This window comes from Triticum aestivum, chromosome 2A, assembly GCF_018294505.1.
Source record: "Triticum aestivum cultivar Chinese Spring chromosome 2A, IWGSC CS RefSeq v2.1, whole genome shotgun sequence".
NCBI classification, from domain to species: domain Eukaryota; kingdom Viridiplantae; phylum Streptophyta; class Magnoliopsida; order Poales; family Poaceae; genus Triticum; species Triticum aestivum.
Window position 1 is genome coordinate 267214608 of NC_057797.1, and position 72089 is coordinate 267286696.

Sequence of the window (72089 nt, forward strand, 5' to 3'; positions counted from 1 at the left end):
TCACGAGTAGTAAGATTCTATTTACAGTTTAACCCAAGATGCACATCACGTGGCTTCAACTACCACTCCATTTTCTTGCATGACACGACCTGGATGCTGGATGTCCCACGTGTCGGCAAAAGGAGGAAGAACTCGACCAAATCTTGTCCACATTTAGACCGGAGGAGTAGGAAACACGACAAGCCCTATGCCGACATCATACTACAACGTATAAGCCCACCTCACACAATCACGCTATCACCGTATTTCTTGGCCTCCGTGAGGGAGTCCTGGATTAGGGGGTCTCCGGACAGCCGGACTATATCCTTTGGCCAGACTGTTGGACTATGAAGATACAAGATTGAAGACTTCGTCCCGTGTCCGGATGGGACTCTACTTGGCGTGGAAGGCAAGCTAGGCAATACGGATATGTATATCTCCTCCTTTGTAACCGACCTTGTGTAACCCTATCCCCCTCCGGTGTCTATATAAACCGGAGGGTTTTAGTCTGTAGGACAACATACAATCATACCATAGGCTAGCTTCTACGGTTTAGCCTCTCTGATCTCGTGGTAGATCAATCTTGTAACACTCATATCATCAAGAACAATCAAGCATGACATAGGGTTTTACCTCCATCAGGAGGGCCCGAACCTGGGTAAACATCGTGTCCCCTGCCTGCTGTTACCATCCGCCTTAGACGCACAGTTCGGGACCCCCTACCCGAGATCCGCCGGTTTTGACACCGACATCGGTGCTTTCATTGAGAGTTCCACTGTGTCGTCCCCATAAGGCTTGATGGCTCCTTCGATCATCACTAGCAATGCGGTCTAGGGTGAGGCTTTCCTCCCTGGACAGATCTTAATATTCGGCGGCTTTGCACTGCGGGCCAATTCGCTTGGCCATCTGGAGCAGATTGAGAGCTACGCCCCTGGCCATCAGGTCAGATTTGGAAACTTGAACTACATGGCCGATATCCGCGGAGACTTGATCTTCGACGGATTCGAGCCCATGCGGAATGCGCCGCGCAGCCGCGACGAGTTAGATGTAACTCTGTCGTCGGACAGTGTTCGAGATATTGCATCCGCAGCTACTCTGGCCTTTAATCTGGAGCAAGTCGCGCCATCCGAGAGCGGAGGGATGGACCCCGCCATGGAGGCCACACTCTCAGTGGCGATAGAGCCGGATGCTGACTTCAACCCGTACGAGAGCCGTGTCACCGAACCACTGGATTTATCCCCGGCCACGGACTCCGAGCCGCCTACATCTGTGCCTGGCAAAACCGACGGGGCACCGATCATGGAGTTCACCTCCGCGGATATCTTTCAGCACTCACCTTTCGGAGATGTGCTAAATTCATTAAGGTCTCTCTCCCTGTCAGGAGAACCCTGGCCGAACTATGTCCGGCTAGAATGGGATGTGGACGACGAAGAAATTCGCTGCTCACCCACCACCCACTTAGTAGCCACTGTCGACGACTTAACCGACATGCTCGACTTTGACTCCGAAGACATCAACGGTATGGACGATGATGCAGGAGACGAGCCGAAACCACCGCCCATAGGGCGCTGGACCGATACTTCATCACATGACGTATACATGGTGGACACCCCCAAAGAAGCCAATGGCGATGAGAAAGCGGTGGATGACCCCTCCAAGAGGCAACCCAAGTGCCGATGTCAGCGGCGCCGCTCTAAGTCCCGCCACAGCAAAAAACAGCGATAATAATAGTCCACGTGACTCGGGAAGAAACAACAACTGCACCACCCCGGTGGAAGAATGCGATCAAGATGCAAACTGCACACATAATACAGATCCGACGTCCGAACACGATGACGCCAAAGATACGCCTCATCGATCCCCGTCTAGGGAAGAAAACAGTCCAGACGAAGATGCACCCATCATCCCGGAAACACACTTGGAGCAAGAGAACCTCCACAATAGGCTTATTGCCATAGCGAGAAGCCTGAAGAAACATAAGCAAAGGCTCAAGGTCGCACAAAATACGCTCAACAGCAAGTGGAACAAAGTAACAAAGTATGGTGGAAGTTACCATCCAAATAGCTATCCAAAGCGCAAGCTATTACCGGAATTCGACGATGAGGCCTTAGAGCCCATATAGCCAAAAAGTGATATAGCCAACCAGCCGGATTAACCACCATGTGAACACGATAGAGCGGCTAACAACGTCACGCATAAGTGAACACACGATCTACGTGAGAACTTGCGTCAGAAATCCGGCGCGACCAGATCTATCTATGGATCTAGGAAGCGTGTTACGATACACAGCCAACACCGAATACTACAACTGTCCGAATACCATGGCGCATCCCAATACAGGGTGCTGCACACCCTTATGTTTCACTGATGAGGTGTTGGATCACGAATTCCCAGAGGGATTCAAACCGGTGAACATAGAAGCGTATGACGGAACCACAGACCCTGGAGTCTGGATAGAGGACTTCATCCTCCACATCCATATGGCTCATGGAGATGATCTCCATGCCATTAAATATTTGCCCCTCAAGCTTGAAGGGCCAGCTAGGCACTGGCTGAAAAGCCTCCCTGAAAACTCAATTGGAAGTTGGGAGGAGCTCGAGGACGCTTTCTGGGCCAATTTTCAAGGGACTTATGTCCGGCCTCCGGATGCAAACGATTTAAGTCATATAATCCAACAGTCTGGAGAGTCCGCCCGAAAGCTTTGGAACAGGTTCCTCACTAAGTAGAACCAAATTGACGACTGTCCGGACGCCGAAGCCTTAGCAGCTTTCAAACACAGCGTCCGAGACGAATGGTCGCCAGACACCTCGGTCAAGAAAAACCGAGAACAATGGCATCCCTAACAAGCCTCATGACCCGCTTTTGTGCGGAAGAGGACAACTGGTTGGCCCGGAGCAGCACCAGTGCACCAAGCACATCCAAAGTCAGGGATGGCAATGGTAAACCACGACGCACCAAAAACAAGCGTCGAAATAAAGAAGGTAGCCCAGATAACATGGCGGTAAATGCCGGATTCAGGGGCTCTCGACCAGGTCAGCGGAAAAAGACTTTCAAAGGTAGCAGAGAAGGAGAATCTGGCCTAAACAAAATTCTTGACAAACTCTGTCAGATTCACGGCACCCCACACAAACCTGCAAATCATACCCATAGAGAATGTTGGGTCTTCAAGCAGGCCGGTAAGCTAAACGCCGAACACAAAGGGGAAGAGACACCAAGGGAAGACGAGGATGAGCATCGCCAGCAAAGTGCCGGAGGACAGAAAAAATTCCCACGAGAGGTTAAAACAGTAGACGTGATCCATGTGACAAAGGGGGGAAGCAATCACGCACCCCGATGCACACGCGCTATAAATCTCGTCATCCCTAGGCTCAACCCCTGGTTGGCCTGCACGATCACTTTTGATCGTAGGGATCACAATACAAATATCCGACACGAAGTACTGACGGCCTTGGTGTTAAACCCAATAATAAACAGGTACCATTTCACAAGGGTCCTAATGGACGGCGGCAGTGATCTAAATCTGATATATCAGGACACAGTCCGCAAAATGCGGATAGACCCGACACAAATAAGCCACAGTAGTACTACCTTCAAGGGAGTAATACCAGGCCAAGAGGCCCGCTGTGCGGGCTCTCTACCACTAGAGGTGGTATTCGGTTCTCCCGATAAATTCCGAAGCGAAACATTAGATTTTCACATCGCTCCATTCCGAAGTGATTATCAAGCACTACTCGGAAGAGCGGCTTTCGCTCGTTTTAATGCAATACCGCATTATGCTTTTCTCAAGCTCAAGATGCCCGCTCCACGAGGCATCATTACAGTTAGCGGAAATGCCAACTGTTCTTTACGTACGGAAGAGGACGCGGCGGCTCTAACAGCCGCACACTAGACGACCTCACCAACCAGAAAAAATGGTAGGTCGTCAAGACCACGGACATGGTTAGACGAGTCCGGCGTTCCATCATACATGCATGAGATTGGTTTTTGAACCATCATAAAATGATACCAGGGGCTTCCCGCGTGCAATTAGGGCCAGCCCGGAATTTTGATAATTCATTCTTAGTTTTGGCACGACAACTTTCACCTAAGTTCTTTCCTTTTGCAGGTGGCAATCGTGCTACACCCGTCCAGGAAACGGCACAACAAAGACACAGGCGCAGACGTGCAGCAGGGACCTGCCCAAAGGTTTCTTTTTAGATTAAGGCCCTACGTAAACCTTTTTTACTGTCTCTTGTTGCTGACATCCTCCGGATACTCCACACAACCGAGAAGGATGCCGGCGTTATTGGCATGTGGCCACGCCAGGATTTTGCACGTACCTGGACACATGGGGTTACTTATAAAGGGCATTGTTTAGCCCGGTATATGTTATAAAGACCAAACACCTTAGGGAGTGTTCGGCGTTGCGAGTTTGGCCCTATATGCATCAGCTCCGAATCATGTCTTTGGTCAAATGCTGGGTTTTCCCGGCTCCCACATTTTGGTACCTTACATTCCGTTATGTCGGCTAAGGTAGCACTGGGAGAACTATTGTGATTGTGCCCTGGTTCATCCGGATGAGCACCTCAGTAGAGAAAGCTAAAAACTAACTGTCATGATATAGCGAGAGACTGGTCAACCACTCGATGACTAATCGAAATCTTCGGGATTCCTCCGCATTAATGAAGGCCCTGTCGGGTGATAGGTGCGACATATGCCAACGGGTGGCTTATCATTGTGGGAGCCAGTAAGACGTCGCCGGTGCCTGGAAACGGGATGAGGCGAAGACATGCACGCCGGCGAATCTTACCCAGCTTCGGGGCTCTCCATGGAGATAACACACCTACTGCTGCTCTGCGGGGTCTCCGCATGGTCACTAGATGAACAAGTAGCTACACGGTGCTCCTTGAGCTGTTTGGCGAGAGGAGGAAGAAGGGCACGACTTGCTCTCTTCTCCTCCCTATGTGGTGTCTGAGACTAGCAGGGATTGATCTCCCTTCGCATGGATGCCCCGGGGGGTTTATATAGGCCTACCCCCCGGGGGTACAATGGTAATCCGGCTGGGCGCGAGGCCCAGCCATCTGTGTCTACGCTCTCCGACTTCTGCGCTGGCTACTGGGGCCTGCCGGCTAGTGGGTCCCGCCGGCTGCCGGCTCCTTGGTCGACAGGCAGGCCCCACTGTCAGGGCCTTGTCGGCGGCTGGTTACTGTTGCTCAATCTTGGTGGCAAGGGCTTTGCCGAAGTGGGCGTGGCTATAGTGCCGCCGCCCGGTGGGCGATCACTGTAGCCCCACCGCATCTTGTCTCCTTAATGGGGCATCTTCTTCGAGGGAGGTGGCAAGCCGGCTATGGGGAGCCGACTCTATCTTGGGCTGACTAGGGGAGGTCTGCCCGCCTTCGGGTGTCTCTCTGCCCGAAGGGGCCCACCGCCCGTGGGCCGTACTGGTAGCCTGTCATGGATGACATCAGGGTCAACGTGGCAACACTGCTGCGCCGGACGGGTCATGGCCACCCGTACGGTGCACTGTGCTAGGCGTGCTCCGGAATTCGGGGGTGGCAGGCTTCACTGTAGCCACGCCCCATCACATTGTTGTTATGTGGATGCAGACTTCGAGGGTACGATCTTGACCGCTTTATGGGAGCTGGCTTCTTGGAGTCGGCCTTCTCGCGGCCGGCTTCTTGGAGCCGGCCCTCCCGTGGCTTTTCTTCATGAGGGCTGAAGTCGGGCCGCCTTCCGATAGCCGGCCTGGAGACAGCCGGCAAGGGGAAGGCGGCCCTGTGTCTTGGATTCTTGAGGGCCGAATCGGCTCGTAATTTTTTCAGAAGGGCCAGGGGGAGCCGGCTAGGCTACCCATGGTTATTTACTCCGACAGTAGTCGCCGAAGCTGATCGAGCTTCGAGGCTGACAAAGGGACGAGAAGCTAGGTCTGCTTCCTATACCGAGGGGCCGGCTTTGCTCGTGCGCGCCGTCTTCGGAAAAGCTCCGTTTCTCGTAGGCGGGAACGTGGGCCACGTGGCGAGGAAATCCTGCCAACGCACGCGCGCGACGGGACACCGCCGCAGGCCCGGGCCCACCACTCGCAGGCCTTGGTCCGAGCGCGGATCTTCTGCGGCCCACATGGACCGCTCGCCTTCCCGCGGCGGTTTTATTCTGCCATCAAGGCACAATAATCGCGGGACGTGGGGGAGTGGGCGCAGTTGATCCCCACGTTCCCCCACGCCGCGCCTCCTCGGCTCCGCCGCACGGTCTATAAGTAGTAGGAGGAGGGGGAGCGGCAGAGGCTCGCGCGCTCTCCCTCACTCCGCCCCTTCTCGCCCTCCTTCTTCTTCTCTTCGCCGCAGCAACTCTTTGCCGCGCCATTCCGCTGTCGCTTCGTCTTCCTCCCCGCCGCAGCAATCCTTTGCCGCGCCGTTTCGCCGTTGCTTCGTCTTGCTCCCCGTTGCATTGCTCCCATGGCGTTGTTGAGCTCGTGGGATGGCTCCAACGTCCACGAGGACCACGTCGAGTTCCTCCGCCGGACGCGGCGTCTGCCCGGCGAGAACCTTGTGCGGGTTCGTCAAGCACCGGCGAGGGAGATTTCGCCGGCACCGGAGGAGGGTGAGCGGGTGATGTTTCGCTCGCACTGCCTGCGCGGTTTCGGCCTCCCGGCGAGCGGATTCCTTCGAGCCTTCCTCGAGTTCTACCACCTCCAGCCGCATCACCTCACGCCCAACGCGGTGATGCTGCTGTCGGCCTTCGTCACCCTGTGCGAGGGTTTTCTTGAAGTTCTCCCCAAGCTCGAGCTCTGGGGGGAGTTCTTCCAAAGCAAGCTCGGCACCGTCGTCGCGGGCGTGCCCGCCCCCTGCGGAGCCTGCATTTCCATGAGGCGGGTGAGCGAGAACAATCCGTTCCCGTCCATTCCGCTGATCCAGTCGGTGAAGCTTTGGCAGAAGTCTTATTTCTACGTGAAGAACGTCACTCAGCAAGGCGACTACGTCAACCTGCCGGCTTACGTAGCCGGCCCGCCGGCTGGGAGGCAGCCTTCGTGGAGCTACCGGGCCAGGTCGCTATCTCAGGCCGGGAACGCAGCCGTCTCCCGGCTTCGGGTGATGATCCAGTCGGAGGGCCTGACCGGAGCCGACTTGGTGGCCGCCTTCATGGAGCGCGGGTTCTTCCGCTCCAAGGCCGGCCTCACATGATCTGCCAAATGAGAGGCCGCTTCGACCCGTGCCGGCTGAGCACCAGGGAGATTCCTCATGCAGAGGTGTCTTACATGGTGAATTATATCTCCAACTACAAGCTCGCCGAGGATTGGCGATACGCCAAGGAGCCGTATTCTCGCGCCAACCCTCTGCCTGCCATAAGTTCTTTCTTATTTTCTTCCTTTTTTGTAGCCGGCCTCATGATAGCCGACTCTTGATCAATTGGTCTGCCTTTTGCAGAACCCTCTTCTCCCGCCGACAGCCGGGGCCGCGGGGGTAGAGCGCCAGCTCCTCCCCAACCGCACGGTGGACGACGCCGGGGATCCGGACCTGGGAGCGGCTGCCATGGAAGACGCCATCGTGGGGGAAGGCGACGAGGCCGGAGGCGCGGGACTCGGGGCCAGCTTCGAGGACTGGCCGGATGACGACGAGGTCGAAGTCGCCCCGCACCGCCAGCCGGCGCCCGATCATCAAGGCACGGGCTCGTCTGCCGTGCCGCCTACCCGCGGCGGTGCGCAGAAGCGCCGGGCCACATCGACCTTCTTCGGCAGCCGGCCGAAAAAATCGACGGCCTCCACGGCGGCGACCAAGCGGGATGAGGCGGCCGCGAGGCGGCCCGCTTCCGCCAGGCGGTGAAGCAGCCGCAGGCGATCTCTGCGTAAGTCGTCGAATGTCTTGCGTATATATTTTTTGTCTTCTTCGTCCGAAACTCTTCTAAACCTTTCTTTTCTTGCCGGACAGGGCGCCACTTTCTCTCGAGCGAGGTCCTGGCGGCTCCGTAGTCGGGCCGACTGGAGGGTCCTCAAGCTCCCGCCGCGTGGATCCCCGCGCCGACCTTAAGGAGGCCACGGAGCGGAACGCGCGGGAGGTGCGGGAGGAGCGGGAGGTGGCGGAGCAAAGGACCGCCCAGGGGACGAAGGAGCAGGCCGACGCGGCGGCCAAGGCCCGGGCGAAGGCGGCAGCCGTGGAGACGGAGGCGGAGGCCTCGCACAACCGGCCTCCGTTGCTCGTTGTTCCCCTCCGCGCCGTGGCCCCCGACGTTCCCGTGCCCCTGTCGGAGGAGGTCGACCAAGGCCCGCCGGTGATGGAGAGGCGGGAGGACCCCGTGATCTTCGTGGAGGGGGCGTCGCAGACGGCGCCGACTGGAGCGGGCCAAAGCGGCCAATCAGCTGCGGCGCCAGAGCAGCAATCCAGGGGTGAGCCGGCGGCAGGGGCAGACCTCGAGGTGCAGCCGGCATTGCGCCGGCGCGCAGGGGGTGGCGCCTCCGCGCCGGAACCGCACCGAGCAGCGGGCGCCAGCCAGACGGCGGAGGCCCTGGAGGCGGCCAGCGTCAGCACATCCGAGTGGACTCCCAGCGGGGGACGGGCGAGCTGAACGCGGCGGCCCAGGAGGTCCGGAACCGGCTTCAAGCTCAGGCTACCTCGCTGCAGCGATACACTCAAGAGTTTCTCTCGACGCGGGCCGTCATCCGGGTGAGTCTTCTGTCCTTGGTTATTTTGCTCTTTCGATTTCTTCCGTGGGGGCGCGTCATTGCACCCACTGGGTGTAGTCCCCGAGTTCCAAGCCGGCTGCTGCGCAGGTGGCTTGGAACTTACTAGGTTCTGACAACTTAACTTAACCTTGCCTCCTGTATAATCTTCTAGGAGTATCATAACCTTCGCGCAACCGCCTTCAACTCCCAGGCTCAGGAGCTGGGCCAGAGAACTGAGGACCTGACCAGCAGCCAGAGTGCGTGTTTGTCTCATTCATCTCCTGTGGGGGCGCGTCAGCGCACCCACTGGGTGTAGTCCCCGAGATTCGGGCCGACTACTGAGCAGCCGGGTCTGATCTTCCTTGACGACTTCCCCTTATTAATTTTCCTTTGTCTTCATGCTTGCAGGAGCCAATGCCGACTTGAGGGAGCAACTCAGCGGGGCCCAGGCCGCCCTTCGCGCCAAGGAAGCCGAGTACAGCGCCTTGGTCCTGGAGCGTGACCTCCTGGTCAAGAAGTTGGCCGACCAGGAGGAGACCCACAAGGCGGCCCTGAAGAAGGTGCAGGACAACAAGGACGCTCTGAAGGCCGAGTTCGAGACCGAAGCAGCGGGCTGGGCTGAAGCGAAGCAGGCGCTGAGCGAAGGCTTCAGCCGTATCGAGGATCTGATCGACGGTAAGCCGCCTTCTTCACTCCCTGCTTGCCCTTTGATCCCTGATTTGTGTTCTGACTTGTGCTGCTTTTTGTTCTCTGTGCAGACTACTTTCCCGGCTACTCCGTCTTCGCCACCCAATCCATTGAGGCCCATCGCAAGGTACGCTGGCAGGCAGGGGCTGAAATCGCACCGGACGCGAGCCGGACGCTTGAGGAGCAGCTCTTGGCGGTCCAAGCCCGGCTGCAGCCGGCTCACCGTATGCTCCGCAGCCTCCAGCGTGCCGGGGCGCAGGTGTTGGCCGCCCTCTGGCCAAGCGAGACGATTCCCCGCACCCCGAGTCAGACTACCGACTGGCTGGAGGTGGCGGTTGGCCGCTTTGAGGCCTAGAAGGCGTCGGCAGCCCGTCTTGGAGCTGGGTGGGCGCTGGAGTTCGTCCGAGCCTGGTATCCGGGGCTGAACCTGGACCAGCTGCGCACCTGGCGGCTGGTGGCCGACGAAGAATTGGAGGAGGTGTGGCCGGCTATTGCTCAGCGCGCTTCGATGATCGCCGAGTGTACTGACATCAGCGTCTTCGCTCCTGAGATCAATGACAACGGCGTTGCCCAGCCGGAGGAGTGGTTCGGGCTGGACCCAGCAGCGGGTGAAGACTCGGCAGAGGAGATCGCGTGTAGTGACGAAGGCGAAGACAACGAAGGAGAGGACGACGAAGACGTTGAGCCAACTAGTGAAGCAGGCAGCCAACCTCAGCCTGATCGTGCCTCCGGCAACAAGGCGCGTGCTAGCGCACCTTCTGCGGGAGGCGGTGATCATGCCGAGGTTCGCCAGCCGGCCACTCCTCCAGCCGGCACTGCCGTCTCCACCGACCTGCCCGACTCGCCAGTCGCTCCCTTGGCTTAGTCTGCCATCCTTGTTTTTTCCTGCTTGTTGCCTTTTGAACAACTTTATTAAACTTGCGCAGTTCCACCCGCTGGGGGTGTATTCAAACTATGTTGAAAGCTGGCCTTTTGAAGGTCTTTTATGTAAATATTATTGCGTGTTTGGTTTCCATTCATGTATGCTTTTTATCCTTAGGCTGTTTCCTTTGCCGCCTTCCCCTTCTGGGAAGGCAAGTACTCGAGCTTTCTTAGATTGGAGCGAGGTGAATGGAAGCCGGCCGGCCGGCTACTCTGGTAGCCGGTCGGCGGTGGGAGAAAAACCGGCTTTTGTTATATTAGTCCGTTAGTCCCTAGCCGTTTTTCGTGTGGGCACCCGTTCCTGCCCTTAACTCTTGCCAGCCGGACAGCCGGTTCTTCGAACTGCGACTTTTGGCAAGAGAAGGCTTGGGAGCCGGCACACTACTTGTCTGACTGCGGGTAGGACTTCTAATATAACTCCAGGCGGCCAGTCCCCGGGCCGACTAGTCGAACCCGGTGCCGGACGGAAAAAAGTGAATGCAATGACAAGGCCATAAGCATGATACTTTTCATTCATAGACAAAAGATGGCAGTCCCCGAGCTCTCCTCGGGGGGCCTATTGTCTCGTACTTAGTACAAAAGTTAGCGTGATACATACTGCATTTCAACTGTAAAACCTTCGGAGGAGGTTGGCGTTCCATGGTCGTTCCGACTCCTTGCCGGAGTCGTCTCTCTTTCGTGCCTTCGGCTTCTGCGCGTCGATCAGGTAGTAGGAGTCGTTGCCTAAGGCTCTGCTGATGACGAAGGGGCCCTCCCAAGGGGCCGAGAGCTTGTGCTGGCCGGCTGTTCGCTGGATCAGCCGGAGCACAAGATCGCCCTCTTGGAAGGATCTTGGCTTGACCTTCCGGCTGTGGTAGCGGCGCAGGCCCTGCTGATAGATGGCGGACCGGCTGAGGGCTAACAGCCGGCCTTCTTCCAGCAGGTCGACGCCGTCTTCTCGTGCTTCCTTGGCCTCGGCTTCCGTGTACATGGTTACCCGAGGCGAGTCGAACTCGGTGTCAGTTGGGATGACCGCCTCGGCACCATATACGAGGAAGAAAGGAGTGAAGCCGGTTGACTTGTTTGGTGTAGTGCGCAGACTCCAGAGGACACCCGGCACCTCATCGAGCCAATAGCCGGCTGAACGCTCCAGTGGTACGATCAGTCGGGGCTTGATGCCGGAAAGGATGAGGCCGTTGGCTCGCTCGACCTGGCCGTTTGACTGCGGGTGGGCGACGGATGCTAGGTCCAACCGGATGCCTTGCGTCACGCAGAAACGTGCCAAGGCTCCCTTGGCGAAATTCGTGCCATTGTCGGTGATGATGCTGTGTGGCACGCCATACCGAGTTGTTATATCTGCGATAAATGTCACAGCAGTCGGCCCATTCAGCTTCTTGATCGGCTTTGCCTCAATCCATTTGGTGAATTTGTCCACGGCGACAAGCAGATGTGTCATGCCGCCGCACGCCAGCTTGAATGGGCCCACCATGTCTAGTCCCCAAACGGTGAAGGGCCAAGTGAGGGGAATGGTCTTGAGTGCTGAAGCCGGCATGTGTTGCTTGGAGCTGAAGAGTTGGCACCCTTTGCAATGTTTAACTAACTCCTTGGCGTCATCCAAAGCAGTCGGCCAAAAGAAACCATGGCGGAAGGCTTTGGCGACGAGTGATCTTGAGGCCGCATGGTGGCCGCATTCTCCTTGGTGGATGTCTCTGAGGATTGCAATGCCCTTATCTTGCTCGACGCATCGCTGGAGGACTCCAGTGACACTGCGCTTGACGAGTTCTCTGTTGATGATTGTGTATGCTCCGGCTCGGCGTTGGACTTGTCTTGCCTCTACTTCGTCAGCCGGCAGATCTTGGTTTATTAGGAAGTTGAGGATGGATTGAGCCCATGACGGAGCTGCGACTTCTTCTATTGCCAAAACGGCTACTGCGACCAGGGCGGGCGGGCTGGGCGGTGAAATGCTGGAGTCGGCCGCCGCCTGTTGTGTTGGTGTAGTCTCCGGGCCGACTACCGCAGTCCCCGAGCCGGGTGAGGCAGTCCCCGGGTCGGGCGTAACTACGGAAGTCCCCGAGCCGCCTGCTGATACCCCCTGGCCGACTATCGAAGTCCCCAGGTCACCTGCTTGGTTCTTCGAGCCGGCTGCGTCGGGGTCAGGCGGCACGAAGATGGAATCGGACTCTGGAGACGGCTTGATAGACGGCTTGAGGAGGCGTTGTAGAGAGACACCGGTTGGTATTGCTTGCCGAGTGGAGCCTATTCGAGCCAGGGCATCAGCTGGCTCGTTGTCGGCTCGTGGTACGTGGAGGAACTCGCATCCTTCAAAATACCCACTGATCTGCCGAACGAGCAAGCGGTAGCTTGCCATATTTGCGTCCTTGGCATCCCAGTTGCCGGATGATTGCCGGACCACCAAGTCCGAGTCGCCATAACATAGGATCCGGCGAATGCCGAGTTCTTTGGCAAGCCGGAGCCCGTGTATGAGCGCCTCGTACTCGGCCACGTTGTTGGAGGCGGCAAAGTGAATTTGCAGCGTGTATCTGAGCTTGTCGCCTTTGGGAGAGGTGAGGATGACGCCGGCTCCCAAGCCGGTGCGCATCTTGGACCCATCTAAGTGCATGCGCCAATGAGTGGAGTCGGGAGCCGGCGGTAGGTACTTGGTCTTGGCCCAGTCGACGAGGCAGTCGGCCAATGCTTGGGACTTGATGGCGGTGCGAGGCTGGTAGAAGATCGTATAGGGGGCAAGCTCGATGGCCCATTTCGCCACCCGGCCGGATGCATCCCGGCTGCCTATGATCTCGGCCAGCGGGGCGGTGCATACAACCGTGATGGGATGCTCTTGGAAGTAGGGCTTCAGCTTCTTGGCGGCGAAGTACACGCCGTAGCACATCTTCTGGTAGTGCGGGTAGTTCTGCTTCTAGGTAGACAACACCTCGCTCAAATAGTACACCGGCCTCTGGACCGGCTGGGCTCAACCTTCTTTTGGGCGTTGGACTACGATGACGGTGCTGACCACCCGGCTGGTTGCGGCAATGTAGAGGAGCATGGGCTCTTTCTCAGTCGGCGCCGCCAGGACAGGCGGCGTGGCCAGCATCTTCTTCAGCTCGTGAAAAGCTTGATCGGCTTGGTCATTCCACTCGAAGTGGTTGGTCTTCTTCATGAGGCGGTAGAGGGGAAGAGCTTTCTCTCCGAGCCGGCTGATGAAGCGGTTCAGGGAGGCCAAGCATCCGGTAAACTTCTGGACGTCTCGAAGTTTGGTGGGAATCGCCATTCTCTCAATGGCCTTGATCTTTACTGGGTTGCATTCGATGCCGCGTTCGGAGACCAGGAAGCCTAGGAGCTGGCCGGCTGGCACTCCGAACACGCATTTCTCGGGGTTAAGCTTGATTTGGAACCGGCGTAGGTTCTCAAATGTTTCCTTGAGGTCTTCCAGCAAGGTGCCGCGCTTCTCCGTCTTCACCACAATGTCGTCTACGTAGACGTGGGCATTTCTGCCGAGTTGCTTGAGGAGGCACTTCTGCATGCAACGCTGAAAAGTGGCACCGGCATTTCTCAAGCCGAATGTCATAGTCAGGTAGCAGAAGGCTCCGAATGGCGTGATGAAGGCGGTCTTCAGGCGGTCTGCCGGATCTAACTTTATCTGGTGATACCCTGAGTAAGCATCCAAGAAACTCAACAGCTCGCATCCGGCCGTGGAGTCTATCACTTGGTCAATCCTTGGCAGGGCAAAGGGATCTTTGGGGCAGGCCTTGTTGAGGCTCGTGTAGTCTATACACATGCGCCACTTGTTGTTCTTCTTTAGCACGAGGACCGGGTTGGCGAGCCACTCTGGAAAGAAAACTTCCATAATGAAGCCGGCTGCCAGAAGCCGGGCTATCTCCTCTCCCACAATCCTGCGTTTCTCCTCCGACAGTCGGCGGAGGGGTTGTTTGACTGGCTTTGCGTCTTCTCGGACGTGTAGTTTGTGCTCGGCGAATTCCTTCGGAACGCCCGGCATGTCCTTGGGGGACCATGCAAAGATGTCCCGATTCTCACGGAGGAAATCGGCGAGCTCGCCTTCCTATTTGCTGTTTAGGTTTGCCCCGATGACGGCAAACCTCTCTGGGTGCTCGGGGTCAAGAGGTATCTTCTTCGTCTCCTTGGCCGGCTGGAAAGATCCTTGAGCATCATGCTCCTTGGGATCGGGGGACAAGGCCGACTGCTCGCCGGCCATGGCCACGACTCGGTCCAACATCTTCTTTTCTTCGGCAATCACAAGGGACTCGGCCAGCCGGCTGCTGGCTGCTGCGCACTCAGAGGACTTCTTGTAATCGCCGGCTACGGTGATGACGCCTTTGGTGCTCGGTATCTTCATCTTGAGGTATGCATAGTGGGGAACTGCCATGAACTTGGCCAAGGCAGGTCGGCCAAGCAATGCATGGTAAGGGCTCTCCAGGTCCACCACTTCAAACCAGATCGCTTCCCGGCGGAAATGCTCCTTGTCCCCAAAAAGTACATCAATCTTGATCTTGCCAATGGGGGCGCAGGACAGGCCGGGTACGATGCCATGGAACACAGTCCGAGTAGGCATGAGTTGCTTCATCTTGACATTCAGCTTCTCCATGGTGTCACGGTACAGGATGTTGATGCTGCTCCCGCCGTCTATCAGCACGCGGGAGAATCGGGTAGCGCGTCTATCCGTTGCAAGGGTGGCATCCAAAACCAACGCATAAGATCCGGGAGACGGCATCACCTCTGGGTGGTCGGTCTGGCTCCAGCTGATAGGTTTTTCTGACCAATGCATGTGCTCGGTGGGGTTGGCAGCAACCATGCTGACTTCTTGGTGCTCTCGGCGTTTGCTGCGCCGGTCTTCGGGCTGACTTGTAAAGATGATATAGGCGGCATGCTCCTCGGGGAACTCATCGTGCACGGCTCCGACTGCGGGCTGAGCGGCCGACAGCTGCGGAGCCAGAGGCGGCGGACCAGCAGGCGGAGGCGGTGCGAGCCCTTCGCCTTTAGAGATTCAGGTGAGCTAGTGGCACTTCCGGGTCGTGTGGTTGGACGGCTTCGCGCCGCTGTGGAACTTGCACGGGGCATTGAGAGTCTGCTGATAGGAGAAGGCCGGCTGCCAAGCCGGCTTGCCGCCCCTCTGCTTCTTGGGTGCGGGCCGCGCTTCAGGCTGCTCGTCTTCGACTGTGGCCACCTGCCGACTGGTGGAGGGCGGCACCGGGCCCTTGCGCTTGTGGTCGTTGTGGTGGGGGCATCGGCCGGAGTCCCTAGCCGGCGTCTTGGGCGCCAGGTTGAGTACCTTTCCGGACGCGTCTACCCGGAGTTTGGTCTTCATCGAGGAGTCGGCGGTGGCGTACTTGTCCGCTATGATCAGAAGCTCGTCGAGGGTAGTCGGCTCATCGCAGAGGAGCTTGTGCTTGAGGAGGGTGCCTTCTCGGCAACCGGCTGTGAAGTATTCTATGGTTTGCACCTCGTGCACCCCTTCGCAAGAGTTGCGGAGCTCGGCCCAATGCGTGAGGTAGTCGCGAGTGGACTCGGCGGGGCCTTGTACGCACAAGGAGAGCTGTCTGGGCTTGGGAGCCCGCTTGTAGGTGCTGGTGAAGTTGCAGACGAAGGCTTCTGTGAAGTCTAGCCAGCTGTTGATGTTGTATGGCTTGAGGCTGTTGAGCCAGGTCCGCGCCGTGCCCTGCAGCATGAGGGGCACGTACTTCACGGCAACGCGCCGTTGGCTATGCTAACCACCGTGGAGTAGTCGATCAACCAATCTTCCGGCTTCACAGAGCCATTGTACTTGGGCGTGTCTCTTGGGAGCGAGAATCCTTTGGGGAAATGCTCGTCGCGGATGCGGGGGCCGAAGCAAGGCGGGCCGACATCCTCTTCTTCTTCTAGCTCCAGGGATCGCGCTAGGCGGTCGATCCGATGGTGGGCGTCGTTCTCGCCGACTCCTTCGCGGCGACCTAGCCGGCCGCTGAGAGTCGGATGCGCAACAGGCGGCGGGGTGGGATATCTCTCTCCACAGGGCCGGGGCGGAGGCGGGTTTCCCCGCCACTCCACGGCCCGGGGGTGGCCTTCTGCGTCTCGCTCGATGGAGATTCGGGTTCGGCTTCGGCTGGCAGCCGGTTCTTTCTCGCGCCGCGCGTGGGCGTCGGCTTCGTGCCGCTGTGCGGCTGCATCGATCAGCTGCTGGATACGTCGGGTCATGTGGGGGAGTTCTTCGGTCCCTAGTCCATCTAGCTCGTCTACGGCCACCTGGGCGGCGCGCAGGTTCTCGAGTGGAGTAGCGTAGACAGGGCGGTCGACTCCTAGCGTATCGGCGACGACATCGCGGTGCTGTCTGACAACGCTGGCCCGGCTAGGCCCGCCTGGGGGTGGTGTGCCAAAGGCGGCGCGGTCGGCCTCGCATCGGTGGGCCTCAGCGAGGCATCTCATGGAAACCAACTTCCGGCCCTCTGCGAGGAGGGCAAGGCGGCGAGCTTCCAGTTCTTCAGCGTCGGCATCGGCCGGGAGGGGGATGGACAAGTCGTGGACCGCCGCATGTGGGGCGTCGTGGGCGCTCTCGTCAGAAGCGCCGCCGTGGCCGATGACCATCACCTCGGTGGTGATAGCGTCGCAGCCATCAGCCCGGGGAAGCGGGTCGTTGTAGATCGCGACGTTGGTGGGGAACGTGTCGAGTGAGGCCGTGTCGGAGTCGACAGGCATCGGATCGGTGGAGCCAACCGACTCCAAGTCCACGACAGGCTCGCCGGAGACGTGGAGCTGGCCGAGGAGGTTGACAAGGTGGTCGTTGCCCGCGTCGGAGGCGAGCTCGTCAGATATGAGAGTCTTGTCAAGGAGATCGGCGAGGCTGCTCGCCGCACAGATGTTGGTGACGCCTTGTAGCGCGTCGTGGCAAGCGCCATCGGGCGTGCCGGGCTGGCTACGCTCGCGGGGGAGGAAGAGGGTTCCTGTCCAGAACAGTTCTCCGGACGGCAGTGCACCTCGCCCCACGGTGGGCGCCAAATGTCGGGTGGTAGGTGCGACATATGCCAACGGGTGGCTTATCATTGTGGGAGCCAGTAAGACGTCGCCGGTGCCTGGAAACGGGATGAGGCGAAGAGATGCACGCCGGCGAATCTTACCCAGCTTCGGGGCTCTCCGTGGAGATAACACCCCTACTGCTGCTCTGTGGGGTCTCCGCATGGTCACTAGATGAACAAGTACCTACACGGTGCTCCTTGAGCTGTTTGGCGAGAGGAGGAAGAAGGGCACGGCTTGCTCTCTTCTCCTCCCTATGTGGTGTCTGAGACTAGCAGGGATTGATCTCCCTTTGCATGGATGCCCCGGGGGGTTTATATAGGCCTACCCCCCGGGGGTACAATGGTAATCCGGCTGGGCGCGGGGCCCAGCCGTCTGTGTCTATGCTCTCCGGCTTCTGTGCCGGCTGCTGGGGCCCGCCGGCTAGTGGGTCCCGCCGGCTGCCAGCTCCTTGGTCGACAGGCAGGCCCCGCTGTCAGGGCCTTGTCGGCGGCTGGTTACTGTTGCTCAATCTTGGTGGCGAGGGCTTCGCCGAAGTCGGCGTGGCTACAGTGCCGCCGCCCGGTGGGCGATCACTGTAGCCCCACCGCGTCTTGTCTCCTTAATGGGGCGTCTTCTTCGAGGGAGGTGGCAAGCCGGCTGTGGGGAGCCGGCTCTATCTTGGGCTGACTGGGGGAGGTCTGGCCGCCTTCGGGTGTCTCTCTGCCCGAAGGGGCCCACCGCCCGTGGGCCGTACTGGTAGCCCGTCGTGGATGACATCAGGGTCAACGTGGCAACAGTGCTGCGCCGGACGGGTCATGGCCACCCGTACGGCACACTGTGCCAGGCGTGCTCCGGGATTCGGGGGTGGCAGGCTTCACTGTAGCCACGCCCCGTCACATCGCCGTTATGTGGATGCAGACTTCGAGGGTACGATCTTGACCGCTTTATGGGAGCCGGCTTCTTGGAGTCGGCCTTCTCGCGGCCGGCTTCTCGGAGCCGGCCCTCCCGCGGCTTTTCTTCATGAGGGCTGAAGTCGGGCCGCCTTCCGATAGCCGGCCTGGAGACAGCCGGCAAGGGGAAGGCGGCCCTGTGTCTTGGATTCTTGAGGGCCGAATCGGCTCGTAATTTTTTCAGAAGGGCCAGGGGGAGCCGGCTAGGCTACCCATGGTTATTTACTCCGACAGGGCCGATTCCTGGTCATGTACGTACACGCCCCGTATTCGGATGAGCGCAGAAGTACCAGGAGCTATATAGTAGCCCCACTCTCAAACTCCTATGGCTAAGTGAAAGTGTTAAAGCAATATAGTCCGATTGCCTCGTTCGCTACGCTATCACCTCCTTAATGGACCAAGACGTTGGATCAAGTGTGGATATGCATCTTTTGCGAACACCCCCGCATTATATGCATGGGGGCGGAAGCCGATGACTGCAAACTTTCAGGTTATATACATATATACATAAACGGCCGCACAGGAGGCGTCATAGTACTTTCGGGCAAAAGTATAAATACAACCTTGATTAATTCAGAAAAACATTGTTTGTACAATGGGACTACATGTCACTGGAAAATAATATTCTTCGAGCACTGAGCCTCTATCGAACGAGTGCCTTCAAGGACTTCTTCAAAGTAGTGCTCGGCAGCCGCTCGGCATATGGCCGAACCCTATGCCGCAACAGTGGTGGCCTCCATCTCCGCCTAGTATGTTTTGACACGGGCAAGGGCCATCCGCGCACCTTCTATGCACGCCAATCTCTTTACAGCATCGATGTGTGGCACAGCATCAAGGAATTGTTGAACTAAGCTAATGTAGCTATTCGGCCTTGGCCCTCCCGGCCACAGATGATCCACAATGGACCTCATGGCAAGTCCAGACAACCTATGGAGCTTGGCCCAACCAGTCAATCGCTCATTCAGCAGCAGCGGACGGACTGGAACGTGAAACTGTTACCAGAACAGCTTTTCCACTTCGGGACCTTTCTGATCCTTGAAGTACTCAGCTGCATCAGCAGCACTTGCAGCCAAATTCATGTACGCAACAAGAAGGGCTTCCTAGACACGATATCTGCATCTTGATTCAGCTCCTCCTTCATCGCTCTAATTTTGGAGCGGGCTTCCTTGGCAGCCACCTGGGCCTTCTCCAGATCCGTCGCCTTCGCCCTGTTTTCTTCTTCAAGAAGCTGGTAACGGTCAGCAGCATCTTTTAACTCTACAGCCATCTTGGCTATTTTTTCCTTGCTCTCGCAATGCACGGCCTGTTCGGCCCTTAACTCTTCGGCCGCCTTTAAAGCGGCCGCATTGCTACTCCTTGCTTGCTCCTTGGCTCGGGCAAGCTCCGCCCGAAGGGTCTCCACGATGGCAGCTCCATCTACAGTCACAACATATTAAAGATACTGGCATCATGCTGCCCTTATTATGTGACGATCACCAGAAAAATCACTCACCCTGTGCCTCGTCAGGCCGCTTGTTGACAAGCACGATGTCGGCATCTGCCGCATCCAGTTGTCGCCTTAGTTCGACAAACCCATCAGTCTGGCTAGCCACCGGAGCTTCAACCACCTGCACATAAAAGTAGTCTGGTTATTACCTGGGACTATGATCCTCTCTTTGCCGCCGTTCTCAACGACAACCAGAGTCTCAGGGGCTACTATCTGCATGGGCATACCTAACGTATGCGGTACTGTTAAAAGCATACATTATTTCACGTACCTCGAAGCCTTTCAGCAGACTCATAAAAGCTTCATGCAACTCGCTTTCAGCGGATGAAATCGTTTCAATTACCATACCCATTAGCGTACGATGCGCTTCCGAGATGGCAGCTTGCCTCAGAAGATCCTTCAGCGCTTCCGACCACACACTATACGGACCCTTGCTGTCGCTCTCCTTAGGAGCTGAATACTGGGGATTCCGGGCAGCCAAAGGGTTATCCTCTGGCCCTAGTACCCTTCGCGACGACACTTCAAGGTCGCCCGCTTCTTGAGCTGGGGAGTCCGAGGGAGGCGTTTCGCTCTCCATCATCTCCGAAAGAAGATCCCCCGAAGATGAACTCTGTAGAGAAGGGCTGCAATCCGGACTACAATTTATAAGCATCGGTTATTGTCTTCGGAAGAAAGGTAGGATATCTTCACTATTAAGTACTTTTTGATTACTTACAGCTCGGTAGAGGGCTGATCCCCGCGCGGACATTGTGCGGCAAGAATACCCTCCGAGGCAGGACCCTCTGGCTGAGATTTCTTCTCCCGTTTGGAAACCTTAGTTTCTGGATCTTCAGAGGTAGTCCTCTTCCTTCCTCGGGGAGAGAGAATGTGAGATTCTTCCCCTGTGTTATCCTCCCTCGCGGAGGCACTCATTCCCTCGGTTGGAATAGGTAGCGAAGGAGGCCCGCTTTCGCCCTCTTTATTCCCCCCTTCATCTTCCTTTGAGGGCACTAGACAAGGTGTTGGCTGGAGCATCTTTTCCAGCACCGGATTGTCCAAGCCCTCAAGAAGGGGGGACGAACACCGGATCATCTTCGCCTTTGTTATCCAGTCCTGGTCAAAGAGCGATTCTTCATAATGATGTCATGATAAATAAAAGGACAATGTGTTCAGCCATGGGATTACTTACTTGGGCAGCGGGGCGGTTGCAGCTTAGGCCCACGTCCTCGATGGTGTCCGGACACTCTATTTGGGGTCCGAAGAACGATTTATATCTCCTCGTGCATCATGCCAAGGAAATGCTGAATAGTGCGCGGTCCTTCCGGGTTGAATTCCCACATGCGGAGGGGTCGGCGTTTGCAAGGCTGGACTCAACGAACCAGCATAACTTGCATTACCATAACCAGACTAAAGTGTCCCTCAAAGAGATCTCAGATACGGCTCTGCAGTACTGGCACGTCCTTGGCTGGACCCCAGCTCAGACCTCTGCTGATCCATGCCATCAGTTGTGGTGGGGGGGCCCGAGCGAAAGGTGGGGGCAGCTACCCATTTGGCACTTCGGGGAGCTGTGATGTAAAACCACTCCCGCTGCCACAATCTGGACACCTCTGGAAAGGAACCCTTTGCCATGGAGTGTCATCAATTTTGCTTATTAAAGCACCTCCGCACGCTGCATACTGCCCCTCGACCGTCTTCGGCTTCACATCGAAGGTCTTGAGCCACATGCCGAAGTGAGGGGTAATGTGGAGGAAGGCCTCACATACGACAATGAATGATGAGATGTGAAGAAGGGAATCCAGGGCCAGATCATGAAAATTCACCCGTAATAAACCATAAGACCCCTAACAAAGGGATCCAGAGCGAGGCCTAGCCCTCGGAGGAAGTGGGAGACGAACACAACGCTTTCGTTGAGTTCGGGAGTAGGGACGACCTGCCCTTGGGCGGGCAGCCTATGCGAAATTTCGGCAGTCAGATATCTGGCCTCCCTCAACTTCTTGATGTCCTCCTCCGTGACGGAGGAAGGCATCCACCGGCCTTGAAGGCTGGATTCGGACATGATTGAAGGTCCGAAGCACCTGACCTGAGCTCTGGGTGTTAGAACTCGAGACGGGGGAAGGATTAGATTGAGTGCGCGCGGGGGAGGGGGGGCGAAGAAAAAGCCTTGTCCCTTTATAAAGAGGGTGAATATTAGGTGTCCTCCTCGTAGCCGTTGAGACTTACCTAAGATCTAGGAGTCATACCAATAGGCACGGTTGGGTTACCCACATTTGTATTGATGAGAATCCCATGATAAGGGGAACACGATCTCTGCTTTGACAAGACGTGTCAAGAAACCACCTCGCGTTATGTGCGGGGCTGGTTAAAGAAAAACGGTTCGAATAATGACCGGGTCGAGGCATGATGTCATATTGTCAAAAGGTGTCAGCAGATTAGATTTGTGGAAATATTATTCTCTCTACGGTGCGATGTGGAACTTATTTTGCAGGGTCGGACACTATCCTTGTATTCAAACTCTTCTGTGGTGTATTCGGAGGAGGAACCCGCCTTGCAATGCCGAAGACAACACCGCGCGCCAGACTCATCGTCATTGAAGCCTGGTTCAGGGGCTACTGAGGGAGTCCTGGATTAGGAGGTCTCCGGACAGCCGGACTATATCCTTTGGCCGGACTGTTGGACTATGAAGATACAAGATTGAAGACTTCGTCCCGTGTCCGGATGGGACTCTACTTGGCGTGGAAGGCAAGCTAGGCAATACAGATATGTATATCTCCTCCTTTGTAACCGACCTTGTGTAACCCTAGCCCCCTCCGGTGTCTATATAAACCGGAGGGTTTTAGTCTGTAGGAAAACATACAATCATACCATAGTCTAGCTTCTAGGGTTTAGCCTCTCTGATCTCGTGTTAGATCTACTCTTGTAATACTCATATCATCAAGAACAATCAAGCAGGATGTAGGGTTTTACCTCCATCAGGAGGGCCCAAAACCTGGGTAAACATTGTGCCCCCTACCTCCTGTTACCATCCGCCTTAGACGCACAGTTCGAGACCCCCTACCCAAGATCCGCCGGTTTTGACACCGACACTCCATGCGACGGCTAGCTCTAGTTGATCTAACTAGAACTAACTATTGATTGGATCTATGTGATGTGGCAACTTCATACTACTACCGATGCTGGCTATACTACTACGGCACTAACACTCCAAGAAGTGAGTCGAAAACCATTTAGAAATTGAGATTATGACATGCATATGCAAATGTACCATTCATTACATACAACAAGTCATCAACACACATCGACAACGAGGATACATGTTGGATTATAGATTAGTTCCAACAAAACATTCTAGTAAATAATAAAGTTTTCATCACACAACAAATAACAAGCAATGAAATGAACTTCAGCTCAACCACTCCTCGGTGCTGGAAACACTTGCTTTGAACCAGAAGAGTTTCTCTGGGAAGGGCCAGCTAATGTCAATCTCGAGATCAATGCAGGACTGACTATCCAGGCTGAAGCGGCCTATTTCATGACCCATATTGTGATAGCCACGGTAGGGAAGCATAGCAATGCCCGAGGTATAGATACAATTGCTTCTCATAACTGGTAGTAACGTTGTGTCAACAGCAACTGGATCGCCCTTCACCATGATTGGATAGTTTTGTCCAAGGAAGAGCGAGTTTCCTATCAATACTAAACCACCGAGAAGGTGTTGGCGCTAGCACAGTAGTACCCATCCCGAATACCCTGCAATGGATGTTGGAATAGGTCCGGAGAGTGCGACCATGGGAGACAACACCTGCTTCCTTAGTCACATCAGCGGTGCCCTGTATACAGACAAGAAGAGGTGATCCATCACAATAGGTTGCCATGCGCCACTGAGTACTCCTATACGGGTCCTCATGCTCGTGATCATTAGCATCGTTGTCTCCCCCTTGGTTATAAAATTTTTCAAGTATAGGTGGTGGAATGTTCACAGGACCTTGGAAACACAAGAAGGTTAATTAGTAAAGGGAAACTAGCTAACCCGCATGCATGTGGATGAAACAATTATAATTATGGTGGAAGACAAACGTACCGAAAGCATCAGGATTCCATGCAAAAACAGTGCCACGAGAGGTGCAACAAACACAAGACCCTCATATTGAATTCCATCACAATACTCATCCTTGTATACAAACTGATTTTGAGCAATATCCATCCAGTCAAACTATGAAGGAAGGCAACAAGCTTGTTGAAGATAGAAACAACTACATATTCATTAAATCCCAAGAGCGGCCAGGAACTTGACAAATTGCTATCTTATGTAGACGAAAGTCACAATGGCCGTAGTTGAAAGTACAGTCATAACCGGTGTGCTCAACCTCTGGGCAGTATGAGATTTTTGGAAGTGGAACCCAATGACAAGTGTACACATTCAGAAGTTCCCACTCGCAGTTGGACCCAATATAAACAACCCAATCTCCATTTGCACCTGCCCAAGCCTTACCCTCAAGCAATGACATCTTAACATCACACGTATCATTATCAAGCGGCACCAAATTACACAAGGAGAGGCCTCCGTTGTCCGCGTGCCAGTGAGCAGGGTCACCGTGAAGAAGATAGGGAGATCAAACCGCTCCTGGACCCTTGGGTTCGTTGTAATGATGTTATTAGTTGACTCGAGAATGGTGTTGAATGAACCTGCCATGCTAGCCGAGGTGATGACGTCGCACCGATCAATGAGTTCCTCCACCACGTTATCATTCAGATCGGGGCAAGAATAACAGGGCCGTTTCCGGTCTATTCCCTCCATGGAGAAGACGATCGAGCAATGGCAGAAGGAAGGGTGAAGGCAAATGGAGGAGGGAGGAAGAGCGTGCGACAGTAGTTCCAAATCGAGAGGGAAAGGCGAAGAGTCGGTGGATGTTTGCCATGGTACACGAAGAGGCACCTCGGCCTACATAGACGTCCATTTGGAAATTGTACAAAAGGACTCGCCGTTGTCTCACTGACATGTGGGAACGGGACCACATGTCAACGAAGAGGCTAGTGGGGAGCGGACGCTTGCCACAGAGGTCACACACTCACGACAAGGCCGTCCTGTCAGACCTAGCACCCGCGCGGGATGGCTTCCGTCCCCCACATGAGCGAAGCCACTTGGCACCCCACACGATTGGTCCACCATGCCGCTAGGCCAACTCAAGCGCGTGCAGCTCGGACGCGCGCTCGCTCAGCCCCCTTTCCCTTGATGCCCCGGAGATACCCAACCACGGCTACGTGTTTTGCGCACCCGGCGGCCGGATTCGGAGCGGATCCGGTCGGGCTTGAGCTCGCCCGGTTGTGGGAGGCCTCGCCGTGCCATGGACCAGCCAGGCACTAGGCCGGAAGGCCCCGGCAAGGCCGCATGCAGGTACTGACTCCTCCTCTAGCCGCTCAGATCTACATCATCGGTAGTCCGCCGGCAGATACATGAATGGCGGTCGGTCGGGCTCGGTGCTGGCCCAAAAGCTCGTCGGCGCGCCGTTGCCAGTCATTACATGCGATGATGGCCCAAAGAAGGTCTTGCGCCACGTGTCTACAAGCCGGAACATCCCGGATGAGTGTGCATCAAATGCTCAACCGATGGGGTATGTGCTACTTTAGCTTCAGTTGTGCTCTCGGATTAGACTTGCTGTGCTAACTTAAAATTTTATTGTGTAGAATGGATGCAAGTTTTGGTATTGGGAAGAAGAGTACATCGATATATTGATAGAGCGCAATTTAGTAGATGTTGTAGCACTTTTAGCTAGCATAGAGGCTAGAGATGAGACTAGTGCACTTGTTGATAGAATAGAGGCTAGACATGAGACTAGATGCGAGGAAGCAACGTCTAATTCTTTACACTCGAAGAAGAAAGAAGCACGCAAGATCGAGACTCCGTAGATCAACAATAAATGCATCGAGAAGGCACTAATCCAACTTACAGGAGCAGTTATGGAAGTTGGATATCTTCTAAAATGTATTCTTGGGGTTCTTGTTTTCTTTGGTCTTGCTTTTCTAGTCAAATTCTGGAGATGTATTTCCATGTACCAAAAATCAATGATGAAAAAAAGATATGCGTTTGCAAAGAAAAATGTACGCAGCCGGGATGCATCCGCGCGTTGGGCGCACGGCCACCACATCCGAGAAATGGCCCGGACAAAATCCGGGCAAAACGGAGGTCCGTTAGGGGTGGTGCGTTGGAGTTGGCCTTACAAGTGGGACCGTAGTTGAGGAAACCGACTAGTATCGGCAAGCCCCCACCTCGCCCGCCGCGCGATGGCTGAGTTAGAGAAACGACGAGGTTGAAGAGATAGATGTAGCATGGACTCCAAGAAATATGGTGTCAGATGGAAGTCGTGCTGGTGGCGTGTGCCGTACTGCTAGACGTGAATGCTTGATCTGGCCCATGCCACCCTACTATATATCGAGGATTCGAGGTGTTGCTACGTACAGCAAACACATTAACATATGGCCCACCTCACACTGTGGCCAAATTTCCTGGAGTCTGTGCTAGGTTAAAAAGTGTTCTTTGTGAGGGTGGGTGGCTGGTCTCAAGTTTAATAACTTGTTGTATTACGTATACATAGACATAGAGATAGTGCAACTGTTTTGAAAGTTTGAACCCAAACATCAGAATGCAGTTTCTACTCGACTCATCCGAGGACCTAGGATGATGGGATTCACTGCTACAGTAAAAACTCCCGCCCGACGCGCGAAGCATGTGAAGCTAGTACAAATAGTAGTAGTACTATTGTTGATTGGACTCATCCGATAACCTGTTGCAGTGCACGTACAATTATGTATTCGGAAAATATTTTTTTGCCTCATCGCGGCACCCACTCAGAGAAGCGACTCGAAAGTCATTCATAAATTTAGTAAGTTTATCACAGGCATATCATTTTATTACAAACAACAGGTCATGAACCCACAACGACAACGATGATACATTCTAGTAAATACTAAAGTTTTCATTACACAACAAATAACAAGCAATGAAATGAACTTCAGCTCAACCAATCCTCCGCGTTGGAAACACTTGCTTTGAACTAGAAGTGATTCTCTGGGAAGGGGCATCTACTGTCAATCTCGAGACCAACGCAGGACTGATCATCCAGGCTGAAGCGGCCTATGTCAGGACACATATTGTGATAGCCATGGTAGGGAACCATAGAAATGTCAGAGGTATATATATAGTTGCTTCTCATAAATGGTATTAACTTTCTGTGAACAGCAGTTGGATCGCCTTTCACCATGATTGGATAGTTTTGTCCAAGGAAGAGCGAGTTTCCTCCAAGAGTATCAAAACTAAACCAGGGAGAAGGTGTTGGCGCTAGCATAGTTAGCATAGTAGTATCCATCCCGAATACCCTGCAACAGTTGTTGGAATAGGTTCGGAGAGTGCGACCATGGGAGACAACACCTGCTTCCTTAGTAACATTAGCAATGCCCTGTATATAGACAAGAAGAGGTGATCCATCGGAATAAGTTGCCAGGCGCCACTGAGTATATGGGTCCCCATGCTCGTGATCATCATCATTGTCATCTCCCCCTTGGTTATAATTTTTTTCAAATATAGGTGGTGGAATGTTCACAGGACCTTGGAAAGACAAGAAGGTTAATTAGTAAAAGGAAACTATCTAACCCGCATGCATGTGGATGACACAATTATAATTACGGTGGAAGACAAACGTACCGAAAGCATCAAGATTCCATGCAAAAAGAGTGCCACGAGTGGTAGCAGCAAACACAAGACCCTCGTATTGAATTGCATCACTGTACTCATCCGTGTATAGAAATTGTTGAGTAATATACATCGAGTCGAACCTTGAAGGACGACAGCAAGCTTATCGAAGATAGCGACAACACAACCATTCCTATAACCCCAAGAGCGGTTGGGAACTCGACAAATTGCTATGTTCTATAGACGATAGTCTCCATGATCATAGTTGAATGTACATAGCATACTGGTGTGCTCAACCTCTGGGCAGTCTGTAATTTTTGGAAGTGGAACCCGGTGACGAGTGTACACATTCGCAAGTTCTCACTCGCAGTTGTATCCAATATAAACCCAATCTCCATTTGCGCCTACCCAAGCCTTACCCTCAAGCGATGGCATCTTAACATCACACGTATCATTATCAAGCGGCATCAACTTGTACAAGGCGAGGCCTGCATCGTCCATGCGCCAGTGACCAGGTTCACGGTGAAGAAGATAGGGGAGATCAAACCGCTCCTGGACCCTTGGGTTCTTTGTAATGATGTGATTAGTTGAGTCAAGAATGGTCTTGAACAAACCTGCCATGCCAGCCGAGGAGATGATGTTGCACTGATCAATGAGTTCGTCCACCACATCAATTTTCAGATCGGGCAAGAATAACGGGGTCGTTTCCGGCCTGTTCCCTCAATGGAGAAGATGATTGAACAATGGCAGAAGGAAGGGTGAAGGCAAATGGAGGAGGGCGGAAGAGCGTGCGACAGCAGTTCCAAATCGAGAGGGAAAGGCAAAGAGTCGGTTTACGGTTGCCACGGTACACGAAGAGGCGCCCCGGGCTACATAGACGTGTGTTCGGAAATTGTACAAAAGGACTCACCGTCTTCTCACTGACATGTGGGAACGCAACCACATGTCACCGAAACATGGTGTGTAATTTCTCGTGCAAAATGCGATCTGACCGCGTTGGCCCGAGGTGCCGCATTAGTTATTTACCTTTTTTTAATGGGTGCCGTTCAGTTTTGAAGCACGACTAACTGGTACTATATGCAGAGAAAATATAAACTACTCTACCACTACTCCACCTCTAGTACTAGTAGTATAAAAAAGATATATAGGCTGGAGCTTCAACGCTTTCTTGCTAAGGGCTGCCCACTTGCTTCTCACACTATCACCCTCTCTCCAGATCTAAAAAAGACGGCCTCTCTCTCCCTCCTCACCGGTGGTCACAAATCCGCAGGGAAGAAAAGCACATGCAGCGTTGACGCACTCGTCGTCGGCAAGCGAGGTCACGCACTGACGACAAGGCCGTCCTCTCAGACCTAGCGCTCACGCGGGATGGCCTCCTTCCGCAAGCTCGCTACCGTAGTGTGTGCGGAGGACGACGACCACAAGCGAAGCCACTTCCCACCGACCCTCAGGTATGCTACCTCTTTTCGAACCATAGCCTTGTTCTATTGCCCCATCCGCCACGTCACTGCATGTTGATCTTTTTCCACTCCACCATCTTCCCAATTTGCTATCCTCTACTCTGCTGGTCACGCAGACGAAGACCTTAACTTGCACTATTAAAGGAAACCCTACTTCATGCAGACTAATCCATGTCTGGGTTGAATAAGGAAAGGAAGGGAGACTATACTGTTCAAGAGACTAGGCATCGAACCCGCATCTAGGTTGAAAAGGGAAAAATCATTAGCTAAAGAGAACAAAAATGGGACGTAATCCACATATGCTGCCTAGATATTTGTTGCTCTAGGCAACCATACCTCCCTCACCACTCTATGTGTCCGTGGAGTTACATCGTACTATTGCGCCCACTGTCCGAATGGGCCTCCCATCCTATTATTGCCACTCTTTTGTTGTTAGTATAACGCTAGCGGTCAAGTCAAGCAATGCTTCTACTAAAGTGATGCCACATTTAACTAATGTCACACTCAGTCTAGTGCCACCGATAAATTTAAGCTGTGCCACTTAATGTTAGTGGATTATTTTAGGGTTAGCTGTTGATTATTGATGTATTAAAGATTTTTCAGCTAAGGCATTCTAATGCTATTGCACAACCAGTATACCAATGATAAATCTTGTTACTACCTTCAGATTTTTGCACTGTTAATGCTTATAGATTACATACCTCGAGTTAGTTAATAATATTTAACTTGAAGGTACATGGTTTGCATGTTTTTTATACTGTCATTAGTTAATAATGCTAGTTACCTTCAAACTTTAGTATTTGGTTTAATGCTCTTGCACAGCTACTATACCAATGCTAAAACTTGTTACCTTCAAATTTTGTATTGTTAATTCTTATAGAAATCTTCTAGTGCTAGAGCTTATGGAAATCTGTTCAGTAAAACCATTGTACTGTACCCTGTAATAAAATTACTACTCTATGATTGCACTAGCCACTGGATTAGTCTATATTTGTACTATTCGAATGGTGTTGCATTAGCGTATGGACATATATAAAGTCTGGCAAGCTTTCCCAGATATGTGCTAAAGAAAACTACTACCTGTTTTTCTAAATACTAGATGTTTGGGTACTTTAAATTGAACTACGAAAACGTCTTATATTAAGGAACAGAGGGTGTAGAGTTCACTCAAATTATCCCGGTAAAGCTAGTCACACCTTTGTTAAAATTAGTGTTCATTATGTTATCGGAGGAGGTCTGTATGTTTGTCTCTAATGCTTGTCGACTACATACCTGACATCATGATGTAATGTTAAGTCATTTCCATTTGTACAGTGTCACTGAATTGTTAAGGCGGTGATAGCATTTTATTTTAGTTGAGCTGCACAAAATATGCTTAAAAGAAGAGGAATGGTCAGGAATGGCTCAATTTTTTTTAGAAAAAACTATGTATGCCTTCCTGACATCAGCCGCTGTTGCCTTATTTATTCCTTCAAACAGGTGGTTAGAAATAGTCTTGCTACCTTTTCCCATTAAGAAATTGGAATGCTTATATTTGTGAGTCTATGCTTCAACTAGTGCCACTTTTATAGTAATCACACTTTCAATATCTATGCAAACAGGGATGTTCGATTTTAGTGGAACTGCACAAAATGTCCAAATGGTTCAACATTAGGAGCATGTTTTCTTCCAAACCTTTATATCCAATTGGTAGCACTATGAGCTATTCATTACGAAGGTACATGGTTTGCTACTATCTTGCTAATCTTTTTGTACTATCATTAGATAGTAATACTAGTGGTTTGCATGTGAATTTATTGGCAGGGTGGATCTACATTGGAGGTGCAGGACAAGATTCAATGGTTGGGTGCTCAATTTTGGTTGTATCAATTTCACCTCTTCCATCACTGCGAACATGGATATCCTTGGTATGATGAAGAATATGTGCCATATTTCTGCTCTGAACGAGCAAATCAATTCAGTATGAAATTATCAAGGGCAAAACATGACTGTATCAAATTGTCCAGTGCAAAACATGACAGATGCTAAGCGGAAGAGACGTGTTTAAACCGAAAATACAAGGTGGGGTATATGTTTACTAGCTGCTTGATATTTGTGCAGACAGAAATGTCTGCCCTTTGCTACTTGGCAAACAAACAAAGTGACCACAATTTTGGTTGAACTACACAAGAGAATAATATACTCACTGCATGCAGTGCCATTTGAAAATAGCATAGAATGATGGGATAGTCACTTCATGGACTGCAGAAAACTAGTATTGTACTATTTATTGGCCAACACTAGGTGCTTCATTGCTTTGGTATGATTATACAATGGGCATCAATTTGCCTAAGTTAAAGTTTGTACTCCGAAAATAGTCTCGCCGTGTGATCGAGAGAAGACCAAATCATATTGCAGTGGATGTTCATCCATCATGTGTGGTTCATTCTCATGGTTCTAGCTGTTAGTGAAACCACTTACATTTGCATGAGGAATCGTAGACTTCACAAACAAATTTATCTTTCACTCTGTACTGAATGTTGGCCAAGAGAAGCATCCATGTTAGTAGGAAGAAGAGATGTTTTGTCTAGATCTTTGCTTTTGGATCTACATACTTGTATATGATCTGTGAATCATTGAGATGCATTCACATGTTGATCTTACTTATGGGAATCGTACTAGTTGGTTTGAATTTGGGCTACTAATGTGAACATATTGTAATGACAGGCATGTGAGTCTCGTGTGAACATTTCGAATGGATCATCTCTTACTGCTGTGCACAGCATGATCCTTATTTCTGTGTTCTCAGTGTTTACAAGTTACTAACAGTTCCTTATTTCTGTTCTCTCAATGTCTACAAGTTACCGATCAATCACTAGCCAGCCTACTAATGCGCTCATGGCAGTTTTAGTTGCGACGCAAGATCCAAAGTGGCAGTTTTTTGAATAAAAATGCCTACCTCTAAAGAAACTGACAAGCTGCTCTAAAGAAAATGCCATGCGAATCTGAAGAAACTGCCAGCAAAAACGTTCGCAAATGCCTTATATCCCAGCGAACGTTCATCAGCTAATGCGATTCTACATGTACACCATCCAACCTACTCGATCCTACACGTACACTATCCGACCTACTCGATCCTACACAGATAAATAGCGGATCACGCACGTACTACCTCATTTCTGGTTTGCAGGGCTCAATTCAGAAAATGACCTACTTGATCCTGCACGAATAAATAGCGGATCACGCACATACTACCTCCTTTCCGGTTTGTAGGGCTTAATTCAAAAATCTCACCAACCAAGGTAGATGATGAGTGGTGGAATCATTTTTGAGAAGGAGGGAGTACCTCATCTGGATGATTCGAGTGCACTCGTTTAACCGTCAGGCTAGCGTGCGACCCACCACAGACAGGATGCACCACTGACGGGACGGGATGACATAGTCATAATTTCAGTTTTTCTAGTTTCCACGGTAAGCTGGCGCGCTAAGCCATGCCTGCTTATGCATTGAATTCGGATGACCACAAAGACCGTCGCATTTCCCGCGACACACTGGTTCGCCCACCTTCTGCCTATATTAATGTTTCCCGGGCTTCTCCGGTGGCACCATCACCCAACTCGCCCTATTCTCATAAGCCCCCACCGGCTCGACGTCGCTCGCCACTTATCCTCGCTCTCCCCACGTCTGCCATGCCCCCGCCCGTCCGCGAGAGGCGACGCCGGAGGCGGTCACCACCGGAACTAGTGTTCGGTTTTTCACCGGAAGGCAAACTGAGGGAGGAGGCATTCTATAAGTATTTAGATGGCAATGTGGAGTATGAGGAGTTGTTGGAGCGTGACCGCCTTGCGGAGGAGTAGCGTATCACCGATTTGCGCCGCCAACGGGACATGGAGCAGCAGCGCACCGACACTCTGAGTCATGAGCAAAGCGCCCGCAACTGGGCCGACTACATGGATGCCGGCGCCGGGGAAATAGCCCTGGAGGTTGTCGGGCATGCACGCATTTGCGACGCTGAATTTTACTACCAGCTCGTCAAGTGGGTTTCCCGCTTAGAAACCGAAGCTTCGATGGACTATGCTGGCATGGAAAGGGCCAACGCGCGCGAGCAACACGCCCTATCGCACCTCTGGCAAGTCCTAGGCGAGGCGATGGACACTGGTGTCGGCGTTTAGCGTGTACCGCAGATGGCGGCCGACATCGTCTAGTTAGCTAAGAGTTAGTACTTGTACACTACTAGAGTATTAGTGGGAGTACATGGTTAACTTGGCTATGATGGTTGTCAACGTGGAAGTTCAGTACTCTATATCTGGATCAGACCGGTTACTTTGCTCTAAATGTTGAACTTTCCATTTGAATGTATGGAATGGGCTATTATTTTTTTAAATGGGTTGTATTTGTCCGCCACGGGTTTAGAGGCGGACTTGTGGGCCTACCAGGTTGACGCGTACACAATCAGGAGATGATTGTACGTGGAGATGATGACAACAGGGACCCACCAAGGTCATGGAAGTACGCAAGCAAGTACCTCCTTATTTCAAGCCAATAAAAAAATGGCTCCTCCTAATGGATTTCTGACATCTAGGTCCAATGCCGTTGTCAACGTAGTCTATAAACGAGAGAATTGCACAACGAGCGGCTGACACCAGGGACCCAGCAGCTCGCCCAGTTATTTTTGTTTTGGGTTAATTTGATAAATGCCACTCCAAATCTGGTGATTTCGACAAATACCACTGCAATTTCGATACTTTGAAAAATGCCATTTCATGCCATTTCCAGTGGCATTTTTCCAAGCCTGGAGTGGCGTTTTTCAAAGTTTGCCAAAATTGCAGTGGGGTTTTTAAAGTCTGCAAAAATTGTAGTGGCATTTTTCAAAGTTTGGAAATTGCAGTGGCATTTTTATGAATCGCCATAATTGGAGTGGAATTTATCTAATTTATTTTGAACGGAAGCTGGGTGTCAACTGGGCTGTGTGGAGCACTCTGGCCTATCTAGACAACCTTTTCTTTTATGTTTACCACAGACCAGCCCAGTAGTTTTTTCTGACAATGGCTAGCCCACTTTCTTTTGATTTTTTAGGTAAGTCACTTTGTCAAGCCTGTTGGGCTACAAATCTTGCAAGACGAGGAGAGCTTCATTCGGGAAAATGGCCTATCAGTAATGAGAAATGGGCTATACATTTTTAAAACACATCAAACCGGCAATTAGTTACAACATTTTTTTCATTTCGATATTTTAAATTGCATTGATTTTTATGCATGGACAATTTGTTGTATTTTATATTGATATACATTTATTTTTAAAATAAGTTTGAATCTGACTCAAAATTTTGGGATTAAAAACAGTTCAGACCGTACCGAAATATGCAAAATTTTGTATAATGTTTTAACCGTGGACACAATATGGGCTGTAATGCTAACAAAAAGAATATGGGCTCGAAAAAACCCTTAAGAATTAGAAAATGGGCTATACATTATTAGAAATAATGGCTGATGGGCTGTATGTTGTTTTCCACAGATTGGAGGCTTTCCTAAAAAAAGGTTGACGCACAAGCAGTGACTGTTGGGTGTCCATCCAACGGCCGTCATGCTTCTGCAATCTCTGCTCTTCCTACTCCAGCCGCTCAAACAAGCGCCGCCAGGACTGCCTGCTTCCTCCTCTCGCGGCCGGCTGTGCTGCCGTGCAGGCTTCACCATCCCACCGTACTCCCATTACTGGCCTAGCCATCCCTCTACTGACCCACACCTGTTGTTATTCTTTGGCGACAGCAGACGAACCAGTAAACCCTCGTACTCCCCTTCTTGTGGGAAACAACTGCCGAGTGTTCCCTGGCTTTGTGTCGTTCCCTTCCTAGGCCTCGACGTCGTCCACCGCCCAGGTGCTCTCAGCGCGGCATGTTCAACAAACGACATGCATCGGAAGTGGACTGTACGTGGAGAGGATGACAGCTGGGTCCACGGCCACACGCCAGGAAATTCCTCCTTATTACGCGCAAAATAATGATTCCTCCACCTGACAGCTAGGACCCACCGGAAGGGCCTCTGTATTTCATGAAAAAAACGTTCCCCCACTGACAGGTCGGACCCACCAGCTATATCTTCGCACGCAAGGAAGTGCCTCCTTATTCCGCACAAAAAAATGAAATACCCCTGCTAGCTGGGACCCACCATAGTGGGAGGCTGACTTGTGGGCCTACTAAGATGACGGGTACAGAGGGCTTTGTCAACTTAGTCAATATGAACGATTCTAGCTCCAGTGATCGTACGATGTCCATCCAACGGTCGTAGTGCTTCTTCAACCTCTGGTCTTCTTGCTCTAGCCGCCCAAACAAGCGTCGGCTGTGCCGCCGGCTCCTGCCTCCCATGTCCGGCTGTGTTGCCACTACTGGCCATGCCATCCCTCTATACTCACCCACACCGCATGTTATTCTCCGGTGACGGTAGCCTCACACCGCAGCCGAAGCAGTCAACCCACGTACTCCCCTCTGCGTGAGCATCCACTGGCACGTCTTCCCCGGCTCCACGTTGCCCCTTCCTAGGCCTCGCCATCGTCCATCGCCATGGTGCTCTCGGTGTGGCGTGGTCAACGTGGTCAAGGAACGACTTCCATCGGAAGAGTACTGTATGTGGAGAGGCTGACAGCTGGGTCCACGGTCATAGCAAGGAAGTGCCTCCTTATTACACGGAAAATAATGATTTCACAAAAATGTTTCCCCCTGACTGCTGGGACCCACCAGCTACATCTTCGTACGCAAGGAAGTGCCTGACAGTCGGGATCCACCTAGTCGAAGCGTACGTAGCATTGTCATTCTGGTCGAGAACATGTACGTACATATTGGTCGATGTAGAGGCGCGAACATGTCATAGTAGAGGCGACCACATGTCGTAGTAGAGGCGTGCACGTGCCATAGTAGACACGCGCACGTAGCATGTACACGTACGTACAGTGGCCAAGGTGCAAGAAAGAAAATACGGCCACGTACGTACATACGGGCGGGGTCTCGAACGCCTACTCACGCATATGTATGGCCAGGGCTCGTGTACATGGCTGGGTTGGAATGGAAAACTTGCGCCATCATCGTGATCATGGGGAGGCAACCGGCTAGGTCGGAGTGGAATGCGTCGTCGTGTTCATCGAGAGCCAACCGGCTTGGACGGCACAACCGATGGAAACGAGGCCTGGCGTATCACAGAACGGAGGAAACGGCCTTGCGTTCAACCGGCCAAGGTGGAAACGGGATCCTGTTCATTAGGAGGGGTCTGGCGTACCGCAAAACAGAGGAAACGGACCTCCTATGGTCAAAATGGGGTCTTGTTGTTCGGGAGGGGTGTGGCGTACCGCAAAATGGAGGAAATGGACTTGTGTTGGAGCGCTACGGTCGAAACAGGGGTCCTGTTCATCGAGAGGGGTGTGGCATACCGCAAAACAGGACTCCACGGGATACTGTTCATCTCCACCGTCGATCTCCTCCAGCCTCCACGGGCTCCTGTTCATCCACCGTCGACCTCCTCCAGCCTCCACCTGTGACTGTTCATCCACGGGCTCCTGTTCATCCAGCCTCCACCGCGCGCTCCTCCACCGGCTACTGTTCAACCAGCCCTCTCCACAGGGTCCTGTTCAACCACCCCTCCACGGGCTACTGTTCATCCAGCCCTCCACCGGCTACTGTTCAACCAGCCCTCCACCAGCTACTGTTCATCCAGCCCTCCATGGGGTCATGTTCATCTAGCCCTCCACAAGGTCCTGTTCATCCACCGGCTCGATCGATCGGGGTATTGTTCATCCAGCGGCAACGACCTCTACTACCACTGGGTCCTGTTCATCCAACCCCCCACCGGGAAACTCTTCATCCAAAGCCCCCAACAACGCTCATTGATCATCCAGAGGCAGCATCGATCGGCTTCAGTTAGCAGCAGTAGCGAAGGAATCACTTGGGTTCAGTTAACAGCAAGGGATCGCTCAGGTTCAGTAACGCGTAGCCTACAGTGCAATCGCTCGGGTTCAGTTAGAGCCCAATGCCTCGCTCAGATTCAGTTAGAGCCCAACGCCTCGCACACACGCACGTACGTATGAGAGAAACGCGCATCGCTCGGCCCCCGACCACCCACTGTAACCGGGAACTCCTCGATATTTTCCATGCCCTCGCTTCTACCATGGTTTTTCTCGTCATAGACGGACCAAAGAATGTGATGTAGCTGCATCTCCGGCCCGCCCAGGACGAAATTCCATTTTCTGTCATTATTTTTTGTCATAGAAGTAGGATGCCACCACATCTATAATGATACCAGGTTTTGTTATCGTCATAGAAGTGTCATAAGTATGACATGATTTTTTTTTGTTCAGCCCAAAATGTCACGGATGTTTCTTTTTTTGTAGTGAATGGTCTATACAATTCAATAGTTATAATCATTGTTGAATTGCAAGATGTATACGAGGTCTATAGTACATCACAATATGCTCAAACTCACATAATCGTAGTCAAATGAGAATCTAAATGCATTTCATAGTTATTACTTTGTAGGATGCAACAAAACCAACCATAACTCTACATCATCCATTATAAAAGCAACATTTTGAACACATCCCAATGTGTGAATGAAACGTGTAGAGAGAGCTTGCGATGATGGAGCAGATAGGGTGGGAAAGATTGTGTGTATGTGGACAAGAGAGTAGGAGACAAACCTAACGAGAGAGATATATATATAGAGAGAGAGAGGAAGAAGTTAGGTCTGTGAGAAAGATGGAGACATGTAATATATGTGAGATGTGTGTGCATCCGGATTCTATACACGTAGAAGGAGAAGAGAGAACAGGTTTGATGAGAGAGCTGAAAAACATGGACGGGAGGGGAAAGATCTCGTGGGTTGAGGGATTCATAATTTTGTGCAGGAGAGAGAGGGATTGGTAATTTTGTGCGGGAGAGAGAGAGGGATTGGTAATTTGGTGCGGGGGAGAGAGGGGGGGAGGAGTCAGTTAGCCATCGTCACATCATCCTAATTCCAAATGGCCCCGCATTCTCTAGTGTAGTGTGGTTGCCATCATTGATCTCCTCGATGCCCTCTTTGAAGATTGAGGTGTTGTGCATGCTGGGGTAAAGAGAAGCACAAGCGAGAGTGGTCGCCATATAACCTTGGATGGGTATGAATTGTATGCTCGGGGGAGGGGGAGTGTGTGTTCGGTGTGTGTGTGTGTGTGTGTGTCAGATATTGAGAGAAATCCAACATATGGAGAGAAATGTGTGTGCATGTGATGGAAAGCTACATGCTAAATAGGGTTTTTACGAAGAGATTATGCGTGCGAGATAGAGAGCGATGTGCAGGCCTTGAGGTGGGCAGGGGTCGGGTGAGGGTGTCAAAATGTGTGCGTTGATGCATGTGTTTCATGCGATCATGCAAGGGACGGACGAATCAAGAGAGATGGTTGTTGTGTTACGGATGCTCCTCTCTCTCTCTCTCACACACACACAAGTACAAATAGAAGACCGTTCTCTCATGTATACACAATGTATCGGCATCTGTTTATGTCTCACTCATGCATGATCATTTGCACATTCACACCTCTCTATGTATCTATCACACGTACACCGTCTCCACATTGCCCTTCCGCCACAACACACATATGGACACATATACATGTTCTCTCTCAGTCACACACAAAAAATCAGTATTAAAAAAACTAGGGCGCACCTAAAACGTCCAAATCCAAATAAACACGAACTGGAGCTAAATTAAAATATATGGAAATATTGTAGCGTCAAGAACTTTTCCAGGAACAAAAATTGAGTAATATTCGGGGATTGTTTTCACACACACAAAAAGGTTCGCTGGATGTCCTTCGAGCGCGACACGGTGACGCACTGTTCGATCGACCAAGCGGCCGCGGTTCACGCGCTTGCATAGGATTCCATATCGTGGCTGTGGTAACTAATATAAGCGCTACCTCAGTCTAATGTTACGTGTACTAGTATGGTTTTCTTTTAAGTTTGACCAACCCTATATAAAACTAAACTAAACTCCCATACGTGCAGTCATCAATATGTTGCCGCCGCCGTTGCGCATGCCGGTGCCTGCCTGCTCCGGCCAACCATTTCTCGCCCATCACCGCCGTGTCGCCGCCATCCCTGTGGTATGAAGCCGAAGGCTCGCCCGCTCACGTCGTCTGCAGTCCCTCCTTGCGATGTCGCCATGCTGCCAAGCACACGAGCAGCTGGTGGAGCCGCGTCTATGAACATAGTGTATGAAGAGGAGGACAAGCGCGTGCTCCAGCACGCCAGTGAGGAAGAACTAGCATGTCATTGTCGTGGCCGCCCGCGTGGAGGAGGCGTGCATGGTGGCTGTCGCGGCGGAAGCCGGTCGCGCCCGCGCTAAGCCCTCAAACTGGCTACGGACGCGGAATCTACCTTCGAGACCTTGAATGCCACGTGGATCCTGCAATCTGGAGGAGCAATTTGGGTCAGTTGACTCTTGTGAGCCGTTCGATGCAACATGGATGGCTAGAAGGGCTTCTTCAACCTCCGAAACTGATGCACTGTTCATCTTCTCGGCCTGCCACACGCCCAACTGCCTGCCGTCGCCGCCCTGCCCTCCCTTGAACCGCCTACCACCGCCATGCTCCCCACCCCCACCATCCAGCTAACCCCGGGCCCGATCCATTTTTTCAGCAAACTGCATTCCACATCCAACACTCATAAGATAGATCATGGGCACCCTGCCACCCTAATATAGATACTGGGGTAGCTTCTCTGTCGTCTTCTTCCTCCGCTCCATCGAACTTCTTTCACAAATCAACTGACCCAAATTATATACGAACGTATTAAGTACAGTAGGAACACGAAGATACGAGCAGTAGTACCAACTTCAAGAAGAACTATAGTAAGACATAGTACCAGTACTACTGTACATACTAATGAGTTCAATTAATGAGAAAGAACATAAACATAGTTCTGTTGGGCGCTCAACACAACACACCCCTGAAATAAAACTAAGCAACTAGTACGCTTGACACTGTAGTAGAACCAGCATGAGCGATGGCTCTGCCACCTTACTCTGAGTCCGAGTCCACAGCCTAGAATTCGTCCTCGTCCCTCTTCCTCTTCCTCTTCGCCGCCGCTTCTTTGGTTGAACAGGACACTGGGCTCTGCTTCTTCATCCAACCCTCGTAGATATTTAAACAAAGGTAGGCATCCATTACTGCGTATAGGATGTGATCTTCATCTATTATCTTTGACTCCCATGCATGATGAAACTCGTGGTGAGGTTTCTTCAGTTTAGCATAGAAAGGATCAATCATGGCTGCTGCCAGGTTCAACATTGAAGGCTGATAGGAGGACACCAGGCTTGCCTTCTGGAGATCGAAGGACTGCCCTACAATGAGGCCTATCCGACCCAGGACATCCCTGTCATTCCTAAGTCTACAGTAACGAATTTCACTGTTTCATCCTTGAGGAAGTTCTTAAAATCCTGGCACTCAACGTCGGCATGGCATATGTGGTATACCAAGCACACGTTATGTACGCAAACCTGGATCACGGCGGGCTTCTTCTTCTCTGCCTCCTTTAGAATCTTCTCGCTTTCCAGGACTGTTGTGTACTTAACGTCTAGCCCAGCGACCCACTCATCCTTTGAACTTTTGAACATGCGTAGGAAGAGAGCAAGGCATGCTTCCACCATCGCGGATCTACGGGTGTAGATGACGATGAACTTATCGCCAGTGATGGCTCTAACCTTGTACTCACTGCCAGTCATGGAGATTTGGGAGGCCAGGGATTTTGGAGGCGGGTTAGGAGAAGTTGAACTGGTGTAATTTGAAAGGACAGGACGGCTGGGAGCGAACTGTTGTAAGGTAGAAGACGGGGATGACCGGACGAGTAGGGCGTGCGAACAGCGTGGGGTTGTTGGCTTGCCCGGTGGATAAACGGCTGCATGCCCCCAAAGAGTTCTCGAGTACTATGCGAGACCCACTAGATGTCATGTCTACTAGACCCATATCGTTGGCCTGACGGTATAGCTTCTGTGCATTTGGACGCCATGCCAGCGCGTGGATGTAACTTCACTTAATTCCGTCAACCGTCGCGCCTCCCACGACCTTCGCCTCCCTCACACGGTCACTCCCTCTGGTCCTTTTTACTCAACGTAAGATTTGTAGCAAGTCAATGTTTGCAAAGTTTTTGACCAAATTTCTACTAAAAATATCAATATCTACAATACCAAATATATATTTTTATGAAAGTACGTTTTTATAATGAGTATAAAAATATTGATTTGACATTGTGAATGTTGATACATTTTTCTATAAGTTTGGTCAAAGTAGAGGTACATTGACTTCTGACAAAACTTATATGCACAATGCAGAATAGTTCCTCCGTCCAGGTGTGTGCCATGTCCTATCTAGTCATCACAACAAGGTTAGCTATTAGAGTATTACTACCTCCCTTCTAGTTTAAAGGGCTCGATTCAAAAATATCACCTACTCTTACCAAGACAAGATAGAGGTGGTGGAATAGTTTTTGTAGTGGTTTCTAGAGTCTGGACTCCATCTTCAGGAACCTTTGCTGCCGCCGGCAAGAATGCAAGGAGATGAACCAGAAAGGAAATGAGTTTAGAATGAGTAGTTCCGTATTTTATACAGTGGCAGAGGTGGGTAAGTATCTGCTATATCTCCGGTGGCAAAACATGTCTCTATGCACACACATCTGAGCCGATGGTTCCAAGTAGATCGAACGGCTCATGTTGTCCAGAGGCAAACACACCATCACCAACAATTGAGATTTTTATAGGAGTAAATAAATATATAGAGTAGAAAATAGAGATAAGGGTCGATATAGTGAGTAGAGATTAGTCAATACTCTCTTTAGGCTACTCATAGTAGAAGTATCATATACTAGTATCATGTGCATGATACTAGTGTATGATACGTGACTACCTTTATAATGCCATGTATGACACAAAGTAGCATTGTATTTAACATGATACGGTATCTACCTATGTTACACTAACCCCCTCTCTTCTTTAATTCTTTGTCACATCAGCATGTTTGCCATTCCCGTGTGCAGGATACCAGCTAGTAAGATACCACACTACCACCACTATGGCCAACCTTAATCTTCGCATGCAATAATTTAGTGCACCTTGAAATCTGAACACCTGCTTGACTTTCCTTCTCCCTCCGGCAGTCCCACCACTCCACCCCGTGTGGAAAAAATCTGCATGCATGACTCTCCCCCCACGCTCATCCAATCCGTTGTGACCAGCAATATTTCCACCCCTTACCTCCCCTGTAATTTACTCCAACAAATATGCCCACGTAGCTATTAGTTAATCACACAACATATCTTATTGGATGATGCTTCAGTTACTTAACTGCAGGTGCATTAGGTCACTTACATGTGGGCCCAATAGGCATCTGGCCCACATGTCAGTGATGCAACTGGACCTTCAGTTGAGTCAGTGCAGCTCAGTCCATATCTTACATAGGTGTGCCATTGCTCACTATAAATACTACACCTCCCACGGCATTCGGAAGAACGCTCATGTTCATCGCTATCTCTTCCTCCTCGCTCTCACATCAACCACCATGGCATCGCCCCTCCCAACCCTAGGCGCCCCTCGCTGCACCACGCGGATGGTCACGCGTTGCCGCTCCGTTCTTCGCCGCCACTAGTCGAGGAGGACGTGTCGGTGTTCCGCTCCTCGCCACGACATGTCGAGGTGGATGCGTCGGTGTTCCCAATCTCGCCAGCACGCACGTCGCAGGACGCGTTGGCTCCCTGCTACGAGGATAACACCGTGCCGCCCGCCGAGCCCCCCCCCCCCAGCCTTGAGGAGCTTTGGAAAGAAATGGATGTCGCCTTGTGGGAGTCTTTGCCTCTGGCAGAGCGCGCAAAAATAGAGGCATAGAAGAAGGTCGAGGAAGAGAAGCGCGCCGCAGGGCAAGCTGCCTAGCAGGCCTATGTCGCGTCCGAGAGAGTCAAGCAATTGACTCTTTGGCAGAAGGCTCGTGCGAGGGCCGTGAGGGTGGTGGAGGATGCCCGTGCCAAAGCCCTGAGTGCAGTCGGGCCTAAGCGCCTCATCTACACTTGGCGATACATGGACCGGGTGCACGCTTCCAGCAAGGAGGAGTACCTGTTGGCGTCGGATCACCACACCGGTGAGATCACGTTCGCCTGCCGGCAAGCCGCCAATCAGCACGTCGCGAGTTGCGAGGCTGAGGAAGAGGCGTTGTGTCAGCGTGCTGGGAAACGGCCGCGCACCAAGGCACTCGTGGCACGCTGCAAGCGCTCATGCGAGCGCTGTGGCTTTTAGTAGGAGTATAATTTAGTTTTGTAAGGCGATTTCATTAGTTTTGGGATGCAAATGATAAATCCCGAACGATCGGGAATTATTAGCGTCCTTCATTAAGTATGTAAAAGGGAAAGGTTGGAAACCTTGTGTATCCGTATGCATTTTGTAAGTACATGCATATAGCACAAACTTTACTATATACTACCGCACTACACGTCTCTCTCTATATATGCTTGTAGACTGTGCTACTCCCTCCGTCCAGGTGAATAAGTCATCTTTGGTTGTGCACCGTGACCAAGAAGGAGCGAAGACTTATACACCTAGACAGAGGGAGTACTACTCTTACTTATGTACGTGCAAATGCATGTTTTAACATTACGATGCAGTTTTGTAAAAGTAGAAAAACAACACTAGTCAAGCTTGTGAAAGGATTCCATGCAAAATAAATATAAAAATGCTCGTTTGATTGTTTACTTTTAGCTTCCTTCTCTGTGGTAATTTCTTTGTCGTACTTTGTATGGAGTATCTCACTGGTCGGAAAGGCATGCAAATTCCCAAACCGCTTCCTACACCCTGTATCGAATTTTTTGCCTAACAAGTTGTGCCGTGCAATTGGAATTCCAACTTGAGTACTACTACTAGTAGAAGTACCAGGGGGCCAGTTCTTTTAGGCTTCTAGATTAGTAATCTCACAACTACTACCTCTGTCCTGGTTTGTTGGTCCCCATTGTAATTGTCAAATTTTGATTTTAAATTTAACTAATGAAATGTTTGTGCATGTCACATGCACTAACATTTTATCAGTTAAATCTTCGGTCAAAATTTAGCAAAAATTACAATGGTGATGAATAAACCAGGACGGAGGTACTAGTAGTTTAGAAGCCCAAATAATTGATGAGGCGCCTTAATGTTACTCTCCACTATGACTAGTCTTATGGGAAACGCTGGGGAAGAGACGACTTATTTTTTAAGCCTCCAAAATAACTGGCCCTAGGAATAGTAGCTAGGGCTACTAGGAGTAGTAGCTAGGGATCGAGTGTGCAAGATGAACCGGAGAAAGTAAATGCATAGAGATGAAATGCAAAAAAGACGGAGCGATGTGATGCTTGCCTGTCCATTTATTTTACCAGGCCGCATATTATTGGGGGTGGTTGGGTTTTGTGATATGACGGCTTTACTGCCGCACCATGTAACGCCCTCGATGCGGCTATAGCTCCCACGTGTCGAGGCACGACTTAGAGACATAACCGCATTGAAAGCAATGTCACAAGTTAGGTAATCATCACAACATCCCATGTAATATATGATAAAAGGGGGAGATACATAGTTGGCTTACACTCGCCACGTCACATCGGAGAACATAAATAGAATCCATCATACAAACACTCATGGCCCGACTACGGCGCCAAAATAGAAGAAAACCCAACATGCGACAAGGCCCTGAATCGAACCCCAACTAGGCACCACTACTGATCATCAGGAAAAGACACGTGGTAACGCTGAGAGTCCTCGTCGAACTCCCACTTGAGCTCGTACTCGTCACCTGGAGCGGAATCACCTGGACCTGCATCTGGAGTTATAGTATCTGTGAGCCACAGGGACTCAGCAATCTCGCACCCTCGCGATCAAAACTATTTAAGCTTATAGGAAGGATGAGGCAAGTATACGTGGAGCTGCAGCAAGCGTCTAGCATATGTGGTGGCTAACTTATACGCAAAAGAGAGCGAGAAGAGGAGGCAAAGCGCGAGCGAGAATCTAGAAGAACAACTTGCGCAAGCATAACTCCAACACCGTGTCCACTTCCCGGGCTCCGCCGAGAAGAGGCCATCATGGTAACACACTCAGTTGATTCATTTTAATTAATTAAGGTTCAAGTTCTCTACAACCGGACATTAACAAATTCCCATCTGCCCATAACCACGGGCATGGCTTTCAAAAGTTCAATCCCTGCAGGGGAGTCCCAACTTAGCCCATGACAAGCTCTCACGGTCAACGAAGGAATAGACCTCCACCCGAGACACACCGATCAGACTCGGTAACCCGGTAAAACAAGACAATTCGACAGGTTAAAACAAGACCAGCAACACCGCCTAAATGTGCCGACAAATCCTGATAGGAGCTGCACATATCTCTTTCTCAGGGCACACTCAGATGAGCGCTCCATACAACTAAAACCAAACCTCGAGTTTCCCCGAGGGGGCCCTGCACAGGACTCTAGTTTGGACCAACACTCAGAGGAGCACTGGCCCGGGGGGGTTAAAATAAGATGACCCTTGAGTCTGCAGAACCCAAGGGAAAGAAAAGGCTAGGTGGCAAATGGTAATACCAATGTTGGGCATTGCTGGAAAAGCTTTAATCAAGGCGAACTATCAAGGGGTTCCCATTATAACCCAACCGCGTAAGGAACGCAAAATCCGGGAACATAACACCGATATGACGGAAACTAGGGCGGCAAGAGTGGAACAAAACACTAGGCGAGAGGCCAAGCCTTCCACCCTTTACCAAGTATATAGATGCATTAAGATAACATAGCAATATAATGATATCCCAACAAGCAAATAAAAGATGTCCCAACAAGGAACGGCCTCCAAACTTTACCTGCAACTAGCAACGCTATAAGAGGGGTTGAGCAAAGCGGTAACATAGCCAATCAACGGTTTGCTAGGACATGGTGGGTTAGAGGTTTGACATGGCAATTGGGAGGCTGACAAGCAAAAGGTAGGCATCATAGTAATGGCATAGCAAGAGCGAGCAAACTAGCATAGCAAAGATAGTAGTGATTTCGAGGGTATGATCATCTTGCCTGCACAGTTGTCAGAGTTGGCTGGATCCTCACAAGCAAACTCAACGGGCTCCTCGGTAGCGAACTCGTCTCCTGGCTCTACCCAAGCAAGACAAACAAGCAACAAGGATACAATCAACCACGTGCAAGCTCAAACAATAAGATGCAAAGATGGTATGCTATGCGGGATGCGATGCGGGATGCAAAATGCAAGATATGACAGGAAATGCATGAACCTGGCCTCAACTTGGAATTCCAAGGGTGCCACTTGAAAGAGGGGATGAAATCGCTTGAAAATGATATAAAGATCATCGGAATCGGAGTTACGGTTTGGAAATGGCAAGCGTTTTAAGATATGACACCGGTCTGCGATTTACAGCAAGTAGGCATCTAGTTGCAACGAAATGAACATGCTACAACCATCAAACATGACAACGAAATACATGGCAGGGATGCACACAAGATGCTTACCAAAAGACTAGCACTGAGCGACGGCCAATCCATCCATTATGAGGTTCAAACAAGCATGGCAAAAACGCAAATGCAAAACAGATTCCACACTTAGTGAAATTAACACTTGTCTGAAATTTCAGATCATGAAGCCCTCTTCGGAGCAGCAAAACAACATGATACATGACCTGAACATGATAAGTAAGAACATGGCACGGAGCTACTCAACAAGCTTAACAAAAGACCCAAAGTGGCCTGGGGCCAAAAGGGTTCAGAAAATATACTAACGGGCACACGAACATAGCTAAAACACAATCAGTTTTCAGACTTAGTGAAAACTGAGACATGCTGAAATATAACTCACGAAGGCATGTAAACAAGCTTGATGCACTCACTACGGTGCAAGTCATGGCAAGGAAAGCATACATCCATTAAGAAGGCACAAAATACAAGCTAGACATGGCAAGAACAAGGGCATAGCATGCACGGATCAACTACAATAACATCGGCAAAATCGCAAACGAGTTGACGATCTGCCCAGATTCACCACGAAGCAAAAGCAGAGCTCGATTGACTCAAGCTAGGATGCTTCATAATTGCAAACAAAGACACGGATGGATAGAACATAACATGATTAACAAAACACTTTTACTGATCATCCTCAAAAGAGGCACGGATCACTAGGAAACAAGCTGAACATATGGCATCATGAACTGAATAATCACAGACTTAGTGAAAACAACTAAGTCCCTGAAAACAGATTTACCGGGTGCCTCACTTTGCAAGCTTGCACAAGTCACCACACACATCCTAAAAATGCATGGGTTGCACCTCTGGAAAGAAGACAAAATCCTTAACAAAACATATGAAGGACTCACAGGCATATCATGCACACAATAATCATGGCAAAAAATGACAAAAGTCTAAGATGAACTAGCAGATCTGACAATTAACTCACGAAGCCTCCTTCTAGCAGCATTTTGGGCATCAAGATGAACTCAAATGAAAATGATGCAATGGAATGAAATGATGTACTCATCGAGGCGAACATTTTGATATATAATATGCCCAAATCGGAGCTACGGATGCAAAGTTACAGGCGGTCAAAGTATGCACAAAATTTTTAGGGTTAGGGACGAAAAGTCAACCGAGATGAATTTCTCAGATCTGGATCTAGATCCACACACTTCCCGATGCACGCCGGAGTTACTGTAGCAGCTCGCCGGACTTGACAGGGAAGAAGGCTGGCGTGGGAGGAGGAGGAAGAGGACGGTGGGGCCCGGCCGGATCCGAGGCGCGGTGAGGCCGGGCGGCGGGGCGAGGCCGCGGCGGGCGGCGGCGGCCGGCGAAGGAGCTCGGGCGGGCGGCGGTGCGGTGCTCCGGAGTCGGGGAAGAAGGGAGGCGGTGGCGGCGCTCCTCTGGCCCGGGAGCGCGGCGTCGGGGGCCGGGCGCGGGCCTCCGCGGGCCGGCGTCGGCGGCGGTCGGCTGCGCCACATGGCGGGCGCGGAGTGGACGAGAGGCGGCGGCGGACGTGTCCGGCTAGGCCCCGGACATGTCCGTCGGCGCGGATCTGCTTTTTTTTAGACTAGGGTTTGGACGAGGAAGAATATCCGAATTTGGAGGGGTGCTATTTATAGGCATAAGTGGAGCTAGGAGAGTCCAAATGAGGTGCGGTTTTCGGCCACGCGATAGTGATCGAACGCTCTAGGACATGGGGCAGAGTTTGGTGGGTTTTGGGACAAATTGGAGGGGTGTTGGGCTGCAACACACACGAGGCCTTTTCGGTCCCTCAGTTAACCGTTGGAGTATCAAACGAAGTCCAAATGATACGAAACTTGACAGGCAGTCTACCGGTAGTAAACCAAGGCTGCTTGGCAAGTCTCGGTCCAATCCGGAAATGTTTAATCCCCACACATGAAAGAAAGCTAGAAATGGCCACCGGAGGAGAACGAAGCACCGGAATGCAAAACGGACAACGGGGAAAATGCTCGAATGCATGAGATGAACACGTATGCAAATGCAATGCACACGATGACATGATATGAGATGCATGAAAACGAAAACAACACACGGAGACAAAGACCCGAACCCGAGAAATAAATATAACTTAACGCCGGAAACGACAAGAGTTGGAGTACAAATTGGGAAAGTTACATCCGGGGTGTTACACACCATGAGCAAGGTGAGACTCCCATGCAGCACCGCCCTCTACACTAGTACTACATCGGTCATGGTTTATTAGTCCCCCATTGAATTTGACTGAAGATATAACTGACAAAATTTTAGTGCATGTCAACAAAAACTATATCGTTCGATTCATATTTGAACATAGTTTTTAATGATATAATTTTAGGTGACATGCATCAGCATTTATCATACTATATATAACGTTAGTTCAATTTTTTGTCGTACTAATCTGTAGTATGGTGCGCGTGCGTTGCACGGAATAGTGAAATGCATTGATCAGGGAGTTGTTTATTTTAACAAAGGATGTGGGGGTCATCTCATGTGTAACGGGTATCGATAGGTTTCTTCGGATATTATTTCATCTCAAGAGCTCACAAGCATCCGGGTGAAATAGATAAAAAAGTATCTTTTGCAAACAAAAGCGTTCAACTGTTCAACCTGCATCTAAAACTTGTGAAGAAATAACACTTATTGTGCTTTGCAAGAAATGATCTTTAAGAATTAGTTTTTGAGTATCGATTCTTATACATGTTGGCTATAGATGACATGGCACTTTCTTATAGTCAACAGTTGGCTATACTATTAAGTATTAACCATGCCCTTATACACCTAGACAGAGGGATTAAATCAGGATGACTTGGAAGGGGCCATAGGAGATGTAAGAAATGGCTCATCATAAGTCTTTCACCAGTACTATAGTAAAAATTCATTCATGGAAGATTCTAGACTAAACAATAAATGCATACACTTTTATTCATGCACGATACTCCAATAGAGCAAGATCATGCATGGAAGTCTCCACATGCTTAGACAGCGGATTACATTGAGTGAAGACTAATGATCAACATTTAACTTGGTAATGCATATGTCCAGGTGAACCTCCTTGGAGTCCCTGTGCACCATGTTGGGGGGAAATCATACCATGCATCTTCCATGTCCACATCGGTGGGAAGGTCCGATCTCAGCATAGTCCTAGTTAGCTTCATGTAGCCAGTGTCATCGCCCACGTACCACTGAGGGGTAGTAACAGTGAGCACGCACCCATACACCGGCCTCGTGTTAGTGTCAGCGTCAGCGGGATCACCCCCGATGCACACTATAGAGACGGGGCAGCGGCCTGCGCGGTCCTTGCCGGTGCCCATGATCAATAGGAAGACGCTGCCGTCCTACTTCAAGACTAGCAGGTGGCGGTGATCCTCCAGCGACTCCGTCATGGTGAACCGGTAGCACGTCTCGTACTTGATGTTCTCCGCTAAGGGCCAGTAGTGATCGCGACACGCCTGCGTGAGGTGATGCACGATGTCTGCCAGCGAGCCCCAAAATGGCATCAGGCACTCATAGCAGTAGACGAAGGGCTCCTTGGAGGCATCGACTAGGCCGGCCATGAAATGGGAGTGTCTATAGGGGACGTTGCGCCAGTTGAATATATGAGCAAGTTACTATGATATTTAGTCTGAATAAGCACAAAAGAAATCATGACGGCTATAATAGATATTAAACTAATCATGTACTAGCATAGTAGATGAATAGATCAAATCTAGGACACATACTAGAAACATGAATTCTACCATGATTTCGAACAGGAAGGACATAAACACATACGTTGCAATGGGAGCAGCACCGTTGGCATTGAGGTTGTCGCCCGTGTTGTTGAGGAAGAGGTTGCTGAGGTCGGGGAAGAAGTCGTCATCAGTGAAGTCATCACTGCCAGCCGTCGCGAGAGTGCGCTCCCCAAATTTAAACAGTGCACGCCGAATGGAGCGCAGGAGGGAGTGGTTGTAGGGGACGTTGCGGCCGCCGAATGGCACGCAGGAGTAGCCCACGAAGCAGTAGATGGTGCTCCTCCCTAGTCTCTATCTCTCGTCTTATATCTATCTCTACTAGTCTTTTTTTATAATATACTAGTAGTAGCTATCAAATCGAATAGTACTCTGCCATCCGCTGCACGCCTGGCTGAACACGCCTCCTCGCCTCCATCAAACGCCTCTGTTAAACCCGCATGCAAACCTAGAAACCTACTCCGGCCCGCGGGAGGGAATTTGCCGATTGCAGTTACAATAGAGTCACGTCCAATCCATTTGAGTTAATTGTGTGTATGATTCTCCCTCTATAAAAAGTTAACTTAATCTTGTATTCGAAGTACTCTGTGGGTTCCACTGTCAGTACAGTGTACATGACTTGTAGGCTAGCTACAGATTCATACAGAAAGTTAAAAAGAAACAAATCCATCCTTAATCTTGTATTCTAAGTACTCTCTGGGTTCCACTGCCAGTACAGTAGCAAAAGAAGTATATATTAAAAATATATAAAAAGCTAAAGTTTAGGACAGGATTCGAACTCAGGTCATCGCGCTGCGAGCATCCGGCCCGGACCAGTACACTAGGTGTTCGTTGCGGACGATGCAAGAGATAAACCTTTATAACAATGAGCCCGTCCGTTGCAAGGGATCCAAAGTAGAATAATACATATTCACAAATTTTAAAGAAAATAGTTTAGTTTTTGATATACAAATCACTAAAAATATCTTGTGTTTCACTCCAAATATATTCTTTGGGCTGTTTTGATAAAGTAAGGGAGGAATGTAGTTGGTTTCAAGATACTAAGGGGTTTTGTGTAAACTGGAGCAGAGAGGTGGGAATTGTTGCAAAAGGCCACAACTTACATCACAACCGTTATATGCAGATCTAATGATCAGAAATGGCAGATGGCAGACACACCATCATCACCAACTGAGTCTTTTATTAGAGTAGGAGTAGAGAAAAAACCAAGTTGGTGATGATGGTGTGCCTGCCATCTTATAATATAGACTGTCCGATCTATATCTAATGGATAGATGTCAAATTATGACAATTTTACAAAAGATACCCGCACCTCTCTCCACATTTATAGATAAGGCCTTGCCTCGTTCATCCTTATCTCCCACAACCTCATTGTCGAGCAACTAAAAAAGGAAGTCTCTGGAACAATCTGGCATGGTGGCCGCTGCCGGCGCCGTCCATCCCCATGCCTCCGCCTTGTCCGACCACCAGTCACGACCACGCCCACTCCTCACCTTATCTATCGTATTTCTCGAGATATCATTTTTTTATGAAATGGTCAAGATACCATTTTATGATAAAATTCTCAAGATATCATTAGCTTTTACACATGGGATTACTCCTGCATGGGTCAATCACAATAGGTGTTTTATAAAAAAATGCATCTTGATGTTCCGTGCGATGCACAGGCATCTTGCTAATTTTTTTGAATATAATTCCAAGCACCACGTAGACATGGTCTTTGACCATTTTACAACTATGTTAGTATCATTGTTAGTGGTCAGCCGGTGCAAGTTATAGCCCCAGGTGTTTTAACCTTTTTTTAGTAATGATATCTGGTGATTGTTCGCCACAAGCTCAACCCTGGCGAATACCACGTCACCGTCAGATTTCCATCCGATGGTGGCCTATTTTTAAGCCATAGTATTTGACAAAACCGCCACCCTTACACACATACTTTAACTGCGTCGCGGGCGTTTGCAACTGCCATGTCTCCCAGCAAACGTTTGGTGGGGATTGGAGTTAGCACCGATGGTGGTTTGTAGTCGTTCCATGCTCAGGCATTGAAGTTTGTAACTATTTTAGATTAGAATATACTACTCCTTCGGTGCTAGTAGTAGAGCAGAGTCCTACTCCACTACTACTCTACTCAAGCAAGTTAGGGCATAGTAGTAGGTACTATAGGGAGTACCAGTACTGTGATTACTCAAGCAAGTTTTCTGGCATCGATATGACCCTACGCTGCCGGTATGTGTCCCGTAAGTCAAGCGGCATGCTATAGTCATCATCACATGTCCACTTCCCGCAATACATATTCGCTTCTCCATCTTTGTCCACACATAATATTTTCCAATCTTCCATCCCCGCTAAGGTGCCTCCCCCCTCGATCGAAACCCAAGCACTAACAATGGCAGAACCAAGTATCATCCGCCAAAAGAGTGGCTGGAATTCACTCCCCGCAGAGGTAATCAAGCTCATTGTTTCGCATGTGGACAATCTGCATACAATGCCGCTCGCCGCGTGCTCATCAGGGCTGTACCATTTACTCAAAGCCCTCGGGCCGGAGCTTTTTAAGCTAGCTCCTTGCTTGGTGATGCCGCCTGATCTTCAGAAATGGTGTGTCATGCAGCATAACGATCGTAGGGTGGCGAGCATCAACCCCCTTGACTGCGATCTGATCCCCGTCACCCTCAACTACATTAACGGTATGTACTGGGTCAACATGAACATGTCTTGGTAGCTGGATGCTCGTGGAGGTCTACTCCCGATGATTGTCCCCCCTTCCTTCGATTAACGCTGCACTGCTTTGGCACCGCGGCCCAGAATACTCGGAACCTTATAGTAGCCAACATGATACCAAGTTTGATTTGCTCAAGGTTGTAATCTGCCAAGTGCCCACAAGATCTGTGAATTAAAAAGACTTCAAGCTAATTGTGTTCTTCAACCACGGTCTCGCCTATCTAACAAGTCACTTCTGTAAGTGTATAAATTTGCACGTCCATTGCAGGATCATACATCCTTCATGGTTCTCTGATGCCATTAAAAACAAGGGCTTCATTTACACTGTCGACTCCTTCTATAGCTGGACATATTGCTGGCCTACTCCAGTCATTGCTACAAACGGCTGTTACAACAGTATGTTACTTTCCTATGATATCATGATGGCTTGCTTATATTACTGTCAACATTTACTAAAAAAATATTCATCCTCATAACATGTTGTTCTTAAGATTGACTACATCAAGAGCCCTTTTTTTGACTCCAACATGATATGATGTTGTAGGCCGCCTGGTGTCCCTACCCTTCCTAATCCCAGAACCTTTCAAAGAAAAGCGGCATGGCAGTTGCAGGTGGTTCCTGGCTCAATCACACGACGGTGAACGATTGATGATCATTCACACATACCGGACGTGTTGTCACAATCATTGTAAGGTCTTTGAGCAGGATCCTAGCTTCTCTAGGCCTTCAGGAATTTTTTACTGGAGGCTGGTAAGTAGCCTTGGTACATGCTCTTTGTTTCTCATACTGAATTATCCAATTAACCAGGAGATAACCGACAACAACGATCATGATGGCAGTGTGGTTTCCTTCATTGGGAAAAACTATGTGTACACAGTGTACCATGCGTCCCTGCATGCACCATACCCTGATATGTGCCGCCACGCTCTGTAGCCCAAAGTAGGAGAGAGGGTCGCAAGTATCAGACTTCGACCTGCTAGCTGGAGTTTCCCCCGTCAGGCACCCATCTGGTTCAAGCCGTCAGCCAATCTCCACAGCTTAATAAATAGTAACGTCTAATTGAGCCAGTTAGTTAGATGCGTACACTTGGTGTAGTAGGATCTTTATTTAGTTTGATGCATACACTTGTTCTTTTTTGGTAGCCCTTTTGTAATGATGGATGATGTTTGGTTTGGAAGAGAGAGTTGCGTCTTTACTCTTCTGGCATGCTTACTGCTTCTGTTGCACCCCCAGCCTGGTTGCTACTGCTGTTTTCAATGTACAATCAGTAGTATATTTCGTCTGTTGGTTGAATAAATGTGTTGTTAGAATGACAAACACAATGTTTTGGAAGTCATTGCACGGTCCGATCCTTGAGTTTTTTGAGGGAAACGTCCCGATCCTTTAGTGCCCCATGCCGTACCTAGCGCATATTTTTCGTACAGAACACATTTTCCACTTGTTGATAACATGCAGCCCACTGATGAAGGCCCAGCCCATAATTAACTGGAGGGAGGATCTCACATGAATCCGGCCCAGGTACATGCTCATGCTCCCCTAAACATAAATAAGTAAATAAATAAAGCTAAATGCTCATGCACCAGTTCTTTAAATTCACGATTTAACAGGAGGATATTATTTCCTATGATAGTGTCATTACATTCGGTCGATATTATTCTTAGGCAAAGATAGTGAATAGTCTTCTTTCTCCCACCATTTTCTTCCTGCAACCAGCGAACCCATGCAAATCATAGTCAATGTCGTAAATAGTTCCGTTCCATTTTTATTTTTCAATAAGAATGTCCAACCCAGCCCAGCACATTGGCGACCGCACTTTATCCTCCACCTTGGTGCGCTCGCTGTGGCGCCGCCGTCCGGCCCTGTCAACATAGTGAATCGTGAGAGGACTGTAGTTGTGAGTATGACAATACGGACCCACCAGGTCCACTCCCGAACACAAGCTAGCGCCTCTTTTACTACTCAGATGCACCCCTTGTTTTTTTACTCTAATCCACCCTGCTAATATCTGGGACCCACATCATTTTCAATGTATAGTCAATTAACGACATAATTGCACAACTTTTTTTAGTAGTAATTCAGAGGAGCATGCTATAAACTAGGTTGTGCGATCTCTATGGCCCATCTAACAACATGACCAGCCCAACAATTTTTTCTTTGGGAAAATAGGTAGCCCAACATTTATTTTTGAAGAATACCCAAGCTAGGCCTATTTTTTTTCTTCGACTTAGCGGGCTGCAAATATTTCAAGACGAGCATGGATGCATTCTGGCCCGGGCAAAGAGTATGGTTATTGTCTGTTAAAAGTTACATCAAAGGGGTTGAAAATTCCAAAAAAATTATAGCAAATGGGAAATTAGTTTCTTTGTTTTTGTTTTTGTTCTTCACTGATATTTTATATTTCATTGGATTTTAACATGAAATAGTACTAATTTATTTTTAAATTTGTTTTAGTATGGCTACTAATTTTTGGATTAAGAATATTTTGTTCCCCAACAAAAATTTGTGAATTTTGGAAATTTCGCACATATTTAGTTCTATTTTTTAACCCTGGTACTGACTAGAAAATGGGCAGCAATTCTAAAAATGGAAAATGGGATGCAATAAATTCCATATGAACTAGAAAATGAGTAAAAATTATAAAAATAATAGCAACTAGGTTGTACATGCCATAGATTTCTAGGCTGACTTGTTTACGGAAGCCTTTTTCAGTCAACACACGATTCTAGCAGTAGTGACTGTTGGATGTCCATCCAACGAGCGACGTGCTTCTTCAATCTCTGATCTTCCTGCTCCAGCCGCCTAAACTAGCGCCGGCGGGACTGCCTGCTCCCTCTTCTTGTGGCCCGTTGTGATGCCGTGCAGGTTTCACCGGCCCACCCTACTCCCTCCGCTAGCCTGGCCGCACGCAATCAAATGCCTCCTTATTACACGAAAATATGATTCCTCCCACTGACATCTGGGGCGCACCAGTTGGGAGGTTGACCTGTGGGCCTACTAAGTTGACGCGTACACAGGGCTTTGTCAACTTAGTCAACAAATGATTCTAGCAGCAGTGACCGTTGGATTTGAATGGAACAGTCCTTCTGCTTCTTAAATAGCTGCTCTTCTTGCACCAGCCGCCCAAACCAGCGCCGGCGAGACCACCTGCTACAGCCTCTAGTGGCTGGCTATGCTGCCATTGAGGCCTCACCGCCCCTACTACTCCCACCGCTGGCCAGGCCCTGCTGCGACGGCAGCCTCACACCGCAGCCGAACCAGTGAACCCTGGTACTCCTCTCTGATAACCCACAAGTATAGGGGATTGCAACAGTTTTCGAGGGTAGAGTATTCAACCAAAATTTATTGATTCGACACAAGGGGAGCCAAAGAATATTCTCAAGTATTAGCAGTTGAGTTTTCAATTCAACCACACCTGGAAACTTAATATCTATAGAAAAGTGTTTAGTAGCAAGGTAATATGATAGTAGTGGTAACGATAGCAAAAGGTAACAGTAGCAAAAGTAATATTTTTGGGTTTTGAAGTGATTGTAATAGTAGCAGCGGAAAAGTAAATAAGCGAAGAATAATATATGGAAAAGCTCGTAGGCAATGGATCGGTGATAGAGAATTATGTCGGATGTGATCGATCATGTAACAGTCATAACCTAGGGTGACACAGAACTAGCTCCAGTTATCAATGTAATGTAGGCATGTATTCCGAATATAGTCTTACGTGCTTATGGAAAATAACTTGCATGACATCTTTTGTCCTACCCTCCCATGGCAGCGTGGTCCTATTGGAACCTAAGGGATATTAAGGCCTCCTTTTAATAGAGTATCGGACCAAAGCATCAACACATAGTGAATACATGAACTCCTCAGACTACGGTCATCACCGGAAAGTATCCCGATTATTGTCACTTCGGGATTAACGGATCATAACACCTAATAGGTGACTATAGACTTGCAAGATAGGATCAAGAACTCTCATATATTGATGAAAACATAATAGATTTAGATCTGAAATCATGGCACTCGGGCCCTAGTGACAAGCATTAAGCATAGCAAAGTCATAGCAACATCAATCTCAGAACATAGTGGATATTAGGGATCAAACCCTAACAAAACTAACTCGGTTACATGATAAATCTCATCCAACCCATTACCATCCAGCAAGCCTACGATGGAATTACTCACGCCCGATGGTGAGCGTCATGAAATTGGTGATGGAGGAAGGTTGATGATAACGATGGCGACGGATTCCCCTCTCTGGAGTCCCGAACGGACTCGAGACCAGCCCTCCCGAGAGAGTTTAGGGCTTGGCGGCGGCTCCGTATCCTAAAACGCGATGAATCCTTCTCTCTGATTTTTTTTCTCCTCGAAAGTGAATATATGGAGTCAAGGTTGAGGTCGGTGGAGCGTCAGGGGCCCACGAGGCAGGGGGCGCCCCCAGGGGGGTAGGGCGTGCCGCCCACCCTCATGGACAGGTGGTGGGCCCCCTGACGTGGAGCTTTCTTCTAGTATTTTTTATATATTCCAAAATAATTCTCCGTTGATTTTCAGGCCATTCCAAGAACTTTTATTCCTGCACAAAAATAACACCATGGAAATTCTGCTGAAAACATCGTCAGTCCGGGTTAGTTCCATTCAAATCATGCAAGTTAGAGTCCAAAACAAGGGCAAAAGTGTTTGGAAAAGTAGATACGACGGAGACGTATCAACTCCCCAAGCTAAAACCTTTGCTTGTCCTCAAGCAATTCAGTTGATAAACTGAAAGTGATAAAGAAAAACTTTTACAAACTCTGTTTGCTCTTGTTGTTGTAAATATGTAAAGCCAGCATTCAAGTTTTCAGCAAATATTATGAACTAACCATATTCACAATAACACTTAGGTCTCATGTTTACTCATATCAATGACATAATCAACTAGCGAGCAATAATAATAAATCTCGGATGACAACACTTTCTCAAAACAATCATAATACAATATGACAAGATGGTATCTCGCTAGCCCTTTCTCAGACCGCAAAACATAAATGCAGAGCACCTTTAAAGATCAAGCACTGACTAGACATTGTAATTCATGGTAAAAGAGATCCAGTCAAGTCATACTCAATGTAAACTAATAGTAATGGATGCAAATGATAGAGGTGCTTCCAACTAGTGCTTTTTAATAAGAGGATGATGACTCAATATAAAAGTAAATAGATAAGCCCTTCGCAGAGGGAAGCAGAGATTTGTAGAGGTGCCAGAGCTCGATTTTGAAACAAATATGAATAATATTTTGAGCGGTATACTTTCATTGTCAACATGACAACCAAGAGATCTCGATATCTTCCATGCTACACACATTATAGGCGGTTTCCAAACAGAATGGTAAAGTTTATACTCCCCCTCCACCAACAAGCATCAATCCATGGCTTGCTCGAAACAACGAGTGCCTCCAACTAACAACAATCCCGGGGGAGTTTTGTTTGCAGTTATTTTGATTTGATTTTCATAAAGCATGGGACTAGGCATCCCGGTAACCAGCCATTTTCTCGTGAGTGAGGAGCGGAGTCCACTCCTCTTGAGAACAACCCGCCTAGCATGGAAGATACAGATAGCCCTAGTTGATACCTGAGCTATTAGAGCATACAAAACAAAATGTTTATTTGAAGGTTTAGAGTTTGGCACATACAAATTTACTTGGAACGGCAGGTAGATACCGTATATAGGTAGGTATGGTGGACTCATATGGAATAACTTTGGGGTTTATGGAATTGGATGCACAAGCAGTATTCCTGCTTAGTACAAGTGAAGGCTAGAAAAAGACCGGGAAGCGACCGGCTAGAGAGCGACAACAGTCATGAACATGCATTAAAATTAATCAACACCAAATGAGAGCATGAGTAGGATATAATGCACCATGAACATAAATATCATAGAGGCTATGCTGATTTTGTTTCAACTACATGTGTGAACATGTGGCATGTCAAGCCACTCGAATCGTTCAAAAGAGGATACCACCCTATCATACCACATCACAACCATTTTAATAGCATGTTGGCATGCAAGGTAAACCATTATAAGCTCGTAGCTAATTAAGCATGGCATAAGCAACTATAATCTCTAATTGTCATTGCAAACATGTTTCTTTCATAATAGGCTGAATCAGGAACGACGAACTAATCATATTTACAAAAACAAGAGAGGTCGAGTTCATACCAGCTTTTCTCATCTCAATAAGTTCATCATATAATCATCATTATTGCCTTTCACTTGCACGACCGAATAGTGTGGATAATAATAATAGTGCACGCGCATTGGACTAAGCTGGAATCTGCAAGCATTCAATTCAAGAGAGAAGACAAGGTAATATGGGCTCTTTGTTAGATCAACAACAATGCATATGAGAGCCACTCAACATTTTAATCATGGTTTTCTCCTCTCAACCCCAAAGAAAAAGAAAAGAAATAAAACTATTTACACGGGAAAGCTCCCAACAAGCAAAAGAAGAACGAGAAATCTTTTTGGGTTTTCTTTTTAATTACTACTACTACAGGCATGGAAAGTAAACTAGCTAAAAAGCTACAACTATTTTTTTTGTTTTTCTTAATGTTTATCAAACACACAAGAAGAAAGCATAAAAAGGAAAATAAAATAGCATGGATATTACAATGAAAAAGTATGAGCACCGACAACTAGCATGAGTGTGTGAACATAAATGTAATGTTGGTGAGAAATACGTACTCCCCAAAGCTTAGGCTTTTGGCCTAAGTTGGTCTATGGCCATGGATGGCCTGGTGGATATCCGAAGTTGTAGCTGGGGTCGTACTGATATGCAGCAGCAATTGCTTGATGAGCTGCAACTTGGAGGCGAGCTGTCTCCTCCCTCCTCTCATACTCGGTCGCCTCCTCCCTGGTTATAACATATCTCCCCTTTGCCTGAAAGTCAAAGAAAGTAGGAGCAGGGAGAGCGACGTGATAGGTGCTTCGCCTGTCAAAGATTAGTCGGCACTGGAGGAACTGATCGTTCCTCTCAACAAACTGATGATGAACCATAGCATCATAATCTAGATAAGAAGAAGGCAACTCAATATCATCTCCATGTATGGGTATCTCAATAAAGTTAGCTATACGAGTTGCATAAATTCCACCAAAGAAATCTCCATGAATACGATTATTATGCAACCTACATGCAACAATAGCCCTCAAGTTATATTGTTTATCTCCTAAAACAGCGCTCCTGAGAACGCTAAGATCAGGTAAACACATGTGACATGCTTCATCTTAACCGTTTATGCACCTTCCTATGAAGAGAGCAAAATAATGTATAGCAGGAAAATGAATGCTCCCTATGGTGGCTTGTGTTACATCTCTATATTCCCCCACTGTAATACAAGCAAGAAAATCTCTTAATTCAGATTTACGAGGTTCACTAACATTACCCCACTGTGGTTGTTTACAAGCAGTGTTAAAATCTTCCAAGTCCATGGCATAAGATTTATAATAAAGATCAAACAGGACAGTGTGAGAATTACGTGAAGATGAAAATTTAAACCTTCTCACAAATGAAGCAGTTAAATAGAGGTATTGACGACACTTATCTGCCTCGAAGCTCTCAAGATCAGCATTGCGCACATATGCTTCAAATTCCTCCTTGATTCCTGCTTGGACCATGAAATCCTCTGATGGCCATTCACAAGGCCACACTTGAGCTTCTCTTGGTGGTTCCTCGTCCGCATCGCGTGTTGCGAGTCTGGGTCCTTACTTCCTTGAAGAGCCACCTAGGTACATTTTCCTAAACATATTTATTCCTCTGAAAAATTTCTAAAATTTTAGTAACTTCAAAATAAAAGTGAACCAAACTCAACAATATTGATAGCAACTACTCCTACAAGTGCCTAGAGACTATATCATGCATTAGAACTACTTTTGACCATATAAATTTGAAATGCAAGCTCAAGAACAAGGTCACCTAAGCAAAAAAAATTGCAATGAATAAAGCACTAGAACAAAAACTAATTGGACCATTGGAGGAGTCACATACCAAAGAACAATCCCCCAAAGCAGTTTTGTAAATGGAGCTTTGAGCTAGAAGATCGAAAATGGCAGCAAGATGAGCAAGAACTCGGGTTTGAGCTGGCTAGTGATTTTTTAGGACGAAGAAGGAGTGTGTGGTAGCTGGAATAAGTGGAGGGGAGCCACCATGGGCCCACGAGGCAGGGGGCGTGCCCTGGACCCTCATGGCTAGGTGCTTGCTCCCCCTGATGTGTTCTCGGTGCCACATATTCTCAAATATTCCATAAAAAATCATCCTTAAATTTCAGGGCATTTGGAGAACTTTTATTTTTGGGGTATTTTTTATTGCATGGATAATTCAGGAAACAGACAGAAAAATACTATTTTTGCTTTATTTAATATAAATAACAGAAAGTAAACAGAGGGTACAAAGAGTTGTGTTTTCTAACATCATCCATCTCATGCTCATCAAAAGGAATCCACTAACAAGGTTGACCAGGTCTTGTTAACAAACTCATTTCGAGTAACATGAAACCAAAGAAATTTTGAATAACACTATGTTACCTCAACGGGGATATGCATGTCCCCAATAATAAGAATATCATATTTCTTCTTGATAGTAGGAAGAGGAAATTCAAAACCTCCAATAGTGATTGTTGAAAATTTTCCAATAGAACTGATACTGTGGAGTTGAGGTTGTTTCCTCGGAAAGTGTAGCGTATGCTCATTACCATTAACATGAAAAGTGACATTGCCTTTGGTGCAATCAATAACAGCCCCTGCAGTATTCAAAAAGAGTCTTCCAAGAATAATAGACATACTATCGCCCTCGGGAATATCGAGAATAACAAAGTCCGTTAAAATTGTAACGTTTGCAACCACAACAGGCACATCCTCACAAATACTGACATGTATAGCAGTTGATTTATCAGTCATTTGCAAAGATATTTCAGTAGGTGTCAACTTATTCAAATCAAGTCTATGATATAAAGAGAGAGGCATAACACTAACACCGGCTGATGGAGTCGTGTACCTAGGGTAGGGTCACAGACCTGATCCAAGTACCCTGCCCAAGGACACCCTTAGAAGAGATCACCTTCCAGTCGACCTACGAGGGACTCACTCGACTGACTTGAAGGACTCGACCACGAAGACTCACTCGACCACCGGAAGGTCAAGAGGCACTCTGCACTGCAACGATCTGTAATTAAGTAGACTTTATGATAGTAAAGACACTTTATGTGGGGCGTTACCAGTAACGCCCCGGACTTAATGTACCTTAAACCCTTCATTACGTGGGTTGGCTGGGGTCCTGGCGCACTCTATATAAGCCACCCCCCTCCACAGGCAGAAGGGTTCGGCACCTTGTAATCCATATACACATAATCCACTCGACCGCCTCCGGGCTCCGAGACGTAGGGCTTTTACTTCCTCTGAGAAGGGCCTGAACTCGTACATCTCTTGTGCTTACAACCTCTCCATAGCTAGGACCTTGCCTCTCCATACCTACCCCCCACTCTACTGTCAGACTTAGATCCACGACAGTGGGCGCCCATCGTGGGGCCGGTGTTTTAGCGATTTTGTGGAGAAGTTGCGATTCTTCCGAGTACTTTCATCATGGTAGCTGCTGGAGTTTTGGTCGAGGGTCGAGAGATTCGTCTCGGTGTTCTCACCTTCGTCGCCGACGACTCCGCCTGGCTCCAGGAGGCTCCACTCGACGTCGATGCGCTCCCCGTCCGCGGTGCGACGCATTGTCGCGCATGTGTCCGCGGCGTTCTGCTGCGACAACCGTCGACCCCATATCGGTCGACTCCCCTATCGACCACCCTCCCGGTCTCCCGCCAGCGCAAGCGCTCGGGTCGGTCGAGGCTTCAGCGGTGGGTGAGACACGCGGTGGCTCGCCAGACGGCCACCACCCAAGTTGCGGCAATCAAGCCCGACGAATCTCTCTATGGCCTGTTCAATCTGTCGACTGGCTCCGTAGAGACTGCATCCGAATGCGATAGCAGTGATCCAGCGGCGGAAATCTTGATGGTCGACGGGCCTCGCAGCCCCCCTGGCTTCGCCCGTGATGGTGGGGCAGGCGACGGAGGCGACCCCGCACGAGACCACGAAGAGTACCAACCCGAGCCACTCGACTCTCTGCAAAGAGAGGAACTTCACCGCAGGAACATGGATGCCCTGCATACTCCCATCGCAGGAGAAACCCCCGAGGCTCGCGCCTTGGAGAAGGCACATTTGGCCAATTTGGCCGAACGCGCTCGCCTGGAGAATCTTCAGCGAGCACTCAACGAGCGCGCGCGGCAACGAGTTCCCGACGCCAGTCGACGTCAACTCTTCCCGCTGACTCAGGTATTGCAGAGTCCATCCAGCCCTCTCAGTCGGAAGCTGGCAGAGGCTTGATGCAGATCAGGGATCTGCTCCGGGCAGCAGGAGATCAGAATTCAGCCGTGTCGCAGTCGCGCAACAGAATTCACAGTCGATCCGTCACTGCGAATACGGTCCAGTCGGCTCACAGTCCCCGATCGCCTCCACGGCGTGAGGGGCGCGAGAATCGGCGAGACCAATATGGAGACCGACACGACCGAGATGATAGGCGTCGAGTGCCCACTTCCCCTCCGAGGGGTGGGTCTTACGCTCCTCGGCAGCAAGATGACAGACGTCAGCCCAGTGCGGGGCGAAGAGTTCCAGTCGACCCCAGGGAACCAGGCTTCGACGCGGCATCCATTATCGTGCAAGGCTTGGTCGACCGGAACAGAGCCCATCGAGGTGGACTCGACAGAGATGCGCCCATGAGCAGTCGAGTGCACATTTCTGGTCCGGAATGATTCAGCAGAGCTATCAGAGCCGCAGTGATTCCTCCCAATTTCAGGTTGGCAACAGGAGTCAGCAAGTTCACCGGTGAGTCTAAGACTGAAACTTGGCTTGAGGACTACCGAGTGGCGGTTCAGATTGGTGGTGGGAATGACGAGGTGGCCATGAAGCATTTGCCCCTCATGTTGGAAGGTTCTGCCAGACCGTGGTTGAATCAGTTACCTCCTAGCAGCATTTACACTTGGGAAGATTTGTCCCGAGTGTTCGTCAGAACGTTTGAAGGAACTTGCAAGCGACCGGCTGGATTGACGGAGCTGCAAGTCTGCGTGTAGAAGACCAATGAGACTCTCAGGGAGTATATTCAGAGATGGATCACTTTGCACCATACTATGGAGAATGTGTCTGATCATCAGGCAGTCTGCGCCTTCAAGGATGGTGTCAAGAACAGAGAATTGAGTTTGAAATTTGGTCGAACCGGAGACATGACCTTGAGTCGGATGATGGAAATTGCTACCAAGTACGCCAACGACGAAGAAGAATACCGACTCCGAAGCGGCAAGCACAAGCCGAGCCAGTCGGAGAAGGGAAACACCAGTCGGAAACAGAAGCGGAAGGCTGAACCGGCAGCTCCTGGAGAGGCTCTAGCCGTGGCTCATGGAAAGTTTAAAGGGAAACCAAAAGGATCCTGGAACCCTAAGAAGGTAAAGGATAAATAAGGGAACGACGTGATGGATATGCAGTGTCACATCCACACGAAGAAAGACGAAGAGGGGAATATCATTTACCCAAAGCATACCACTCGCCAATGTCGACTCCTGATCCAGCAGTTTCAAGGAAAACAGCCTAATGACAAGGAAAAGGAGTCAGACAAGGCCGAAGACAAGGAGGACAGTGAGGAAGGATATCCGCATGTCAACTCCACTCTGATGATCTTTGCAGATGTGGAAAGCAAGAGTCGATTGAAAGTCATTAACCGCGAGGTGAACATGGTTACCCCAGCAAAAGCAAATTATCTGAGATGGTCCCAAACACCCATCACATTCGACCAATCTGATCACCCGACTCATATTGCCACCCCTGGGAGGCAAGCTTTGGTGGTCGATCCAGTTGTCGAAGGCACTTGACTGATGAAAGTGCTGATGGACGGTGGTAGCGAGCTGAATTTGTTGTATGCAGACACACTGAAAGGAATGGGCATTCTGATGTCCCAACTGAGCACCAGTAACATGAGCTTTCATGGAGTTATACCAGGGAAGAAAGCCGAGTCACTCGGCCAAATAGCTCTGGACGTGGTGTTTGGTGACTCGAAACATTTTCGCAAAGGGATGTTGACGTTTGAGGTCGTGGATTTTCAGAGTGCATATCATGCCATTTTGGGGAAACCAGCTTATGCACGGTTCATGGCTCGACCATGTTACGTGTACCTCAAATTGAAGATGCCCGGCCCCAAAGGAGTGATCACTGTCACCGGTGATCGGAAAAAGGCAGAAGAGTGCTTTCAGAAGGGCTCAAAGATTGCTGATTCCCAGGTGACAGCGGTCGAGTTTGAAGAATACAAGAAAAACGCAGATCCGAGTGATTTGCTGCGATCCAAGAAACCCGCCACAGAATCTGCATTCCAGTCGTCCGGTGAGACGAAGCCTGTTCACATTCACCCGACCGACCCCGATGCAGCTCCGACCCACATCTCCACAACACTCGACCCGAAATAGGAAGAAGCGCTCATCCAGTTCCTCCGTGAGAACTAGGACATTTTTGCATGGAAGCCCGCTGACATGCCAGGTGTTCCCAGGGGACTGGCTGAGCATCGCCTAAGAGTCGACTCATCAGCAAAACCAGTCAAAGAGCATCTTCGGCGGTCCGCCGTCCAGAAGAGAAAAGCCATTGGCGAGGAAGTGGCTCGACTATTGGCGGCAGGATTTATCCGAGAGATATACCACTCCGAGTGGCTTGCTAATGTCGTCTGGTTCCTAAGAAGGACAAATCGCTCCGAATGTGCATTGATTTCAAGCACATCAACCGGGCCTGCCCGAAAGATCATTTTCCTCTCCCTCGCATAGATCAAATTGTTGACTCGACCGCGGGATGCGAGAGATTGTCTTTTCTAGACGCCTACTCCGGGTACCACCAGATCCGTCTGTACGGACCCGACGAGGTAAAAACAGCTTTCATCACTCCATTCGGGTGCTTCTGCTATATCACCATGCCATTCGGCCTCAAGAATGTCGGAGCCACATTTATGCAAATGATTCAGAAGTGTCTACTCACTCAAATCAGTCGGAATGTGGAAGCGTATATGGATGATATCGTCGTCAAGTCACGAAAAGGTTCCGACCTGCTCGCTGACCTCGCCTAAACATTTGCCAACCTCAGAAGGTATGATATCAAGCTCAATCCATCAAAGTGCACATTCGGAGTTCCTGGTGGCAAGTTACTCAGTTTTCTCGTTTCCGAGCGAGGGATCGACGCTAATCCAGAAAAGATCGGCACTATTCTCCGAATGAAACGCCCTGTGCGAGTGCACGATGTCCAGAAGCTTACTGGATGCTTGGCCGCATTAAGTCGATTCATCTCACGACTCAGTGAAAAGGCATTGCCTCTTTACCGACTGATGAAGAAGGCAGACAAGTTCGAGTGGACTCCAGAAGCTGATGCAGCGTTTGCCGAGCTAAAAGCTCTGCTCTCCACCCAGCCGGTGCTTGCTGCTCCAATCAGCAAAGAGCCTCTGTTGCTTTATATCGCAGCCATAGGACAAGTCGTCAGTATAGTGCTTATGGTCGAGCGGGAAGAAGAAGGAAAAGCTTTCAAAGTTCAGCGCCCAGTGTATTATTTGTCTGAAGTCTTGACTCCATCCAAGCAGAGATATCCTCATTATCAGAAGCTTGTGTATGGAATATACATGACCACAAAGAAGGTCGCTCATTATTTCTCTGATCATTCCATCACAGTCGTCAGCGACGCTCCACTATCAGAGATTTTGCACAACAGAGATGCAACTGGTCGAGTGGCGAAATGGGCGATTGAACTTCTTCCCCTTGATATCAAGTTTGAGGCAAAGAAAGCCATTAAGTCCCAGGCAATAGCAGATTTCCTCGCCGAGTGGATTGAACAGCAGCAGCCGACTGAAGTTCACTCGGAGCATTGGACCATGTTTTTTGATGGCTCTAAGATGTTGAATGGTTCCGGTGCTGGGGTTGTCCTGGTTTCCCCCAGAGGAGATAAGCTCAGATATGTGCTCCAGATTCACTTTGATTCCTCCAACAATGAGGCAGAGTATGAGGCCCTCTTGTACGGTTTGCGCATGGCCATTTCACTCGGCGTCCGTCGCCTGATGGTCTATGGCGATTCAGATTTAGTGGTCAACCAAGTGATGAAGGAGTGGGACGTGAGAAGCCCAGCCATGACTGGATACTGCAGTGCAGTGAGGAAGCTGGAAAAGAAGTTCGAGGGGTTGGAGCCCCATCATATACCCCGACTGAAAAATCAAGCAGCTGATGATCTAGCAAAGATAGGTTCCAAGAGAGGAGTCATTCCGAGTGGTGTGTTCTTGGAGCATATACACACTCCGTCAGTCAAAGAAGATCCTTTCACCGAAGAAGCTCCACAGCCCAAGAGTGCCACAGATCTGACTGAGGTTGAAGTCCCAGCAGTGGTCGACTTGGTCATGGAGGTCTTGGTGGTCATCCCCGACTGGACAGTTCCGTATATCGCGTATATCCTGAGAAAAGAGCTTCCGGAGGATGAGGAAGAGGCTCGACAGATCGTCCGTCGATCTAAAGCCTTTACCGTAATCAAAGGACAGTTATATAGAGAAAGCGCGTCTGGAGTTGGTCAGAAGTGCATAACACCAGAAGAAGGTCGAATCATCCTTAATGATATCCACTCGGGAACCTGTGGTCATCATGCGTCCTCTCGGACCATCGTGGCCAAAGCATACCGAGCCGGATTTTACTGGCCAAAAGCGAATGAGATGGCAAAGGAAATAGTGGATAAGTGTGAGGGATGTCAGTTCTACTCGAATATGTACACAAGCCTGCATCAGCTCTGAAGACCATTCCACTCGTCTGGCCTTTCGCAGTATGGGGGTTGGACATGGTCGGTCCTTTGAGAACAGGGCGAAGTGGCTTCACGCGTGTACTGGTGGCAGTCGACAAGTTCACCAAGTGGATTGAGGCTAAACCAATTAAGAACCTTGACGCCGGTGCTGCTGTTAGCTTCATCAGGGAACTGATATTCAGATATGGAGCCCCGCACAGCATCATTACGGATAATGGGTCGAACTTTGACTCAGAAGAATTCAGGGATTTCTGCAACTCTCAAGGCACACGAGTCGACTACGCTTCGGTCGCCCATCCGCAGACGAATGGACAAGCAGAGCGAGCCAATGGCCTGATTCTCAAGGGATTGAAACCCCGACTGATGCGTGATCTCAAGCATGCAGCTGGAGCTTGGGTCCACGAACTTCCCTCGGTGCTTTGGGGACTGCGGACCACACCTAATCGGTCGACCGGAAGAACTCCATTCTTCTTGGTCTACGGAGCTGAAGCAGTCTTGCCGAGTGATCTTCTCCAGAATGCTCCTCGAGTTGAGATCTACAACGAAGCAGAAGTTGAACAAGCGCGGCAGGACGCAGTCGACCTTTTAGAGGAAGAAAGGGAGATGGCTCTGATCCGATCGACCATCTACCAACAAGATTTGCGTCGTTTCCACGCCAGAAATGTGAGGGGTCGAGCCTTCCAGGAAGGAGATTTAGTTCTCTGAGTGGATCAGAAGAAACATCACAAGCTTGCTCCTTCTTGGGAAGGGCCCTTCATCGTCACCAAAGTTCTCCACAACGGGGCGTACCGTCTTTACAACGTCGAACATAATATCGACGAGCCCCGAGCTTGGAACGCGGAACTACTCCGCCCATTTTACACTTAAGTTTATCACTCGGATGAGTTGCAATAAAGTACTCTTGTAGTTCATGGATTTCAAAATAATAGTGTCATAGTTCCTCCATAATTTTTGTCACTTTTTATTTTCTCCAATAAAATTTTCCCCTCAGTGGGTGACTTAGCCGCGAATCCGTTTCGCCTAAGTTTGTAAAAATCCTTACCGAGTGGTGAGCCAGACTCCCACTCGGAGGCTTAGCCGCGAATCCGTTTCGCCTAAGTTTGTAAAAATCCTTACCGAGTGGTGAGCCAGACTCCCACTCGGAGGCTTAGCCGCGAATCCGTTTCGCCTAAGTTTGTAAAAATCCTTACCGAGTGGTGAGCCAGACTCCCACTCGGAGGCTTAGCTGCGAATCCGTTTCGCCTAAGATTAAATAAAATCCTACCGAGTGGTAAGCCAGACTTCCACTCGGAGGCTTAGCTGCAGTCCAAGTACTCGCCTAAGTTATCAAAATCCTACCGAGTGGTAAGCCAGACTTCCACTCGGAGGCTTAGCTGCAGTCCAAGTACTCGCCTAAGTTATAAAAATCCTACTGAGTGGTAAGCCAGACTTCCACTCGGAGGCTTAGCTGCAGTCCAAGTACTCGCCTAAGTTATAAAAATCCTACCGAGTGAAGAGCAAACCTCTCACTCGGGGGCTTAGCTGCAGCCCAGTGCTCGCCTAAGTTATCAAAATCCTTACCGAGTGATGAGCCAGACTCCCACTCGGAGGCTTAGCTGTGAATCCGTTTCGCCTAAGTTATAAAAATCCTACCGAGTGAAGAGCAAACCTCTCACTCGGGGGCTTAGGTGCAGCCCAGTGCTCGCCTAAGATATAAAAATCCTACCGAGTGAAGAGCAAACCTCTCACTCGGGGGCTTAGCTGCAGCCCAGTGCTCGCCTAAGATATAAAAATCCTACCGAGTGAAGAGCAAACCTCTCACTCGGGGGCTTAGCTGCAGCCCAGTGCTCGCCTAAGATATAAAAATCCTACCGAGTGAAGAGCAAACCTCTCACTCGGAGGCTTAGCTGCAGTCCAAGTACTCGCCTAAGTTATACAAATCCTACCGAGTGAAGAGCAAACCTCTCACTCGGAGGCTTAGCTGCAGTCCAAGTACTCGCCTAAGTTATAAAAATCCTACCGAGTGAAGAGCAAACCTCTCACTCGGGGCTTAGTTGCAGCCCAGTGCTCGCCTAAGTTATAAAAATCCTACCGAGTGAAGAGAAAACCTCTCACTCGGGGGCTTAGCTGCAGCCCAGTGCTCGCCTAAGATATAAAAATCCTATCGAGTGAAGAGCAAACCTCTCACTCGGGGGCTTAGCTGCAGCCCAGTGCTCGCCTAAGATATAAAAATCCTACCGAGTGAAGAGCAAACCTCTCACTCGGAGGCTTAGCTGCAGTCCAAGTACTCGCCTAAGTTATAAAAATCCTACCGAGTGAAGAGCAAACCTCTCACTCGGGGGCTTAGCTGCAGCCCAGTGCTCGCCTAAGTTATAAAAATCCTACCGAGTGAAGAGCAAACCTCTCACTCGGGGGCTTAGCTGTAGCCCAGTGCTCGCCTAAGATATAAAAATCCTACCGAGTGAAGAGCAAACCTCTCACTCGGGGGCTTAGCTGCAGCCCAGTGCTCGCCTAAGATATAAAAATCCTACCGAGTGAAGAGCAAACCTCTCACTCGGGGGCTTAGCTGCAGCCCAGTGCTCGCCTAAGATATAAAAATCCTACCGAGTGAAGAGCAAACCTCTCACTCGGGAGCTTAGCTGCAGCCCAGTGCTCGCCTAAGATATAAAAATCCTACCGAGTGAAGAGCAAACCTCTCACTCGGGGGCTTAGCTGCAGCCCAGTGCTCGCCTAAGTGGGTTAAGGAATAAGTCGACTGCAGTGAGCGTCTTGCTTTGAACCTGCAAAAGACATTTCAAGCCAAAAGCAATCATATTCAAACATCAAATTCAAGTTCGGAACGATACTTAAAGGAACCGAAAGTGCTCAGGCGCTAAGCCTGTTAAGGTTTATCGGTTACAACTCCACTCGGCATACCGAGGCAAATTTAAAGCGTCGAGCTTAAAAGAAGTTTTTTACCCCTCCTGTGGAGGGCTGGAAGGTGCAACAAACTCATCAAGATCAATTCCATCTGCGATCCGAGTGGCAGCAGCAATGAAAGTTTCCATAAAGACCTGAAGTCGTGTTTCTTGGTGTTGGCCACCCGGAGGGCCGCCAGCTTGTCTTCTCGCACATCTTTGCAGTGAACTCAGGCCAGACACAGAGCAACATCTGCACCGCACCGAGCCGAGGACTTTTTCCACTCCTGCACTCGACCAGGGACCGTGTTCAAGCGAGCCATCAGCGACTCGAGGTCGTGCTGGAGTGTCTCCCTGGGCCAGAGCGTTGAATCGATGCGAGATGTGGCGACCTTCAGCCTTGCAAGATAGTCCATGACAGCTGCAACATGGGACTCCAGTCGGAAAACATTCATGGCAACTTCGTCGTTCACCGGAGAATTGACGGGGTCAAGGTTTGGTTCCAGCCGGCTAGTATCTTCTTCAAAGTCTTGACAAAATTCTGCAAGGGCGATCAGCGAGTCAAGGCAATGGTCGAATGGAGAAATCATAGTTGAAAATGATTGTTTAGCGTAAAGGTTTACCTTCAAGCATAAGGAACAGCTTCTTGGCAAGGCCACTCAGGAAGGCCTCCAGATCATTTTTCTTCTCTAGAGCAGCTTTCAGATTGGTATTTTCTTGCTAAAGCTTGGTGACTGAAGCTAACTTCTCGTCAGCAAGCTTGATCTTCTCAGCTAGTTCAAGGTCTTTTTTCTGTTGGGCCTCCTTCACCTTACCTGCAAGTTACAGCAAGATCAGATTTTGAAACAAATAAAGGGAGAAAGCAGTCGTCGAGGTCTCACCAAACATACCTTTAGTCTCCTCCTTTGCCTTCATCAGATTCTCCTGAGCCAGCTTCAAATCTAGCTCAAGCTGAATGTGCTTGTTTTCCAGCTCAGTGTAGCGAGCCGCAAGGTCACAGGATCTCTGCAAAGAATCAATCGACTAAATGTCAAAGATAATTCACTTCCGAGTGGAACAGGAAAAATCATGCGTTTCTAAGACTACAGCCGAATACAAGCATTCGACCGTAGTCTCGGGGACTACACCCAGTGGGTGCACTCAGCGTGCCCCCACTAATCCTATTGAAGACAGAGTCGACTAGCCGACCTCAAAAAAAAACAAGATGTATTCTTTAAGACTGTAATCGACTGCAAGCAGTCGACCACAGTCTCGAGGACTACACCCAGTGGGTGCACTCAGCGTGCCCCCACCGGTTTGCGAAATCCATTCGCCATAGTCGAATGACGGAAAGACTGAACTTATAAAGCCTAAGGCCGACTGCCAGCAGTCGACCTTAGCCTTGGGGACTACACCCAGCGGGTGCACTCAGCGTGCCCCCGCTAACACGGAGTTTAAATCGACACACCCACTGGGTGATTACTATAAATTCTGGAAAGAAAAGTTTTTGATGGCATATCCTAACAGAACAAGCGGTGGTCGACTGACCTGAACGTTGCTTTGAAGGGCGGAACTGGCGTCGTAAGCTGCCTGGCTCGCATCCCGGATGGTCTTCAATTGCTCCATCATGATCCCTGCCTGGCGTATCGCCTCCTTCGTGGCGCCAGCTTGGTCCTCTGGGACGTGGTG